The 72,089-nt window shown below is 35.9% G+C and overlaps 1 protein-coding gene and 1 long non-coding RNA gene across 3 annotated transcripts; one reads left to right on the top strand and one right to left on the bottom strand.

Annotated features, from left to right (window-relative positions):
* Nucleotides 1–13,762: 13,762 nt before the first annotated feature.
* LOC141693211 (uncharacterized) lies at nt 13,763–21,872 on the bottom strand. The gene is made up of 6 exons (XR_012563042.1): nt 21,626–21,872; nt 21,441–21,500; nt 21,240–21,308; nt 20,707–20,768; nt 17,127–17,201; nt 13,763–16,294 (listed from the first exon to the last, which is right to left on the bottom strand). It is a non-coding gene; the product is annotated as an uncharacterized LOC141693211 (long non-coding RNA).
* A 286-nt stretch (nt 21,873–22,158) lies between these two features.
* LOC141693387 (nucleolar GTP-binding protein 1) lies at nt 22,159–41,063 on the top strand. Of its 2 annotated transcripts, none has more exons than XM_074498483.1 (14): nt 22,159–22,335; nt 22,756–22,871; nt 23,491–23,611; nt 23,740–23,804; nt 24,054–24,167; nt 24,309–24,383; nt 35,745–35,783; nt 35,865–35,936; nt 37,320–37,433; nt 38,429–38,500; nt 38,574–38,610; nt 38,914–39,026; nt 39,776–39,982; nt 40,672–41,063. In XM_074498483.1, exons 1-14 carry the CDS (start codon nt 22,263–22,265, stop codon nt 40,771–40,773), a joined length of 1,320 nt encoding a protein of 439 aa, XP_074354584.1. In that variant the 5' UTR covers nt 22,159–22,262; the 3' UTR covers nt 40,774–41,063. The 2 variants fall into 2 exon arrangements, with proteins under 2 accessions (XP_074354584.1, XP_074354583.1); XM_074498482.1 differs by having other exon boundaries at nt 22,160–22,335; nt 22,756–22,877.
* Nucleotides 41,064–72,089: the final 31,026 nt, after the last annotated feature.

Below are 72,089 nucleotides of genomic sequence, written 5' to 3'. Positions count from 1 at the left end.
TTATGAATTTTTGAAGTTCTTGTAATTAAAATTCGTAATTAAATAAGTAAATATATGTATATATAGTATATATATATATATATATATATATATATATATGTTTGTATTGCTGTTGTACTGCACTGCTGTGGTCTGCTATTCTTTAGTTGATTGCACGGAGAAAGAAGCTGACAGGCACGCTGTTCGAGAAGCTGTACGGCGGCTGCAGAAAAAGAAAAAAAAATAGGGGTGTAACGCATTCCGGGAATGCGTTACACACCTGTGGCACATTCAAGGAATGCGTTACACCCTTTAATGGCTTAAAAGGGTGTAACGCATCACCGGAATGCGTTACAGGGATTGTAACGCGTTCCTGTAATGCGTTACAGCCCGTCTGTTGATTTTAAAATTGATTTTCTGGGAGTTTCGTAACTCCGTTTTAGGCGTACAATATACCGTTGGATTCGTTTTTTCGAGACGGATCTAATGGAGTGATCAATTTTAGTTTATATAAAAGTTTTGAACTGTTTATATTTCCATGAAGTGTTTTAAAGCTGTTTTTGATCGTTTGAATTGATTTTAAATGCTTCTTGTGATACATAGAGATGTATATTGCTTGTTCTAATGTGCTAGATGATGTAACATGCCTACCTTGATGTTTATTCATGTTGATATATGTGATATATGCTTAGTTTATCATGCGATGATAGATTTAGGTGAACTTAAATAAATATAAGGCGTTTGTTAGACAACCTAGTATAGTGAAATTGTTTCATAACCTTAATAATAATATTATGAATACAATCATGAGATTCTTGTGTTTATGAAACACGTAATTGAATATGAATTTTCGATATGAGAGAAAGGATGATTCTGTCAACAACAGATTTCTATCTGTAAGAAAGGGTTATTAAGTGACGCCTCTTGACAATGCTCCACCCGATCTGGGAATCATCTGATTATTGATTATTGATTTGAAATATTTAATTTAAAAGGAAGAATCTCTTTATAATATGATTATGATTGTAACGTAATATAATCCCTCTAAAATTAAATAATATCAAGTAGTAATTGGCCAATGACACAACGGGCTTGTGTCGGTCATAGCCTTCCAACATGGTAGAAAGTAGTTCTTATTTTTGAATCATTGTCGTTTTGTGCCACAGCCGAGGGCTTTGATTTCGAAATAAGAAATACTTGTCTATTACATAGAGATGTGTACATTGAATAAGAATCTAAAGGTCGTTACGTGCCACAGCCGTGGGCCTTTGGGGACTGATTCAATTGTACGGAATGTTGGGTTAGACTTGGCTTAGAATATTGAGTTTGTCGTGCCACAGCCGTGACTCAATTATTCAAGAGGCTAAAGTTTGATTAGGGAATAACATTAGATGTAATTGACAAGAGTTGTCTGCCTATTGAACATTACATGGCGTTTCGTGCCACAGCCGGGGTTGTGTAATGGAATGTAGGATCCCTATTTCCACTAGCATTATGAATGCTTAATTTTTCACGTAGGGGGTTGAATAAATTAGGAAAACTAGTGGGAGCCACTTATGAATAAAGACCCGATTCATATAGTGTTATGAAATGAAATCGAATATTTGCTAAGTGTTGTTATGTGTTTATCATTTACAGATTTACAATATACATTATGTCTTCTGCACTATCACTCAGGAGGATACTGGATGCTCACAAATTGACTGGTCCTAATTATGCTGACTGGCTTCGAAACTTGAGAATTGTTCTCAGGATTGAGAAGCTGGAATACGTGATTGACTCACCTAAGCCTACTGAACCTGCTAGTGATGCACATAATGATGAACATATTGTGTATCGTAAGTGGATAGATGATGCAAATGTTGCTCAATGCATCATGCTAGCTTCCATGAACATTGAGCTATAGAAGCAACATGAGCATATGGATGCTCACACTATCCTCATGCATCTACAAGAGTTGTATGATGTGGCGGGGAGGACAGCTCGATATGAGATATCGAAGGAGCTGTTTGGTTGTAGGATGTCTGAGGGATCATCTGTGAATGACCATGTACTTAAGATGATCAATTTGATTGAATGTCTTGGACAACTTGGTTTTGCCATGGATGGGGAGCTAAGCCAAGACTTGGTCTTGCAATCGCTTCCGAGTTCGTTCTCGCAGTTTGTTGTGAACTTTCACATGAATAAGTTGGATGTCAGCCTGCCTGAACTCCACAACATGTTAAAGACTGCGGAATCGAATTTTCCCTTAAGAAGAGTTCTGTTCTTCTAATTGGTGAAAGTTCCAATCCTAAGAAATGGAAGAGGAACTCTTCCAAGAAGAAGAAAGTAGGTGAGAAAACGCCGGTTCCACCAAAAGCTGAAGACCCCAAGAGTAAAGTTGTTTGCTTTCACTGTAACAAGGTGGGGCACTGGAAGAGGAACTGCAAGGTTTACCTTGCAGAATTGAAGAAGAAGAAGGGTAGTGAGACTACCGCTTCTGATTCAGGTATGTTCATGATAGAAATGAATATGTCATTAAATCAAATTTCTACTTGGGTATTAGATACCGCCTGTGGTTCTCAAATCTGCAATTTGTTGCAGGGACCAAGGAGAAGTAGGACTCTTGAGGAAGAGGAGGTGATTCTACTGATAGAAATGGAGCAAGAGTTGCTGCTGAAGATGTAGAATCATTTCATTTACATAAGCCTACGGGCAAGACTATTGTTTGAAATAATTGTTATTTTGTTCCCTCGATTGTGAGGAATATTATTCCCATGTTAGACTTGGCTGGATTTTCATTTATTATTGAGAATAATGAATGTTCTATTCTTAGAGATAATATTCTTTATGGACGTGGTGCTTTAAATAATGGTATGTATGTATGTGACATAATTTATTTCAGATTGAACAAACTAATAAAAGAAAAGGGATGATGAAAATCTCACTTTATAGTGGCATTGCAGTCTCCATTTAGTAGACATGGAGAGAGGGCTGCAAATTTGCTAGGAATGGTACACACAGATGTATGTGGACCAATGTCTACGCAAGCCATGGGTGGATTTTCATACTTCATTACTTTCATAGATGATAGATCTGGATTCGGATATGTGTTTGATGAAATACAAGTCTGAGGCCTTTGAAAAGTTCAAAGAATATAAGTATGAAGTGGAGAAATAACCAAATATAGTATTATAACTCTTCGATTAGATCGAGGTGGTGAATACTTGAACGGAGAGTTTCTGGATTATCTCAAAGTAAATGGTATAGTCTCCCAGTGGACTCCTCCAGATTAGTATCTGAAAGGAGAAATCGAACTTTGTTAGACATAGTTCGGTCCATGATGAGCTATGCAAATCTTCCAGTATTCCTATGGGGTTATGCATTGCAAACCTCAGCATATTTACTGAATAAGGTGCCTTCCAAAATCTGTTCCTCAAACTTCGTATGAGATATGGAAAGAAAGGAAATTGAGTCTTAAACACGTTAAGATTTGGGGATGTCCAGCTTATGTCAAGAAAGTTGACCCAGATAAGCTGGAATATCGATCCAGAAAATGTAGTTTTGCGGGATATCCTAAAGAGACTTTAGGGTATTACATTTGCACCGATCATCGGGTGTTTGTCTCCAGACATGCTACCTTCTTGGAAAAGGAGTTTATCCTTGAAGGAAACAGTGGGAGCAAAATTGAACTTGATGAAGTTCAAGAAGCACAAACTACTACAGATCGAGTGGAAACACCTGTTCTGACTGAACAACCTTTTGTGGAACAGCCCATTCATAGGTCAGGGAGAGTGTCTCGCCAACCTGAGAGGTAATATGGCCTTGTCATTGAGAATGACAATGAGTTGTCGATCATTAATGATGACGACCCTGTGACCTATAATGAGGCTATGAGTAGTGTTGACTCAGAGAAATGGCATAGTGCCATGAAATCCAGAATGGAATCTATGTATACGGTATACAAAAGATAGATTATAGCAGATGGCCAGGTGGAGACCTTTAAGGCCAGGCTTTTGGGAAAAGGATTCAAACAAAGGCAATCGATTGACTTTGATGAAACCTTTTACCTGTAGCCCTGTTAAAATCAGTTCGGATTTTGCTTGCGAATGCTGCTTACTACGACTATGTGATCTGGCAAATAGCCAGATGGTTTTCTTTCCAAGGGAAATGAAAACCTAGTGTGTAAGCTGCTGCGAACCATATGTGGTTTAAAGCAAGCTTCTCGAAAGATGGAACATTCGTTTTGATGAGACAATCAAAGAGTTTGATTTTATCAAAAAATGTAGATGAACCATGCGTCTACAAAAGGGTTAGTGGGAGCGCGGTAACATTTCTTGTATTGTATTACATTAGAGTTGACATACATAACAACATAGCAGACCCACTCACAAAGCTACTTTATGAAAGTCACTTTGATCGTCATAAAGACAAGATGGGTATTAGATACCAGAGTGATTGGCTTTAGTACAAGTGGGAGATTGAAAGGAATATGTCCTAAGTCCAATCATGTATAAGGATTTAGGAATAACTTTTATGTAATCTGTTTTGATTTCATTGATATTAATAAAAGACTTGTTTTGTTTTTATTACGGGCTTTATCTATTTAAGTGTTTAAATAAGATATACCATAGTTTAGAGTAAAGCTTTTTATGGATTATGATGAGATCATAATAGTGAGACCTAAAAAGATGATAACTCTAAACTTAAATAGTTCCTGGTCATAGGATTACTAACTGGTAATTAATAATCCGCAAAGATCAGTACATACTATGTTTGCTTCATTATGAAGGATGTCTGTTCTCATAGACATTTGTGTGGTGACACTATAGCTAGTATGTAGGTGCTTATTTTAGAATAAGTTCACTGAACATGACTCGCACAGCTGAACAACTGATGGAGTTCACTCACATGTCAGCAGTTGTTCACATAGTGATAGTTGTACAAGTATCCTTAGACTTGAGGTCATCATAGTCATCTTGTGTACACTGAACTATGCTTTGGTTTAGTTCTTAGTCTCCAGGGACAATTATTAGGGCTCTTCTGGGTATAGGAATTTGTACACGAAGATAGTGTATGATCAATAAAGGATCTACCCCTTCCAGTGAAGGAAGCGAATGTTCAAGGCTGATCCACTTATGCTAGTTCAGGAATCTCTGGCCAGAGTGAATGAAATTAGAAAGGAGTTTCTAATTTGCATAGAACTACACATAGTAAATGGTAAGCAAGTGATTGAATTAGATAGGCTTGACACGAGATCCATGCCTTGTATTTAATCGGGACATTGTAGGGTAGAAGGAGTTTATTGTACGGTAACTATTCACTGAATAGGTTCTTGGTATTCTAAGCAGTGAATTCATATTATCCGGATAGTCGCGATATGCTGAGAAGTATCCCTCACGATGTTGAATAAATGTGATTAATTTATTAATCATATTTAATAAATTAGAGAATTATATGAATAATGATAAAATAGTTTTATTATTATTTATTTCTACTACCGGCTTAATATTGAACCTACAGGGTCACACCATAAAAAGAGAATGATTTAATGGTGGAGGAATTAATTAATAATGGCTAATAATTATTTATTTATGAAATAAATAATTAATTGGCAAATTTAATAATTGATTAAATGAGATTTAATTGATTATAAATTAATTAAGAAAAGTTCTTAATATTATTAATTAAAGGATTTAATTTTTGGAAATTAAATCAAGAGAGAGAATTATTTCTAAAGTGTTTAGAAAAAGGATTAATGATTAAAAGGTGTTTTAATTATTAATGAGAATAATAAATGGGATAATAATAATATATTTATGGGAAAATTTCAGCTGAAAATTTTGCCTATAAATACACTATTATAGACCCTAATTTTATTCTAACCCACATCGAACCCGAAAACCCAAAAAGTTTGGAAAACCCAATTCTCTCCACCTCCTTCCTCCTCCTTAACATCGTTTTCTTGGTGGATACCGGTGGAGTGCTTCACACTTGAGGAGCAACTGCTAAGGATCTCTGATTGTTGTCTCCGAATTATTTTTAAAGGTTAGATTTGATCCCTCGAATTTTTATTCACGATTTATATGCTTTTATTTGGATTTTTTATGTGTAAAAGTGTTTTGCCATGACCCCGCTGCGTTTAAAATCCAACAGAAATGATATCTGATACTGATATGTTTGGTGATAGAGTGTTGCACTGGATTCCCTGTCATAGTAATAGCACTTTGATTATCACAGAAAATAGGAATTTTAGAAAATGATAATCCATAGTCCATGAGCTGGTTTCTCATCCATAATAGCTGAGCACAGCAGCTTCCAGCTGCAATATATTCAGCTTCAACAGTTGAAGTAGAAATGGAGTTCTGCTTCTTACTGAACCAGGAGACTAGTCTTCCTCCCAAAAACTGACAACTATCAGAGGTGCTCTTCCTGTCTATTTTACATCCAGCAAAGTCAGCATCAGAATATCCACACAGTTCAAAATCAGCTTCCCTTGCATACCATAGACCAAGTGATGTTGTGCCCTTGAGATATCGAAAGATTCTCTTAACTGCAATAAGATGTGGCTCCCTAGGATTTACCTGGAATCTTGCACACAAACAAGTGGCAAACATAATGTCTGGCCTACTAGTAGTTAGGTATAAAAGAGAACCAATCATATCTCTGTAGCTTGTGACATCAACTGTTGTACCTTCACGAGGATCAAGTTTTGTAGCAGTTGTCATAGGAGTACTTGCAGTTGCACTTTCTTGCATATTAAACCTCTTCAGCAGATTCTTTGTATACTTGGAATGATTAATGTAGATGCCATTATCAGTCTGTTTAATTTGCAAGCCTAAGAAGTAGCTCATCTCTCCCATCATACTCATTTGAAATCTTGATTGCATCAACTTTGAAAACTTATCACACAATGTTTGATTAGTTGATCCAAAAATGATATCATCCACATAAATTTGAACTAAAAGCAAATTTTTACCTTTATTCAGATAAAATAAGGTTTTATCTATTGTACCTCTTTTGAATCCACTTTCAAGTAGAAATTGAGCAAGGGTCTCATACCATGCTTTAGGTGCTTGCTTCAGTCCATAGAGTGCTTTGTCAAGTCTATAAACATAGTCAGGATGTTTAGGATCCAAAAATCCTGGTGGCTGTTCAACATAGACTTCTTCTTCAAGTTCTCCATTGAGAAATGCGCTCTTGAAATCCATCTGGAAGACTTTGAATTTCTTGTGTGCAGCATATGCCATTAATATTCTGATTGCTTCCAGCCTAGCAATATGAGCAAATGTCTCATCATAGTCAATGCCTTCCTATTGAGAATAACCTTTAGCCACTAACCGAGCCTTATTTCTGACAATGGTTCCATCAGAATCAGTCTTATTTCTAAAGACCCGCGTTATGCCTACAATTGACCTATTTTTAGGTCTAGGCACCAGCTTCCAAACTTCATTTCTTTCAAACTCATTGAACTCTTCTTGCATAGCTATGACCCAGTCTACATCCTTGAGTGTATCTTCTACTTTCTTTGGTTCTTCTTTTGAAAGTAGATTATGATATAGACATTCATTTTGAGTTGCACTCCTTGTCTGTACACCTTCATCAGGATTTCTAATAATCAGATCAGGGGTGTGATCTTTGGTCCATTTTCTGGCATGAGGAAATATTCTTCTGGAGCTAGATGCTCCCCCTGAATCATGTGCCTCATCAAATGCATTTGAGGCTCCCCCTGAGTCTGTGTTGTTATCTCCTGATGAAGTATTAACACTTGACTCATGCTCTCCTGATATCGTGTCAGCATTGGATTCTATTATATCAGATTGAGAAGAACCTTGAGTTGATTATTCTGTGTTGGTACCATCAGTTGAACCTTGTTGTTGCTCCCCCTCAACATGTGTAGGTTCATCAGTACATTGATCATCTTTAGGATCTGAAGGAGTATCAGGATTTAGATCATCAATAATTGATGATTTATTGGAGTCTGATGTAGAGTCCAGCAGTGTATTTTCATTCTCAAAAATCAATCTTTCATGAGAGTCTTCTTCAAATCCAGGAATCTTTCTATCATCAAAAGACACATTGATGGATACAACTGTAGTATTTGTTCTCAGATTGAAAACTTTATATGCTTTTGATGGTGCATAACCAACAAAGATTCCTTCATCAGCTTTTGATTCAAATTTTCCTAGCTGATCAGTGTGAGTCCTTAGAACAAAGCACTTACATCCAGATATATGGAGATTTTTCAGACTTGGGTTCTTTTCTTTTAGCATCTGATAAGGAGTTACACCATGTCTATTTATCAGAGTGATGTTCTGAGTGTAACAGGTTGTGTTTACTGCTTCAGCCCAGAAGTAAGTGGGCAATTTTGGCTTCTTCTAGCAGAGTTCTGCCACCTTCAATCAAAGTTCTGTTTTTCCTCTCAACAACACCATTTTGTTGAGGTGTACCAGGAGCTGAGAATTGCTATTGTATACCTTTGTACTTGCAAACTTCCTCCATCTTTGAATTCTTGAATTCAGTGCCATTATCACTTCTCAGAATTTTCACTTTGAAATTTGTTCCATTTTCAATTTGCTTTACATGATCCAGAAGAATTTCTGGAGTTTCATCCTTCCTGTGTAGAAAATAAACCCAGGCATATCTAGTGAAATCATCAACAATTACAAGTGTGTACCTTTTCTTGTTGATTGGCATTATATTCACTGGTCCAAAGAGATCCAAGTGTAGCATGTGATATGGTTCAGTGATGGAGAATTCTATTTTGCTTTTAAAGGATACTCTTCTTTGTTTGAACTTTTGGCAGGCGTCACAAAGACCATCAGATGAATATAGCATATTTGGTAGTCCTCTCACTAGCTCCTTCTTGGCAAGTTCATTTATAGAATTGAAGTTGAGATGTGAGAGCTTCTTGTGCCAATTCAAACTTTCATCTACTGATGCCTTAGAGATAAGGCAAGTAGCTTCCTTCTCAAGACTTTCATGCAGCCTTGCTTCATATATGTTACTATGTTTATATCCTTTCAAGAAAACTTTTTTTGTTTTGATGTGAATAACTTCACAGTGAGAGTCATAGAACACCACATGGTAGCCTTTGTCAGTGATCTGACTGATGCTCAGTAGATTATATTTCAATCCTTCCACCAAAGCCACATTTTCTATTACCACCTTTCCATTTATCAAGTTGTCATATCCCAGAGTGTGTCCAATGTTTCCATCCCCATAAGATACATCCGGGCCAGCCTTCCTCTCAAATTCTGACAACAGGGTTTTATTTCCAGTCATGTGTCTAGAACATCCACTGTCCAAGACAAGAATATTTTTCCTGTTACCCTGCAATCAGAGAGATGATTAATTAGAAGGATTTTTAAGGACCCACACTTGTTGGGCCCTTATTTTGAACAACTTAAGTTTCTGTGATTCAGAATCAATTCTGACAGGTTTTTCTTTGATAGAATTTGTCTTATCAGAAGCAGATTTAGTAGAACTTGCATAATTGAATACATAAGTAGTTTTATTAAATTTAGGTAAAGGTTCATTGAAATTGTGATACAGCTTATGATAAGAACTACAACTGTAAATTGAATGACAACTACTACCACAATGAAAATAAGGATTTTGTGGTTTGTAAAATGATAATCTACCCCTAACATCAGACTCAGGAATAACAGATTTCTTTTTCTTACTCCTCTTGTAATCAATAGCAAGATGATTAGTATTTCCACATTTAAAACAAGTTTTTCTAGGAGCATTGGGAGCAACCTTATAGTTGGAATCTTTAGACACACCTTACTTACCATTCCTGTTTCTTTTTGGACTTTTTATCTGAGGTTTATCAGTAACTTCAGACAATTTCTTTTTCAGTTATCCTTTAGACAAAAGTCCTATGTTCTTTTCTTTCTTGACAGTCTTAATGGTTTCTTTGTTTTCCTCACTTTGATTTTTATCATTTACTTTCTTTTCCTGATATATAGATGTTGAACCCTTTTCAAAGGTTGATTTGGGTTCATTATTTTCTGAAGAGATAAATTTAACAGGAGTCTAAAGGGTAATTTTATTTTCAGTGTCAACATCTTTAATTCCATCTTTATAGCCAAGGCATTCTTTCCAGTTTTTCTCTGAGATCATGTCATGAACCTTTTTGCCTGAATCAGTCCCGGCTTTAAGGGTTTTTCTCTCATTTTATAAATCTTTTTCTAACATAATGTATCTAGCCTCAAGGATCTTTACTGTATGTTTAGCTCTCTCACATTCTTTCTTCAAATCAATCTGATTTATTAAGTCAGACTCTAATTGTACATTCCTAGATTTTAAGATCTCAATCTCAGTTATATGTCTATCATTTTCTAGAGTCTTATTCTTAAAATTACCATGCAGAGATTTAAGAATATATTTCAATTCAGATATATCCTCAGTATCAAGAGATAAGAAGGATGTTGATACCTTAGAATCAGGAGAAGCAGGACTATCAAAACTAGCCATCAGTGCATAGTTTGTTCCTTCAGCCTCAGAGTCAGTAGAATCCATCCAGTCCTTGCTTGATATGATCAAGGCTTTATTCTTCCCTTTGTCATTTCTTGACTTCCTGCATTCGGTAGCAAAGTGGTCGGGTTCATCACAGTTGTAGCACTTGATCTTTGGCATGTCTACTTTTCCAGCTTTCACATATTTTCCTATGCTTCTTCCAGAAGGCTTCCTTTCCCCTCCAGTAAACTTCTTCCTGAAGCTTCTAGTCTTTTGAGATTTCCTGAATTACATTCTCTTGAATTCCTTGACCATCATAGCTGTCATTTGCATGACATCAGAATCTGTCATGTTCCCATTAGTTTCAGAATCAGTATCATCATCAGGATTTGATGATGAATCATCAGTATCTGATTTTGGCAGATAGTTCTTCTTCCTTGTAGCTTCCATAATCTTGTCTTTTGAAGCTTTAGCATTCACCTTTAAGGCAGCTGATTTTGCCTTGATGCTTTTCCTCTATTTCCTCTGTTGGACTTCCAAGTCATGAGTCTTCGGCATGCCATAGATTTCATCCAGAGTGACTTTTTCCAGATCATATTGGTGTCGTATGATTGAGGTCTTTGTCTTCCATTCCTCACTCAGAGCTCTCAGAAACTTTGTGTTTGAATCTTCAAGATCATACACCCTTTCCACCAGAGATAGGTCATTGAACAGAGTAAGAAACCTATCATAGATGTCTGTGAGACTTTCATCAGTCTTTGCCTCGAAATGTTCATATTCTTGAACTAAGACAGCCCTTCTGTTCTTCTTGATGGCTGTGGTTCCTTGGCATTGAGTCTCAAGGGCATCCCAGATTTCTTTGGTAGTCTTGTAGGCTATAACCCTGTTTGACATCACAGAATCAAGACTGTTATATAAAATATTTCTTACCTTTGCATCTTTCAGTACATCAACTTTCTCCTCTAGTGTCCATTCACTTTTCTCCTTCAGCTGGAGATGTTCATCAACAGTAGGAGTTGCAGGTACCAATTTTGTTGGCTTGTAAGGTCCATCATTGATTACATCGAGATAGTCTGGATCTGTAGCTTCCAAGTTTATGAGCATCTTCACTTTCCATGTAGGATATTCATCCTTATTCAGAATGGGGATTTTGATACTTTCATACTTGTTCAGAGACATGTTTAGATCGATTCTGATAGTGAATTATCAGTCCGCTCTACTACCAATTGTTGCCCAGTAAGGATACAATTATTTAAGGGGGTTGGATAAAATTATATAAATATTTCGAACAAGTAATAATATCTAACAACTTTTTATATTTCTGATAAAAACTGTTACAAAACTCTCTCAAGAAATACTGATGTTCTTGAGAGCTGCTAGGTCGTATGATGCTCAAGTTCAATTCACTATGTGATGACCTAAACTGTGTTTATATAATACATAGCTACAACTAAACAATCTAGGATATGCATTATCAAAATCTAACCGAAACTGATACATATCTTCAACTGAATAGATGAAGTCCTATTACTTAGTCGTAAGAGATATCTATTCCACAATACAAGGAACAGAACAAATCCTTTAAGTTGACTGTCTCCAGATACTGATGACATCCAAATGCTGATGATATTTCAAATCCTGACGACACATCAAATACTGATGACACCCGAATAGCCAGATCCTGAGCTTCTTCTGATCATTGAGAATCAGTATGTAACAGTTGGAGATCTTATCAATTATCTGTGTATTCTTGTGAAAGAAAAGGAGGAGACTAGGCGTCTCGAATTATCCCAGATATTTCGTAGCTTGAATGATCAAAACTCTATCTATGATCGGAAACTTGTGTTAGAATTATTACAATACTATCTAGTTCATTACATCATGTAAAAATCTATTCTTTTTAAATATTAAGATGTGAGAATTGTAATAAAATTGCAGTAAGATAAACAATATTTGTGTAGCATTTGGATTCCATATGACAAGAGACTTTAAAAAAGCTCCAAAGCATTGATGAAATATAACAATAAATTGATGACATTAGCATTTCCATTAATATGGTTATAATTACATTATTACCATATGCTCACCCCAAAAAATATTTTTAAAAAATATAACATATTAATTCATAAGCTATATTTAAAATATGGCTTGTAACCAAAATATCACATTTTCAATTTTCATAACCCTGCTGTTTAATTTTAAAATTTTGGCTCAAATTTTCCACCAAACACGCTATTTACTGATAGCATGACGAACATACTCATCACCCTTTTAAAAAAATCAAATATGCTGCACAATTTATGGGCAGATTGGGACAAACAGCTTGAAAACGGGATATTTTGATATTTATCTTTTTAAAAGGGCTTCAATAAAATGAAATGCGGTTACTCTATAATCAAATTTGTTCAAATAAAATATGTTAATATTTTTTCGTAGGGAACCCGCAATCGCCACCCTTCGGGTGCGCACTGGGTAGACCCCATGGATTCACGCAATAGCTTGCAAATCACGGGAACCAAGATAAACCACACTTAAGCGTGACATGCTCTAGTTCAGGAGGCATAATCATAAAGTCTCCTCCCGTGAGATTCGAATCTAAAAGAGGATAATATCCCCTTTTTAATCAAAAATATGTTAATATTTAGAATGGCTTAAGAAAAAGAATACTCTGATTTAATGAGCACGTATTTTAAATAAAATAATCCATTAAATTAATTATTTTTTATTAAAATATTTTAACAGATTACATACAACCATAATCGCATTTTTTTCCCATATACTCCTTTATAGTACTAGGGATATGCATGTGCTACGCATCGGGTTAACTATTTTTGTTTAATTTTTCTAAATATGTTTGAAATAAGTTTTTTTGTTCGAAGACTTGAAAAGTAAATATCATATTTTATCATAAATTATTATTAAAGAGATATGTATGTGCTACGCAAACTTTAATTTTTTTAAAAAATTTTAATCATAAAAGGTATTTAAACATATAGATAACGTTATTTATATTAGTTTTTTAGCTAATAAATACATAGAAAGATACATTATAATCAATATTATTAAACTCTCGAATATCGATCTAATCAGTTATGTTGTTAAATATTGATTAATTCAATTTCGAGCACGTGATCAAATTCTCGCTTAATCAGAATAAGTTAATTTTCGATTTCTGAGTACTCATTCGTCTAAAAGCGGGTTTGGTGTATAAAATATTAATTATAATTATAATTAGTGTGCCTCTATTTATTAGTAAATAAATATTTGGAGAATATATTTTGGTGTAAATTAGAATAAACTTTGTCATTTGCTTGAATAAGTTTCGAAGATATAATCTGGTGCCCCCTTGTCCCAGTGGTATGTGTAGCTGCACGCAAGTGTTGTGTGGCGCGTGTTAGTATGTACATATACCGTGTGTGTGTGCGCGTCGTGTGTGTGTGTGTGTTCGCGTGGGTGTTTGTGTTGTGTGGATTCCGGCGAGTCGGGTTTTCCGGCTACACTTTCCGGATATTGGCCTGATTGTTCATGTTATGGTGTTGCTGTTCATTTTGCCGTTTATTTTGCCTGTTGTAATTGGGATTGTACTTTTTATTTTACAGGGAGCGATTTGATTAAGTTTCATGAAATAAAAGAAATTTTGTGCGAAAAAATATATTAGTTTAATCGGTGGGATTCGCATAGGATGTCCAATAATCGGAAACCCGCGAATTTTACCGTCGTCGGCGATGCGCCTAGGCGAGCCGACGGTGGACCGTGATGAATTATTCCGAGTCCTAAATTATAAAACAAATAATTATCGGGACGTCGAGCGAGTATAAATAAATACATGCATATATTTTATACGAAACTTGATTGTATGTTGTGGTGAAATGTGTTGCCAAAACCAATAACCCTAATTTCATAAAATGACGAGTTTACGTATTTTCTGAAAACGAACACCGAACCGATTTTCGAGAACGTGAACCTTAATTGTTGCGTGTGTTATTATAATATGTATAATTACGAGTCGGGATTTGATATCGAATGGGTAGGTCTGTTAGCGAAGATATATTAAGCATAATCGAATGTATAACATAGAGTAGTTCGACTCTGTAGGTGCTAGTCGAAGGACTCGAGAATTGACGTTGGACTAAAGATAATCTGGTGATCAGTCGACAAGCTCAGCAAGGTTCCAAGCGAAGGACCTGAGTGTCAAAGTCAGATCCATGATAGTCTTATAGTAAGGCGATAAAGTCGAGCGTCCGAGTCGATCCAAAATCAGTCAGTGATGGTTGTAAGCTCTGCAAGGCAAGTACCCCTGACCATACTCTTATGGTTCAGTATATATGAATGAAATGTTGTTTTATTTTCGAACAAGAACATAAATGTTTTAAGTTACGTATCCCCTGAATTCGAAAATGTTGTTTAAAAATCTGTTTTGGGGAGAAGTAACTTCTAAAAGTACCTATCTCTAAATTGTGATTAAAATGAAAGGAATTTTTGAATAGTGTGCTGTGATAGAATGGTTTTTAACAAGAGATAGGTAAAAGAAATTTTAAAAACTGGATAAAACGAATCATATATTGGATAACGTTGCATAAGTGGCTAATTCGGTTGCGCACCCTATCTTCACCGAATAGTCCAGCATAGTTAATCAGAGACCTAGCTAGTCTCTGCAGATCCGGTTAATTTGTGTGGAAGCCCGATCAGCTTTCCTAGACAATTTGTGCGATAGCCCGACCAACTATCCTAGATAACTTGTGTGGAGGCTTGATCAGCCGTCCCTAGATAACATCCAATATATATCTGATTATGGTTTTGTGGTTCCAGTAATGGAACAAATGGTTTTGTGGTCCCCGTAACGGGACAGATGGTATTGTGGTTCCAGTAATGGAATGGTGGATTTTGGAAATGAAAATAGCATGCTAAAATTTGACTCTGGTTTTGCACACAGCCCACGACTGATTATTATTTTGCAGAGCATGCTAGTTTTGGATATCCGGTTTATACATGTTTTTACTTGTTTTGTAACAAGTTATAATTTCTGTTCCGATAATTGTTTTATCATAAACTGTTTTACTTGTTATTCATATAGTGGTACTGCTGAGCAATTAATTGCTCACCCTTGCAGAATATTTTGTATATATGTATTGCAGATGCCTAGGAGATTCTTCCGTGGTAGTCAGAGCAGAGCCACAGTTCCCTCCGTGTCAGGCTCCTCCGAGGTAGTTTTGTTAGACCAAAGATGGTCTTTTGAGTTACTGTATTAAGTTAGGTTTGTCAGGATGGTTTGTTATAAGTTAGTCTTGTAATAGTTGTTACTTAAGTCATACTTAAACCTGGAAAGGGTCTTGGTAAAGGGGTCGTGGTTATGTATTATTAATTATTTGGATTATATTATGTTTGTTATTATTGTTGTTGGTGACGTCAACTCCTGACCCCGGTGTTGAGGCCGTCACAATGGCTCTGATTCAAAAATTATCTTCTTTTAGTTATGATGATTTACAACTTTTTTAAGTTCACACTTAAGGTACCACATGTTAACTAATTAAAGCACGTCTGAATTATCCTATTTTTACCAGAAATTTGTCCTTTTTCCTTGAGATAATTACGATCATTACTATAACCTGATAGCCAATATCTTAGGGAGCAATATAAAACTAATAGATAAATGTATACACATCTTTTATCCTTATAACAATAATGCGCATCCATTAACAAAGAAAATTAAAAGCTAAACATAAATGCTCTAACTCACAAATTTAAATTTGAAAAAATAATTCAAATGAACTTACACGCCAAACATGAATGTAACATTACTGCACGTAACCCATAATAATAGGTGGGTTACCATATCTTCTGGTGTCTGGATATGCCTTGTCTAAGACTTGTTCTGCAGAGATAATAGTAAAATTTATGAGAAGAGATCAAGTCACAATTAATCATAAAATCATCATTTTCTATTAAGCATTTGCAATCATATAGACCAAATCTATCATCTTCAATAGAATATTATTTATTTAATCATTATCTTACAAATAAAATTGACACCATCATTCCTGGAAATTTCAATACAATTTGTATACACAAAGCACACTTCAGTCATATAATAAAAATCTGATAATAGGTGTTTGCATCTTCAGTATCATGTCATTCCTTCAAATGTTATGTGAACTTCTGTATAAATTTTCACTTGGTAAAGATATGAGAATACAAATCTAAATTAGGCTCAATATTTTTTATTTGACACTCTTCTGGATCTAAATTTACAGGACAACTAAGCTAAAGTAAAAAACGGGCTCTAAGATTTGATTGTCAATGTAAAATGCTAGCAGTGGCTTAAAATTAATAAATATCGTCACTATGAATTTTCTTTTTCCACCAAAAGATTTTCCATTATACGTGGAATAACTACGGTCATTTCTAGATTTCAAACATCTCTTATTAGTCACCATTTAAGAGTGTTAAAGAGGAAATATATTGCCTTATCTATATTCAAACTTATGATGTTAGCAGTCAATTTCATTGTGTCTAATAATACTCCAATACATTCTCGGGATCTAACCAAGTTCAAGTACCCTGTTTACATAAAACTTATCTATAAATTTCAAACTTCTAAGCTTCAATAGTAACTCCATGAATATCGATACTGGCAGTAAAAACTCTGTGAAAAAACAATTCAATTAAAATCTGTAAATCAACAAAAACTGAAAAATATTACACACCCCATTCAATAAGCCAACTTTGCAACGTCACCGGAAAATGTCAAATAAAAAAATTGCAATGTCCATACATTGTTCCTGAACCAAAAATATTAAAAAAATATTACATAAAGATAATCACGGCAAGCAATGCCAACATCATATCATGTATATTGGTCAAAATTAAGTGCAAAGTACTTAGCTATTTGTTATTGGTAAGAACTTATATTCTCGCTTATTTGCTCCTTTAAACACTGACACAACTTACCCAATGGATGTGCTTCATCGCAACCTTAATTTGGATATATTGCCATAAGAAAATGCGCTATAAAATATAAAATTTTATAAATTTGTTAAACATTAAGATTATAATCTTTACCGGAGATAAATACATCAAGATTTGACATTAATTTTGTTGACTTTAAGATTATTAGGACTATGAGAATATCACCATATCAGTCCCAAAAATGCTCAATAAAATAATAAATTGTAAATTATGATTTCTACAAAATGTATCACTCGTCTCATCTTAATATAAAAACTAGCATAATAACTCGTGTGAGGCACGAGTTATTTTCTAGAGTTTTGTTATGCATGCAATTATAATGTTTTTAATTATATTCTTATTTGTAAATGTTGTATAATGTCTAACATATTTATCTGTCTATCATTTTCATACAAGACATTACTAAATTACACAACGTTTCCAATATAGCTCATTAAGAAAAATATATAAATTCTTGTTTGTGTTGTATAATTGTATTTAATGAATGAATATAAACAGGGTAGTCAATGTACGTTTAAAATGAAACAAATAAACTTAATATGTAGAATGTCGTAGGTATGTTTACAAAGAAAAAGTTAAAAATTAACATATATGTTGAATATAGAGTTGACCAAAAATTTTGAATTTTATTTAAATAAACTATATAACTAGTCTATATTATTGAGTTCTCTACTAACTTACAATTAACTTGATCAATTTAAAAAGATAAAAAATGAATAACTGAATTCAGAATTACTTGCAATCATAATATAAAATAATATAAAATTTACACTACTGTTAATATAAAAGTAGATTTTAATGAAAAATGTTAGTTTTTGAAATTTAACGTATGTATGTTTGGAAAAATGTTAGTTTTTTTACACTACTCTTAACAAAATAAGATTAAGTTATATGTGTCCATGTTAGCATGTGAATTATCGTATGTTATATTTCTTAGGAAATTATGATGGTTTCAATTATTTATATGCTAAATATCTGATTTATGTACATGTATAGTCATTATTAACATCTAATGAGATAATTGATTACTTAAATAACATTTATTTATAATTATTCAAAAATTAAAATTATGTAATAAATAAATTGCAATAATTTATATATGGTATTCACATTATCACCGACAAACAATCCATATCTGTTTTTTACGCGACCGAGTATCAATCATGTAACATAAAAATAAATAATATATTGTAAGACTTATTATTGATGTTCATGATTTTTTTAAGAATTTGAAGGAAAAATTGTAATTATATTGTTATTTAAACTATTTTTAAGTTTCTTTAATTGCAACTCTAATATTTCTTCATATAATAATTTGATAATATTATATACTATTCTCGTAAAATTAAATATTTTTCAATTCGACAAAGTTTTATAAATATTAGTTGAACTTGTTAATTCCTTCAAATTATTGAACAATATATGTTTTTTTAAACAGTATAAAATGTATTGAATCAAATGCTACAATATAGTATAGATATAACTTTTATTTGAATAATTCAAAATATTAAAATAATTCAAAATATTTGTACAATATTATCTTGATCAATAAATATTGTTTATCTAAAATAATTATTTTTAAAATGCTAGTTTTTTTAAATTAAAAAATAAAAAAATAAATCGATTTAATATATCATCGTAGTTTTAACAAATCTCGTGATATCTCATATCAAATTTCAAATATTTTTAAAATTGGAACAAATCCCAAAACACTAATGCGCTAACAGTGAAGTTAGTAATTTTAATACAAATAATCAATTGACTTTATCCTATAAATACCTCAAACACATTAATTTATATTAATATAGATATCAAAAAATTTTACATTATTGGTAAGATATTCTCGTCGAACTTGTAATTTAAATTTATTAAACGTAGAATGTGACAATGTTTTTCGGCTAGTCATGTAGTCAAATTTCGAGTATTTTTGAACAATATGCCAAATTCTGATTTCAAATTCAAAATAAACTAAAATTCACTGACTCATTATAATTCGAACTTATCTAAATATTAAATACCAATCTAGATTATTTATATATAGGCGATTCTATTTTCAATATTTTCTTTAAAAATTATATATGTACATTTGAATTACTTTTTATAATAAAAAATATGTTAAAAATATATGAGATATATTTTCAAACTAAACAATAATAATAAATAAGATAATAATCCATTTATGTACTATGCCTAACTTTATATCTGAAATTCAGTTCTTTAAAATTAATTGTACAAATATTCAAGTAACTATCATTTTTTTGCGGAATTCAATCAGCTATCTTTAAAGTAAAATAAAATATTCATTCAGCACACTTACATATTATGTGTATGATAAAAAGCACACATGACAATCATATGGTGTAGTAATAGGAGGTTGTATAGAAGAATGAAGCAACTTAAGTTCGATTCACACAAAACACAACTTTTATATAAATATTTATAAACAGGGGTAGTTTAGTCTTTTCAATGAGACTTTTTAATCTCAAAATATTATCCCCTTGTTGTGCTATTATATATAGAAGAGATATATTTTACTGTAATTTTTATTTAGTATGTTCAAGTAATTAACCCACAATACATGCAAACTGGCTATGACAAATAGTGATTTTAAACTGCAACCACAACTTGAAATTTATAGATATGGAGATACAACAAAAGTGCTTATAAATAACCAATTATAAACAACTTAACATTGTACATGGATCTAATAATGATGGCTTTTAAAAATAAATATGTACTCTTTAAATCTAAAAACTATAAAATTAGACTTAACTACACCGAATTACTAAGTTTTATCCACTATGGTTTCTTCCCCATTGCTATGATCGAAAAAATTATCTTCTTTTAGTTATGATAATTTACACCTTTTTAAGTTCACAATTAAGGTTCTATAGATTAACAAATAGAATTATGTGCGAATGCCCTAATTTTACCAGAAGCTTATCATTTTACCTTGGGATAAGTGGATAACTACGGTAATTACTATATTTCAAGCCTCTTCTATTGTAAAACTCATCAGTTTACTTGCCATTGCATAAAAATTTTAAAATTAAGAAGTCAACCTAAGACGAAAGAAGGAGATGAACATAACCCGATAGTTAATATCTTACGAAGCATTGAAAATTAATAAATGATTTTATGCACATCTTTTATCCTTATAACAATAGTGTGCATCCAATAATAAAGAAAATCAAAAGCTATACATACATGCTCTAAAGTCCAAATTAAAAATTTAAGAAATTAATTCAAAAAAACTTACATGCCAAACATGAATGTAACATTACTGCACGTAACTCATAATAATAAGTGTGTCATTACCTTGTCTTCTGGTGTCTGGCTATCCCATGTCTAAGACCTTATCCTATGTCTAAGACCTTATCCTGAAGAGATAAAAACAAAAGTTATGAGCAGAGATCAAGTTGCAATTAGTCATAAAATCATCATTTTCTATATTAAGCATTGACAATCGCATGGACCAAATCTATTATTTTCAGTATAATATTATTTATTTAATCATTTAATTGTCTAACTATGTATGTGAAAAGACTACATTATATGAATATTAATACAGATGCACCAGAACAACTAAAAGAGAGTAGAAAGATGGAGTAACTTCACTATCTTTCAGCTGAATTGCTTCCTTGAAAACTCGCACTTAAATAATTAGACATTGGTGTATAAACACAGAAGTTTCATAACAATTCAAGTTCAATAATGGTAAAAAAAAAGATGTGACAATTTCTGATAAAATATCGTAGATTTTTAAAAAGGATATCAGATTTCTGAATCTGAAAAATATGTGAATAATTAATAAAAGGTTCATCCAACCGTGTAATATTGTGAGGGCAAACCTTAAATTGAAGAAGAGCAATTGTTGCAACTGTACTGAATCTTTGAATTTTCACATACTATAATAAAACCTGCAAAATAAAAGATGATTTCATAATAAAGTAATTAAAATGAAGAAGTAAAATAATAATTTCATCTTTGTTGTAATACATCAAACACCTGATGGGTGTACACTAAAATCGTAAAAAATATATACATAATACCTTTACATCTATCCTGATTATCAAAGTGTGAATACCATGTAACCTTTACATAGTTTTCATCTGAGCAATCGAATGTCAATATCCATGTAAAACAAACAAAGATACATATAAATATGTGTGTATATATAACATCACGTTTAACATATTTAGTTCATATCGCAGAATACGAAATCATAAGAACTTACACGATTGTTGAATGGACGATGCAGGAATATTCGATTTTTGATCCAAAACCTCAATGTTTACCTGATTTGTGAAAGGAGTGCATAATAATACTTGATATAGATCAATGAGAGAAGAAACCCTGTATAAGAATAACATATCATCATTAACGTCATTATCAGGCTGTCACGGAGAAGAATTCAAATTCAAATTTAAATGGGTTAATAGCTAAGAATGCGGCATAACAGATACGAATATATCACAACCTGTAAATTTTTGAAAGTGATATAACGTTTGGGCCGGATATGGAGTCCAATAACCCGGATTATTTATGCCGCAATTCCATGAATGACCTTAAAAAAAAATTATGAAGGAGCAAAAGAGTAGAAAAGTAAAAATTGAATTTTCTTCACCGCCACGTATTAAGAATAATAGATAGAATTAAAAGCCTGAACCTGACGAAGCCCAAACCAAAAGTTATTTTTAAAAATACGGACAAAAAGCCTAAACTAGATGAAGCCCAGTCCATTTTAAACACATGTGAGTCAACTCGGTGACTCGATAAGAGTTGCGTCACTCACAAAACTAAGCTATACACACTACTGCTACGGCCCGTTAAACCCCTCCAAGGAAAAAAGGGTGGAGAGAATTGAGCTGGCTATGGCTGCAAGTTCTAGTCTTTGGCAACTTCCTTCCACTAAATTCCTCTGTAATGTCTCCAAACTTGCTAAAGGTTCTCTCTCTCTCCCCCCCCCCTATCTCTCTATCTCCTTGATATATATGATTCCATGATTTCATTTAATTAACATGTATGCTGTTGGAAAATGAAATATAGTGAAGATAATCTCTACATCAGAACTAAAATATCCACACATTGTTTATGATATTAACATTGTTCTTATGTTGTTATTATAATGCACTTGTTGGTTAGAAATTTTAGGAATTAATTAAAATTTATAAAAGATTTTTAACTTGTTAAATTTGAAGTCAAGATTATATGACTTGCTTGAATTAGCAAGTGTAGCTGTAGGTTTAATTCAGAAGAATGTGTTTGTGTATATATATGTCTCTATTTTTTGTCATGCTAGATTTTATCTGTAATATCGTAACTCTGTAATGGTTTTTGCTAACAGGATTGTATGTTTATATGCAGTGCGTGGTGTGGTATACAACCCGAAGATGGATGTGTTTCGGGGTGTCCAGACTATTGCATATACGATTGTGAATGGAAGCTATGTGCAAAAGGCACCCACTGAGCTACAGGACAAAGTAAAGGTGTTTTAGTTGTATTAACATTTTATGTGTAAGCATATATAGCAGAGTATATATTAAAACGAGAAGCTAATAGATTTTGTCAGAATTATAGATTAAGTGTGATCTAGAAATAAGTATGAAGGAAATCCCTTTTCGCAATAAGCAAAGATGTTTTTCGTAGTGAGGGTGCTTTTAGTAGTGGTTCATAAAAGAGTGTGTCGACGTTCCGTATGTTTATTAAAGTTGTGGTTTGGGTGTAGTTTATGATAAATAAATCACATAATGAAGGAGCTAATTATTGTTTTCATTTTTTCAATCATGAAAAATAGTCAAATTGTGGTTCTTGTTAATGTAGTTAGATAATATGAATACCGACTCCATGAATATAGATTCACAGTTTCCCTTTGATGTACTTACATGTAATCAGTTTTTAATTGGAGATTTAAAGCTGCACACAATTTTAGATACAATTGAACCACCCTTGAGAAAGATATAGGATTCTAGTTAGCATTTTAATGTAGGACAACAATAAAAACACAAGGTAAAGATACAATTATGTGGATTAACCGCAAAATATCCTCTTTAAGAAATGCTTATACAGAGAATAATGTCAGTTTTTCTCTCTCAATTGCAGGACAAAAATTTATCAACAATTGATTCTGTCGGGGCCTTTCAGAAGCTACCTATGGTAATGCCATCCGTTGATGTTTATAACTCTGCGTTGAAAAAGGCAAAGAGGGTCCCACCGACAAAGGGTAAAGAATCACTTTAGCATCTTGCATTTTCATGTATAAAGTTTTAAAATACATAGTTCCGCTTGAATTAAGGCATTCGATTATTGACTGAACTGCTAACTATGATATTTAGTTTGCATGTTACATAGGCATTCTTAATATTGCAAAACGTGAGAGAAACAAAGGAGCAAAACAACTTGATGCATTGATGAAGGTAACATCCCAGCCTTATTATGAGGCCTGTTATAGATGATAGAGACATGTTGAAACATTTTGAATCTGATTCTAATTTTAAGTTTGTTATTTTCTCTTTCTTTTGTTTTGTTTACATTAATTACATTAAGCATAGAATTAAATGTTCATATGCTAATTGGTAGTGCTATTATATACTTATTATTAGATGTACAGTTTCCAAATGTTTCTCCTATGAGGCTAATATCTTGGCCTTTGTAATAATCTAAAGGAGCTGGCTGTCTCTTTAAGAACATACAAGGAAAATTTTCCGAGAAAACAAAGTTTACACCCTTATGAAAGATCACTTATTGATTTGACTCTTGGAGATGGCAACTATGAAGAGGTAAATGACACTTTTAAAGGAGATACAGTATTTTAACATATTTTCTGCTTCTAAAAGGGGTCATCTTTGTTTATACAATTATACTAAAATACTTTTAAGATGGATTTTTGTGGATCATATATCAGTCCTAATAATTTGCAGGTATTGAAAAAAGTTGAGGCTCTGAGAAAGAAAGTTGTATCTGTTGGAAAAGAGCATGCCTCCCTGTGCGCCCAGGTTGGCATTTACCTTCTTAATAAGAATTTGATAGCTGTTTTTTCTTTTTGCTTTCAGTATTTGGTGATTGATCAACAACGTAATTGGCTACTTTACTATGCTCGTAAACTGGTAGTAGCAGTTAACAGTAGTGCTTTTAATAAAGTATAGATATTTAGATAGTGTACTGCTACTTTATTTGCAATTGTATTGGTATAGTCGAAAAATTGGGAGCTCATATGAAACAAGAATATAAGTGCTGCATTGATCCTTTTTTTGGCAATAACGAAGAGCAGAAATCTGCTGGTAATTGGTAAATGGAATGTTGACCATCAGAGACTCCGTGGAAGTCATTATGACCTTGTTGGAGTTGTCCCCGGTCTCTGTGGTGTTAAAATTAAAAGACTATAATGAAAGTAATTTGCTTGCATTATAGAGACATATTGACTATTCGTGTCTAATATAAAGTGCGACTGCTTGCCGAGTTCGTATAATATTCAGTGAGGATAAATGTCTTGGTTAAATTCGTCCTCTCCTACCTCTGTCTGCAGGGTTCTCTTGCAGACGCCACACTGTTCTAGACTGTTCTGACCACGTACTTGACCGCCTCTGCAAATGGTTTTGACACATGCCATTTGGAGTGTAAATAGCTCCAAAAGATTTGGCTTACAGAAAAATAATTAAACAGCTTTCAGCAAGATCCAATTTCCCACTCTATTACCTAATAATATATGCAAACTTAAATTGAATTCAAATAATATCTGCAAGGCTTATGCTATCGAATGTCCCTCCCTCCCCTCTAAGCAATAAGAGGCCGAAGGTTCAAGTCTCATTTTAGGTATGTGTGCGTGAGTACCAAAGTTCTTGTAATTTACCTTAACCAAAAAAAACCCTGACCCCTGAACAAAATCTAAACTAAACTATACTAGTATAATAAGCCAACTAGTTTACACTGCCGACACTCTATATCTCAGTGGCGGACACATTCAAAGGCCAGAGCAAGCCATGACCCAGGCTGAAAATTTTTGGCCTCTTATTTATTTATTTATTATTATTTTTTTATGTATGAATGGCCCAACCCAATCCACAATTTTAATTAATTGGCCCAGTCAGTTTAACAGGTTAAAGTGTATATGTGATGTATAAAAAACAAAACTAAAACAAGTCAGTGAGACAAAGACTAAAGAACAAGAAAGAAAACAAACCAAAGAAAAGAAACCCGAGGCTGGGAGACACAGATAGGCAAAAAAGAGAGCATGAGGTGAGCAGTTTAAAGCTTCAAGAAATTTAAAGTAAATAATCACTCAAGTTTGTCATCTTCTGAACAGGTTTGTCCTCTAAGGCTCTAACACGTACCTATTTAATTAGTTTATTTTTCTTGTTCTCTAAACTCTAATTAGGATATATGTATTACCAATTTGGGGGGTTTTTTGTGTGCTATTTGTTAGTGCTTTTAACTTTTAAGTATTGTTTTGAAGTACCAAATTATTGAACGTTAATTATTAAACAGTGATGGAGAGATATTTTCCTAAAAGAAAGATGGATGATGTAGTTAATCAAGAACCCCAATGACTTGAACTACAAGTGTGCGCCCACGTGTTGAGATAAATTTAGATGACTTACCAATTGATCCGGGTAAACGAGAAAGTATTTATAGTTTGGATGCTAATGATAGAGAAAGAATAAGAAGATTTTACTTGCAAAAGGGTCCGGTTCAACCAAAAATGATTTTTCCAGAGAGACAATTTGGAAAAAGAACACGTAAATTCGTTTCTACTTGGTTCGGCGACCATTCGAGTTGGCTTGAATATAGTGTGTCGGAGGATTCATGCTATTGTTTGTATTGTTATCTCTTTAAACCGAAGTATGGTAGTCAAAGTGGCGGGGATGTTTTTGTTACTAAGGGATTTACTAATTGGAAAGAAGCGGTGAAAAAATTTAAGGAACATATTGAAGATGTCAATAGTGTTCACTATAAATGTATGAAAGCTTGTAAAGATCTATGTAATGAACGGTCTGAAACCACACAACCTGATCACATACACTAGGAGGGGTAAAAAGGGAAGCACAAGACAAAAAGGCAAGGAAGGAAATGCAAGTAAAGTAGAAGGGCAAAAGGGGCAAAACTGAAGAGAGGATAAAAGGGAGAGAGGAAAGGAATTAGGGCATCGATTATCTTGTCAATTGCTTACTGTTATTTCTTTTGGGAGAGAACGGACCTCTCGAATTGTCCGTAGCTGTAATCTCAAACCAGTAAATCAGAGAATATATTGAGCTAGTTCGCAATTACGTTATAATTATAATTAAGTAGTTAAGAATTGTAGCTGATTTGTTACAAGTGGTATCAGAGCACTTACGATCGATTAATGGGGTCGCCGACAGTAGCACAACGGGTGGAGATGTTGGAGGAGAAATTGACAGGTCTGGAGGGTACGATATCGGACATGGTGTCGAAGGCAGTGGAACGGGCTGTGGAAGCTATGCATCATTCTTTGTCTGAGATGTTGTTGGAAGGGCAGTCCAAAATAACGAAGCAGATAGGCGTATATCTGGATGCGATGGCAGGGCGTTTGGAAGCTCGAGTACAACGCACTCGTGATTTTCACGAATCACTGATAAATTCAATGAAAAATGAGCAATTAAAGTTCCAATCGGAGATGCGAACATCGTTGACTGAGATTCAGACGGGTCAAATACCAGTAGTAAACCGCCCGGAGGGTAGTGTGAACAAGATGATGGCATCACCGAGATCTATTGGGATTTTTGGGGGAAATGAGTGTTATGGGCAAGAGAATGGGGGGAGGCCAATAGACGGTGGGAGTGGACAACTTTTCGATGGAGGAGGTTATGGTGGAGTTGGGGTATTTGGTGGAGCAGGAGGTATGCATACAGGAGGAGGTACTGGAGGGCCGGTTATTAATGGGAATACAAGCGGAGCAAGTGGAATGGGAGGAAGTAATGGGAATGGAGCAGGGGGATGGAGGTATCGAAAATTAGATATGCCGATCTTCGAAGGAGTGGATCCAGATGGGTGGATATTGAGGATTGAGAGGTATTTCAGTTTTTACCGGTTGTCGGAGGCGGAGAAACTCGAAGCGGTGGTAGTGGCTTTGGAAGGAGACGCACTCCGTTGGTTCCAGTGGGAAAATAAGCGAAGACCTATTAGAAGGTGGGACGAGTTGCGAGAATTTATGTTACGACAATTCCGACCTTCAAGTGGAGGCTCTCTGTGTGAACAATGGCTAGCTACAACACAAACTACTTCAGTTATGGAATATCGCCGTAAATTCATTGAAACTGCAGCTCCTTTGGAACGACTACCGGAGGAGATTATGATGGGGCAATTTCTGAATGGATTAAAAGAAGATATTAGAGCGGAGGTGCGACTGCTTAATCCTATAACTCTCGAACAGGCAATGGAATTAGCTTTAAGGGTGGAGGAGCGGAATAAAGTGAGTGGATACCGGAAACAAGGGTTAGGTGGATTAAAGGTTGCCAATACTCTACTGTATCATTTTGAAGCCCCAATGTTGGGGGATCTACGACCTATAGTCTTCAGTCCAGCCCCACGTCAGTTCGTAGCTGGGTTTCGCAAACAGGGGAGTCTCAAAGCTCGATCAGCTCACCAAAGCCATCGAACCAGTCAAATCCAAGCAAACCAGGTGGTGAGATGAGGCGATTAACTGATAAAGAATTGCAGGAAAAAAGGGCACGAGGGTTGTGTTTCAGATGCGATGAAAAATGGTCTATGGGGCACAGGTGCAAACGGAGAGAGTTAAGTGTGCTGCTGATTGAAGAAGACGATGAAGAAGGAACAGATTTCACAGGCAGTGATCCTCCCATGTCACCGAAGGATGAGAACTTAACAGAGGTAACTGTTCATCCTGAAGTGTCATTAAATTCTGTAATCGGGTTATCAAACCCAAAAACGATGAAGTTGAGAGGCGTTATAAGGGGAAAAGAAGTCGTGGTCATGATAGACCCAGGTGCTACGCACAATTTTGTGTCGATAGCCGTAGTACAGGAGTTAGAAATTCCAGTGGATGAAATTGGGGGTTTTGGTGTGTCTTTGGGAAATGGAGCTACTATCCGGGGTCGTGGATTGTGTAAAAAGGTGGAATTAATTCTGGATGGCAGTGTGGAAATTACAGTAGATATGTTGCCATTAGAACTAGGGAATTCAGATGTTATATTGGGTATACAATGGCTGGAGACGCTGGGCACGGTGGTGAACAATTGGCGAACTCAAGTAATGCAATTTGAAGCGGAAGGACGGATGATTACATTAGTGGGAGATGCTTCACTGGTGCATTCCCAGATTTCTTTAAAAGCCATGATAAAGACATTACGAAAGGAGAAACAGGGATATTACATAGAGTTAAATGTAGTGGAAAGAATAAAGCCAGAAAACAACACTGCTGAAGAAGAACGAGATGGGATTCCTGAGTGTTTGAGTCACGTAATTGAGAAAAATTCTATTGTATTTGAGACTCCAAGGGGATTGCCACCAAAACGAGGACATGAACATGCCATCATACTTAAAGAGGGATCAAACCCAGTAGGAGTACGACCCTACCGATACCCTCAATGTCAGAAGGACGAAATCGAAAAGCTTATTAAAGAAATGTTGGAAGCAGGACTCATAAAGCCATCAAGTAGCCCTTACTCTAGTCCAGTGTTATTAGTTAAGAAACGGGACGGGTCGTGGAGGTTCTGCGTGGATTACAGAGCATTAAACAAAGAAACCATCCCTGATAAATATCCAATCCCGGTAATAGATGAATTGCTTGATGAGCTTCATGGCGCTGCAGTGTTTTCCAAGCTGGATTTGAAAGCCGGTTACCACCAAATACGAGTTCAACCGCAAGATACGCACAAGACAACATTTAGGACCCACGACGGTCATTACGAATTTCTGGTGCTTCCTTTTGGCTTAATGAATGGTCTGGCAACTTTTCAGTCACTTATGAATGACGTTCTTCGACCCTTCTTACGTAAGTTCGTCTTAGTGTTCTTTGACGATATTCTTGTATACAGTAAGACACTTGAAGAGCACTGCCACCATGTACAGGTTGTTTTGGAGACGCTGGTGCAAAATAATTTGGTGGTAAACAGAAAAAAATGTGATTTCGGAAAAAATAGAGTGGCATACTTGGGTCATGTGGTTTCTGCTCAGGGTGTCTCGGTGGATGAAGACAAAGTGCAGTCCATTTTAGATTGGAAACAACCTACAAACTTAAAAGAACTTCGCGGTTTTTTGGGCTTAACGGGTTACTACCGGAAGTTCGTAAAGCTATACGCCCACATTGCACAACCATTGACTGACCAGCTGAAGAAGGATGCATTTGGGTGGACAAATGCGGCTACCTTGGCATTTGAGGCCTTAAAGCATGCTATGATAAACCCACCAGTTTTGGTCTTACCAGATTTTCGGAAAATGTTCATAGTCGAGACAGATGCGTCGGGGTTTGGTTTGGGAGCCGTATTAATGCAAGAAAACAGGCCGGTGGCATTTTTTAGTAAACTGTTGGGACCACGGGCAAGACTCAAGTCAATATACGAGAAAGAGCTTATGGCTATCTGCTTGGCTGTTCAAAAGTGGCGCCATTACTTGTTGGGTCGCCATTTTATTGTCAAAACGGACCAACAAAGTCTGCGGTTTATTATGCAACAACGAGAGGTTGGAGCAGATTATCAAAAATGGATTACGAAATTGCTGGGTTTCTCGTTCGAGGTTCAGTTCAAACCTGGAAGTTCAAACCGTGTGGCAGATGCACTCTCCAGAAAAAATGAAGGAGACATTGAACTTGGCTCGCTGTTGACGACTGCAGATGTGGATTGGTCAAAATTAGATAAAGAGGTCACTGCTGATCCATTGCTACACCAGATTCGGGATGATTTGTTGACAGGGGCCAAAGAACACACCCATTTTACACTGAAAGAAGGCCGGTTGTTGTATAAGGGTCGATTTGTTATTCCTCAGAAATCATCTTTTATTCCTATTGTTTTGCAAATGTATCACAATTCCCCGATAGGAGGCCATTCCGGGGATGTTAAAACATACTTAAGGATTGCAGCAGAATGGTTCTGGGTCGGAATGAGAAAAGATGTGGCAGCGCACGTGCAACAGTGTGAGGTTTGTCAAAGGCATAAAGTTTCACAGCAGGCCCCTGCTGGACTTCTACAACCCTTGCCGATTCCTATGCGGGTTTGGGAAGATATCACACTAGATTTTGTTGAAGGGCTGCCCGTGTCAAACGGGATGAATACGATACTGGTAGTAGTCGACAGGTTGTCAAAATATGCACATTTTGTGGCCTTAAAACACCCGTTTACTGCGTTCACAGTAGCAGCTCTGTTTGTGAGGGAAATTGTTAAACTTCATGGATTTCCTGCATCTATAATTTCAGATAGAGACAGAATATTTTTAAGCACGTTCTGGATGGAGCTATTTCGAATTCAGGGTACCACTTTAAAGAGAAGCACGTCCTATCATCCGCAGACGGACGGTCAAACGGAGGTCGTAAACAAAACCTTAGAGACGTATTTGCGGTGTTTTGCAGGGGAACAACCTAAATCGTGGTCTAAGTGGCTACACTGGGCGGAGTTTTCCTATAATACATCTCCACATATGTCAACCAAGCTCACTCCGTTTAAAGTGTTGTATGGTAGAGATCCTCCAGTGGTCAACCGTTTAGGTAGGGGACACTATCCCGTTGACACGGTGGAAGCTACTCTCCAGGAACGAGACGCAATTTTGGACGAATTACACTTAAATCTCATTAAAGCCCAACAGAAAATGAAAATCAATGCTGATAAGAAACGTCGTGATGATCATTTTACTGTTGGAGACAAAGTCTATGTCAAGATACAGCCATATCGACAACAAACATTGGCTCGTCGTCCTTACGAGAAAATGGCAGCTAAGTTTTATGGTCCCTTTGAGGTGCTGCAACGTATTGGTCAGGTGGCGTATAAGTTACAATTGCCAGACAATAGTAAAATTCACCCTGTTTTCCACATTTCTCAGCTTAAACGTGCCATAGGGTCACTGCCATCAAGTCCCACCATTCCCGACAAGCTGATTACAGAATTAGAATTGGTGGCCGAACCAGAGGATGCTGACACATTGGCTGCAAGGTTTGCAGACTTTCACCTTGAGGACAAGGTGAGACTTTGGCCCCCGGGAAATGTAATGAACGGTCTGAAACCACACAACCTGATCACATACACTAGGAGGGGTAAAAAGGGAAGCACAAGACAAAAGGGCAAGGAAGGAAATGCAAGTAAAGTAGAAGGGCAAAAGGGGCAAAACTGAAGAGAGGATAAAAGGGAGAGAGGAAAGGAATTAGGGCATCGATTATCTTGTCAATTGCTTACTGTTATTTCTTTTGGGAGAGAACGGACCTCTCGAATTGTCCGTAGCTGTAATCTCAAACCAGTAAATCAGAGAATATATTGAGCTAGTTCGCAATTACGTTATAATTATAATTAAGTAGTTAAGAATTGTAGCTGATTTGTTACGATCTAATGCATGAAAAATAACACATAGAAATTGTTATATCAAATTAGTCGGAACAAAGTCGAATTGATTATTGCACTCGTTTAGTTGCAAGTGTTGATGTTGTTAGATTGTGTTTAAGTCAAGCATTAGCCTTTCGTGGACATGATGAGTCGGAAGATTTTACAAAGAAAGGTAATTTTATCACATTCTTACAATTTCTTGCGGATCATAATGAAGAAATTAAGTAGGTTGTGTTGGATAAAGCTCCCGAAAATAATTAAGTAACATCGCCAAGTATTCAAGAAGATATTGTGAGGGCAATGGCTCTTGAGACAACAAAGATTATTCTTAATGAACTTGGAGATGATTTATTCTCTATTCTAGTAGATGAATCTCGTGACATATCGATTAAAGAACAAATAGTTGTTCTTTTGCGTTATGTAGACAAGCGTGGGTGTATTGTTGAACGATTTCTGGGGGTTGTACATGTTAGTGACAAAACTTCCCTTTCACTCAAAGCCGATATAGAAGAACTTCTTGAAAAGCATAATTTGAGCATTACCAATGTATAAGGTCAAGGATATGATGGAGCAAGTAATATGCAAGGAAAATTTAATGGTTTAAAAAGTTTGATCTTAAAAGAAATCCTTGTGTTTTTTATGTTCACCGTTTTGCTCATCAATTACAACTAGCACTTATTGGTGGTGTAAGGAAAGATAGAAAAATATCAATGTTCTTTACACAAATAGCTAGCATTACAAATATTGTTTCCGGATCTTGTAAACGTCAAGACTTGCTTCGTGACAAACAAAGTGAAGAAGTAATTGAAGGGCTTTGTAATGGTGAGATTGTTACCGGAAAGGGCTTAAATCAAGAATCAACTTTAAAAAGACTGGGTGATACACGTTGGTGTTCTCATTATTCAAGTTTGTTGAGCTTAATTAGATTGTTTAATCCGGTTAATAGTGTACTTGAACATATTGTGGAGCACACGGATGATCAAGGTCTTCCAGGTAATGCCGAATTAATGTTGTTAACAATAAACAACATTGATTTTGTATTTTTCTTACACTTGATGAAAAATATTTTGGGGATTAATGATGGGCTATCACGTCGTGCCTTGAAAAGAAAAGATCAAGATATTGTAAATGCAATGCATCTTGTTAATGTCACTAAATCTTTGCTTAAAATAATGAAGAGAGATGGATGGTAGGACTTTATGCAAGAAGTTACATCATTTTGTGAAAAACATGAGATTGTAGTTCTTGACATGAATGCAAGTTTTGTGGATCTAAGAAGAGCCTTAAGAAAGTCCGAGGTGTTGACAAATTATCATGTTTATCATAATGACAAGTTTTGGGATATTTTAGAAAAATAAGTTATAGAATTGAATGACCGATCTAGTGAAGTTGTTACTGACTTACTCTTAGGCATGTCATGTCTTGATCCACAAAATTCTTTTTGTGCTTTTGATAAGAAGTTGATCAAGTTTGCGAAATTCTATCCTTCTGAATTTTCTCCTATAAAAATTATGGAGTTTGAAAGGGCACTTGCGTTTTACTTTAAATAAGTAAGTCATGATGATAGGTTCTCTACATTAAATGGAATTGCGGGACTTGGTAAAAAATGGTTGAAAGCGGAAAGCATTTGATTCATCGATTGGTCTATCTACTTATAAAGTTAGCTATGCTTTTACCCGTGGCAACTGCCGGAGTTGAGAGATCTTTCTTCGCTATGAATATTGTAAAGGCTAGGCTTCGTAATAGAATCGGAGATGAGTGGCTAAATGATTTATTATTCACTTATGTTGAACGAGATATTTACTTGACCTTTAAGACCGATGATGTACTTCAAAGATTTTAAAATATGAAAATCCGTAGAATAGCGTTGTGATTGTAAGTTTAAGTATGTAAAATCTTATTGTTATTATAAGAATTTTGATGGTAGATTATGTATAAAGAAATTATGATACATTTTGGCCCTCCCTATGCAAATATCCTGTGTCCGCCACTGTATATACTATATAAGAAAACTAAATACTATAATAAGAAAACTAGGGATTTGTATTTTGGCTGACCCCTCATTTTTTGTTAACATTTTCAATCAAGTTAGTGAGAATTATTAGATTTATTACTGAATTTATTCTATATGTAGGTCTCTGATTCGAATCACACCAATAACATATCAAAATTAAATATTAAATGTTATTTTATAGAAAGGTATAAGGTTCGAATCTCGCCAACAACTTATTTAAATTATACGTTTATAATATTACGCCCTCAACAATTGCAGTTTTTTTTGCTGAAAAACAGTTTAAAAAACAGCTTTTCTGAAAATTGTATGTAGCCCAAAAGCCGCTTTTAGAAAAAGATGGACCTCCCCATGTTTTTGAAATAAGCCTGTGGGAAGCGATTGCTGATTTCAGTATCAAAATTCATCAAAAACTTAATTTTTTAAATTAAAACCAAAATTATGCGCGAATCAAAAGATATTACCAAACTTTATCTGATTTTTTTAACAACATTTTTTTGCCAGCAATTTGTTTTTTTTTAATATAACATCATTTTTTATCAACAATTCCAAATGAAGCCTTATGTTTTAAAATGTAAGATCTGTATATTGTCAAAATTCTATCAACTACATTATTATATTATATATTTTATTTAGTTAGATATCATATACTCTTAAAATAGATTATAATTATAATATATCATTTAAACTTTAACTTGAATTATAATTTATTATTTTCAATTAAATATTATTTAAGGTATATATTGTGCATCGCGTCGTAAGCTAGTATTAATAAATAAAAATCTGAAGCAATTAACGACACTAGCATCCTACTTTAATTTATGAGTGTCACAGAAGCACTTATTTGTCGACAAAGGCAACCATGTATAAAGCATGTATTCCATGCGTCCCCCTAGCAGTGGTTGTGGACAGTTGGGATTACCAACAATGGAGAGCTTTTTGAGTTGGTGTAGATTAGACACTTGCTAGTTTAGTAGCACCAATGACGGAGCACAATAATTTTGTTGGTGTATCGACAATGGCATGTTTACTTAATATGTGTTTGCGTATTAAGGTATATATTGTGCATCGCGTCGTAAGCTAGTATTAATAAATAAAAAACTGAAGCAATTAACGACACTAGCATCCTGCTTTAATTTATGAGGGTCACAGAAGCACTTATTTGTCGACAAAGGCAACCATGTATAAAGCATGTATTCCATGCATACCCCTAGCAGTGGTTGTGGACAGTTGGGATTACCCACAATGGAGAGTTTTTTGAGTTGGTGTAGATTAGACACTTACTAGTTTAGTAGCACCAATGACAGAGCACAATAATTTTGTTGGTGTACCGACAATGGCATGTTTACTGTATATGTGTTTGCGTATTAATTATTGAAAGACTAAAGAGAATTTAAGGTGAAAGACTAGAGAGAATTGGAGAATATTTCCTTGGTAATATGTAGAATATATTACTCTATAGTTCTATTACATGAGAGAAGGTCTTTTGTAAACTTGGATGTAGCATATTACCATCTCTCAGGCTCCACAAGATTCTAACTAATTTCTGATTGATTAATATCGTGTGTGTTGCATCTAAAGATAATAGATAACGTGATCCAGTTAAGCCCTCAACTTGACACGATTTTTAGAGTTGTAAGTTGGTGGTTCGAACCATGGTAACCCCCTTATGTATTGTTAAATATTTGATTTAGATAAAAGGTTATTTGTTGCCCCTAAAGATTGGCTCCTAGTGTTCCACTCTTCAATCCCAGATACTGGGTTTGCTGAGGGAAAAGGAAGGATAAAGACATTATGATCTATACCGCCACTAAAATTTTAAATGGTTATCTTTTACTTTTTTGCAGTCTTCGACCAAGAAAGAGGCACAAGAACGATTAGACGAGGTATGCTCTTTAATCCAATGCCGACTTGTTTTGATCTTTATATATGTTCTAGTTAACATACTTATTAACATTAATCTGCAGGGGATGAAAAGCCTGGAAGAGGTTTTTAAAAGTCAAGGAAAAGCAGTTGATGAATTATTAATTATAGCAAAGGTAATTCATCGACTTCTACAGACTGGATATTTAACAGTTGTAATGAAACAAGAAACATGTGGACATATTAATGTTTAAATCCCGTGGGAACTCTGAAGTTCTCAATTTAAACGTTCAAGTTTAACATATCTAAATGTTCCGATGCTTATGTAGTTCAACTCTATTGTATAACAAAAGTATTCTCATGGTTATAGAGATCTTTGGTCAAAAGATGTATTGTCAAGAAACCCCAACCGGTACCACATCAGCTCATCTCAGGTCCTACACGTGACTTGTAAATTGGACTTACTGAGGGGCAGGACTGCACTAGTGGCCCTTCCACCTGGACAGCGGGGAAATTTCCCACGCCCCCAGGATTCGGACCTTTATTGCTTTGGTTAATAACTAGCGCTCTCACCAACTCGGTTAGACATCCGGAGGTTGCTTTTAGAGATCTTACAACTTGGAATTTAAACAAACATCCTGATTGGTTATTAATGCATTCAATTGAATGCAAACAAATTATTTTATATTATTTAATGATCAAATATTCAGAAAGTACTGAACTACTGATGTTTAACTAAATTACCTAATATATTTACCCTAGATATTGGTGCACATGAAATATATTTCTAAATAAAAGTATAAATAATGTTCTTACAAATATGTAAACTCCTCTATTATAAATTAAAGATCTTGTAAAATAATAGAGAAGGCGAAATTGTCTATGAAGCAAGGTACACAAAAGGGCGTTGAAAAAGCTTAGTAAGATAATAGATAGCTTGGAAAAGGTATTTTTTTCATTATTGTTATAAATGAGGAGAAAGATCCCCAAACATATTATTCTTGAGTTGACACGTGACAATATATCATTAATAATTTTGGAGTAATTGTGCTTTATTTGAGTTATAGTTATATTTTACATATATTTGGATATAAAAAATACTAATTAAAATATTTTGGATATAGCCTATTTGGATATATTTTAGATATATTTGAATTCCAAAGAACATATGGTCAGATCTCCAAAAAATGTTTAGAAGCTAATTAAGAAAAACATTTTGAAATAGACGGAGTAAGAGAATTGGTGGACTGTAATAATTACCGAGGGAGGGGAGGGGAAACTTGTTATTAGAAAGTGAACTGTGTCTGTGACAACGTATTGAGATAGTGAGTCTTTACTTTAGTTATTGTTTCTTTTCTTTGGAGTTAATATTGTGGATTCCTAATTCAGCTCACTCACACCTAGCTCTTGTGTTTGTTAAACAAAAATAAGTCTCTTATCTTTCATTTTCTCGGATTGAATATTACATGTCTGACTTTCTTGTTACATTCATAATTTACTTTTTGCTCTTCGTTATCTAATGATTATTGACAATGCATATTTTTACTTCATGTTTGCAGGCTTTGCGTGCAATGCCAGTAGTTGATCTGGAGACACCAACACTTTGTCTTGTTGGAGCTCCTAATGTCGGAAAATCGTCTTTGGTTCGGCTACTCTCAACAGGGAAGCCGGAGGTAGGTATACAGACTTTAAATGGATTGTATAATTAGGTTATATAATTAGATTCATATACACTTTGAACATGTGAGTTCATTGTGTACTTTTCGTGCCCTTTTTGATATTTTTTATTATGTGCAATGCTTATAAGCTTTAATGATGTTCAATGCCTAAAAATTCTGTAAACTTCCCTGCTGTATATAAAAGCAGTTGTGTTATTTGTCCCTAATTATACATGCTCGTACAAAATAGAGTTACCAAGATTGAAATAACTTATGTGGCACCCGAGTACACCGATAACAATTCAGAGTAGTCCCTTGGGATATAATTCCGATAGGGCATGGGGAAATCAGCCGGTCTTTCTTAGAAAATAATTATGTTTCTATTGTGTAGGATCTCATAGTGGAAAGATTTGTAAATAAACTCAAATGGAAGTCTGCTTCATTGGAAGTAGCTTGCATTGCTAGAGTAGTACTTCCTAGTTTCTAGTTTGCGCATGCTTGCACATTTTCTGCATACTTGTAAATGTGGCAAGCAGAACTAGAGAGTTTTTGGTAAGGTAGCTTTGGTTTACTATGGCTGAAGTCTGGAGCAATTTAATGAAATCTCTGATGTTATCCCAGTAAAACTCTCCTGGAATATTATATGTTATGTGACATGTATTTATTGACCTTAGAAATACAGTAGCACCTTTGGTGGGTAAGCATAGATACCAAAATTTTGGTGTTGTCTCAGTGTTAAAATATTGAAATGAGAATAGAGAGATTTTCATTTGACTTTGAATACATGTAGCGTCCCCACAATATTTCCACAATAAAAAATTAAATTCTGGAGGAATGATATGTTTGCTTTGTTAGAGATTTGTCAAATTTAGGTGTAACATCTGTATTTCAAGTGAAAGAAGTTTTTAAATTTGTCTTTATCTTCCTTAAACTACTCATGTTATATATCCTCCAACATTCTATGGTTGTAATATAACAGTCAACTGAGTCTTCTTCCCCATGGCGCACAGATCTGCAACTACCCTTTCACTACTAGAGGAATTCTAATGGGTCATATTCATTTAACATACCAGAATTTTCAGGTACCTTATATATTATGCATAACTTATTTAATCAATATTATCCTTTTGCTATCTAAATTTAATATGACTGCAGGTGACAGATACACCTGGTATCTTGAGGAGGCGAGATGGTAGACTTTTCCTCTATTAGCATGTTCTTTGTCTTCACTTTTTTTTATAATAAAATTTTCATTTCCTCGTGAGTAATCACTTGGTAGTTTTGCTCTTCACTTGTGAAAGAATTATACTTAAACTATTTTATTAAAGTTCAGATTTTAAGTCAATATAGTTATTTTGAGAGCATTATTATTTATTCAAATTATTAAAATTTTCCATGTCTTTGTGTGCAATTCAAGTTTTGGCCTAGGATCAGGAATATTGTTATTGTGCTAGAATTTTCACAAATTAGTCATTTTTCTTGTTTGCACCTGTAGAGGACAGAAATAATTTAGAAAAGCTGACTCTTGCCGTCCTCTCTCATTTGCCAACTGCCGTACTGTATGTTCATGATCTGTCGGGGGAATGCGGGACCTCACCTTCTGATCAGGTATCTTTTTTACATGTGCTTTGCAAGTGATTTCCTTATGAATCTAAAATCTGCTGCAAGTTTCAGTTAAATATATTCATCATGTGTATGATGGATGAGTCTAGTCTAAAGTGTACAAATCTGAACTGTTATAAGTATATAATCCGAAGGTGCCTAAATCAAGTGGAGATTAAATCAGCCAGGCCTAGCATCATGTGTATGATGGATAATTCCGGTCTAAAGTGAAATAATCCTAACTGTTATAGTAAGGTGCCTAAATCAAGTGGAGATTAAATCAGCCAGGCCTAGCATCAGACTAATTTATGCGGGCGTGGATTTTTTAATCAAATTACCAAAATGTATGCTTGTATAACCACAAAAGACATGCATGGAATCATGGCATTATTTTAAGCATATTGTCAAAGGAAGCACTCTGATGTTTTTTAAAAGCGTTTACTGCTGTAGTATATGAGAATATCCCCCTTAGGTAATACTGTCAGATGCTGTGGTAAATTCCTTGGTCGGCATATCGAAGGTATGTCAGATAGTTCTTGTAAACAATTGTAAGATGTTGTCACATGTTTGCCTTTTAGGCATACAAAAAAGAACCACATAACTTGTGCTCCCGTTTCTATTGCCTCCATCTGTCTCCTTTAGCTCTGTATAACTAGCTGGTTAAAGAAAAAGATTTATACTACAGGGATTCTATTGTGGTTTGCTATCTTTTTTTCTCGTTAACCATCTAATATGCAGTATTATTTGTAATGCAGTATATCATTTACAAAGAAATTAAAGAAAGGTTCAGTGATCATCTCTGGATTGATGTTGTCTCCAAATGTGATCTACTGCAAGAGTCTCCAGTTGTTTACATTACAGAAGATAGTAATGCTGACAATACTGAGCTGGCCAGATACCGGAAAATGGGACCTGATGGATCCTTGCGTGTTTCAGTAATGAGTAAAGTGGGGATTGACGAGGTTAGTATACTTTAAATCATACAGCATTTATATAGTTCGTATTCATGATGTCACGAAGTCCTGGAGATATTTTTGTATCCCATTATTGTTCTAGACTTCTAGGTTGGAAATTAAAGTTCTCGTAGGGTGCCGACAATAATACACATCTTTGATATAAGTAAAATGTCCTGGATGAAAACATGTTATGAGCCGTGATTTTAGTTTGTAAGCTATTTATGTGATATGTCAGAAGTGTATATGGGAGGAGAGGAGCAATTTTATACTCTAAAAAGCACCAACTTGATAAGTAAATCTAACTACAAAATAGCAAAAGATATCTTCCCTGAAAGATACCTAGATATCCAATCTGAAACAAAAAACTTATTCAACTAAAACATTGCAACTTTAGTGTTCAACTAAAACACAGCAGCATTGAGTCATATAATTCAAAATAGTTACTCTGTTGGGGAGTCGAGGGAATGTTCTTTTCGAACAGATCTAACAGTAGGTCTATATTTTGGTATATAAGGGTGTGGATTTCAAAATGCATTACCTTTTAGAGTTGGCAATGCATTTTAAAATTGTTTTTTGTATTGATAATTATCTTGTAGGCACATGAAATGCCTAATCCAAAGCTAGTTTTCTAAGAGTACTTTTTGAAAATTTATATATTGTTGTACTGCTCTTAAAAAGTTGCCAATTGTACGCAGTTGAAGAGTAGGGTACACGAGATGCTGGTTTCTCAATTAGCGAGAATCAAAATCCCTGATAGCGAACAGGAAAACGTTGAAGTTCCAAAGCGTTTTTTGTGACGGTTATATTCTCTACATTAGAAGTGCAGCAAACTATTGTTTTAGCCTGGTTCATTTCCGATACATATCAAGGTAGTATCGCCATGATGCTGACTGCAGCTGACTTGTATATCAAGAGTTCTCTTATGAGTCTGTTGACTATTTACTCTGTAACAGAATACCTGGTCGACAAACAGATAGAAAAATTCTGCTTGGGGAGCTGAATTGGATATTTACATTAGCAGTAATGGACAGAATTTTGTAGAATGTTCAATTTTTCGCAGCTTTTTTATTATAAATTTGTGGGTTTCTGGTTTTGCTTCGATATCTAATTAGAAAAACCTCACATTGTGCATTCCAGTTTGGTAATCTTATCATGCAGCAGATTTTGTAAGATTCACACATGTCCGAAACACCCTGAAACCAGTTCCAGTACCCTGTAATAACCTCAGCAAACAAAGTGGTCATAACGAGGATAGGGGCTTGCTGATTTCATGAGCTTAACAGAATTTACTACATTTTTCAGTACTACTCCTGTCAGTCCTCCCAAAGCAAGTTACCGATGCCACCCACTACTGGGGCATGTGAAGATCAATCTTTTTATAAAAAATCAAACTGAAAAATTTGTAAAATTGCAATAACGTAAGCAACGCAGTGGAATGTGACAAGAAAATGTAGTTGTTGTCCCATTCCCATCTTTTAGCGTGGTGTCTAGTGTGGTAGCATTTGGATTTCATTGGGCACGAGACTTCAAAAAGAGCAAAACATAAAGGAGTATCCGGAGGTTAAATGTGTAATCTGCTACTATAGAATAATAATATTAACCCACATATTTTTTTAAAATGGCCCTAACTCTCACAAATTTAGAGTAAAACGTTCATAAAACATGCGTTTTTAATTATACATGATAGGGAAGAAAATAAGACTCGGGTATGTAATTAATGTTGCATTAATCATATCAGAATTTGGCCGACAGCTAGGCCCATTTCAGAAGGCCCGAAACCCTGAATATTAATTAATTTTGTAATTAATTAATAAGGGATAAGTCAGCTGATAAGATGAGTCCTAATGGAGAAATAAATCCTTGTAGATTGGTCTTCAAGGAACCTGGTGGGATAAGTAATCAGCTTCCTACCTTTTAGGACTCCAAAGTCCATTCTAATTCTGAGACTTGCCCACCAAGTCTCCTAACCCAAGTCCAATTCAAGGACTCCTAACATCTATATAAGGGGTTTCACCCCCATCAATCAGAACTACGTTTTTTGACTTGATCATTGGCAATCAGCAAGGTACGTATGCATCTTGTTAAGGCAGATTGAGTCACGAAACACAAGAGCAATCAAATCGAGCCTCGAAACTCACATTCTTTAGTAATAAATGCAGCAATTATTATACCTTAATTTTTGATCCATAACATTTGGCGCCGACTGTGGGGACGCACAACAACAACCATGGCGAGAACACGGAGAACAAGCAGCGCCCTTGAAGGAGGAACTCCCGCGGGAACAACCTAAGCGATTTCGTCAACCGTGGAGGTACCTCCGCACTCAACCTATGCCACCACCCAAGGAGAAGCCCAGGTAGGGGCAACTGAACCTCAGCCACAAGGGACGATTCCATCGGCTACTCAAGGGACAAATTCCCAACTTTAGCAGCTACATACACCTGTGAATTCTCGACCCGTTGGGTATGAGTATTCAAATATTGTGACTACTAACCCCCCTTATGGGATGCCCCTTTACCCCGAGGTTGGAGGAAGTGGACATGCTGGTCGGGGTGAAGCACGAGGGCGAACAACCCCCTACATACAAGGTTTGGCTCCTATCCCGGAGGATCAGGAATTTTTTGGTCCTTATACTGAGAGAGACTCCGAATCTTCGGATGATGAAGTGGCCCCAAGAAGGAGACGTGCTGGCAAAGAGCCGATGGCTGATGGTAACCAACGTCCTAGAAGCACCCGAGGGGTGAATCCCCAAGAAGTGCAGGAGAGAATCAAGGCCCATGAAGCTGAGATTCAAAGGCTGAAGCGCGACTTGGAGGCGCACCAGGTTCCGTTACCACCTAGGGGGAGAAATCCTCCTCCAATCATAGACCTGGATGGTCCGTCACAAAGAAGGGTTGTAGTCCCAAGAGATGATCCAAACAATCTTCTTCCCCTTGGAGATCCTGATGATCCTACTCCACCATTCATTGAAGAGATAATGAATGCCCATATCTCAAGGAAGTTCAAGATGCCCACTATCAAAGCTTATGATGGCACGGGAGATCCCGCTACTCATGTCAGGACCTTCTCCAATGCACTGTTGTTGCAGCCCGTGAATGACGCTATTAAGTGTCGGGCCTTTCCTCAAACCCTGTCGGGTATGGCTCAAAGATGGTATAGTCGTTTGCCCCCGAACTCTATTGGGTCCTTCGGATAATTAAGTCAGGCTTTTATTAAGCAGTTCATCACTGGGAGAGTGCATGAGAAAATTTTAGCATCTCTCATGAGCATTGTGCAGGGAGCGAAGGAATCCTTGAGAGACTACCTGAATCGTTTCACGAAGGAAGCTTTAAATGTCCCAAACCTTGATGACAAGGTAGCCATGATAACACTGCAACAGGGAACTAAGTGCATGAGATGCAAGCATAAAGTTCGATAAATAGAAATGGTTCAAATAAATAATACAAAGTCTGATAAATTAAGTCTCAAAGACAAGATAAAATAAATAAGCCACGCAGGGCTAGAAAAGATCTAAGGAGCAGAGGTGCCCTCGGCATCCATATCATCATCTCCTCCGCCCTCGCTGGAAGTCTCATTCGTCCCGGAGGAGGAAGAGCTATCATCCGCAGCAGGCCTCGAAGACGACTCGGGAGGAGGAAAAAGTGGGTTCTGAGGGACACGATCTGAGACAACCACTCGGGTACGAAACCTCTGCAACAAAGCCTCGTCATCAGGGCAGACATAGTCCGCCGGGTTAATATCAGGACAGGCCTCGTTCACGGTCCCAAGGGTCGTGTCCCAGCCAGTCCTAAAAAACCCAGGGAAGACTGAGTCGTCCCTCACCCTCATGGACTGGGTAAACTCCTCCGAGTCCAAGTAGTTGTCAATCGCCTTATCTTTCTCGGCCCGTAGCACCACCAGCTCAGCGTTGGACTCTCCGAGCTCCTCCTCCTTACGCTTCAGCTTCCGCTCCAAAGCGGCTTACTTCTTCTGCTGCTTCCTGATGGCATTATCAACTTTGTCAGAAGCCCTCTTCCATGATTCAGCTTGCCTCACAGCGCCTTGAAAGTAGGCGTTAGACTGAAACGAAACAATAAACGAGGATATAATAAGGCAAGAAAATGCTACAAGTAAAAAGAAAGAAAAATTTCAAGGAAGGGTCATACCGAGGCCAGGGACTGAGCTCCCATGAGCTTTATCCTCTCCAGATCAGGGGTAGCAACCACGTCAGTAAAGTCCTTGGGGGTTACGCCATGGTAGGACCAATCCCAAGCGTGCTTTGTGGATCCAACCATGGTATCCCCTCGGCGGAATCCCCAAAGTGGCTGATAGGCACCCGTAGCAACAGAGACAGGAGCAGCAGCAGTGATAGGGGCACTGTGGGCCTCAGCTCCCTCAGCTGGAACCTCCACCATGGGCTCCTTGTGCTTCCGTAGGAAGCTAGGCTCCGTAGCCTTCCCTCGAGTATCCAAACCCGTAAGGCGAGCCTTCTTCATCCTCGCGGTCTCCTCAACGAGAGGCACATTATCCTCTTTGATTTCCTTAACAGCTACAAAACAAGAGAAAAAACAAAATAAGTGGTGTCAATAATGCATGAAAGAAAGTAAAAATGAGAAGGGAAGAAAAATACCCTGTTGAGAAATAGAGGATAGCCCCACGTGGATGAGGGAGAACTCCTCTAAAAGAGTCCAGCTGATAGTGGCACCGTCATCCCGAGTAAGCTCATCATAAATGATAGTTTCCTCGGGGGTTAAGTGAATGGATTTGAGGCTACCATCACTAACCTTCCCAAAGGAAGATCTGAAGAGGGTGCCCCAGTCACCATTCTCCAACCTTAACCCGACAAAACTATTCCTCCAATTTTGGTTATTGTCGGGAATGGAGGCGCTGTTAAAAATGCGCTTACACTTGGGCCTTTGTTTAATGTAGACCCAACCACAAATACTAGAAGAACTGTTATAACACTGGAAAATCTTCCTAAAAATAGCTACAGATAAGGGAAAACCTCCCCTAAGACAACAAACCATGAAACATAAAATGTTTCTCTAGGCGTTTGGAGGAAGCTGACAGGGGTTAATTTGTAAATCAGCTAGGAGGTAAGGAATGAAGGGATGAAAATGAAACCTAAGCCCAACATCAAGGGCATCTGTGTAAACAAAAAGAGTATTAGGTTTCCAGTGGCAAGTACGGTCGCCACCAGAAACTAGAACTAGCCCAAGAGGAGGACGAACATTATAACCAGCATTTAACTTATCGTAATCTATATTGTGCCATGTGTTGCAATGATTAAAAGAGTCGAGATGTGCAGTGGAGGGATATTCGTCCCCCTAGTATTAATCATATCTATCAAAGACATGTAAGAAGAGCGGATTTCGACATCCTTACCTCGTTTTGAAGCCGAGACTATCTTGGCCGCTCTCTCGGAATTCTTATCAGCCATTGATGGAGGCTGAAGGAACCTTGAAACCTTGGAAGGGAGGAAATGCCGGAAAAGGCTAGGGACTTGGCCGGAAAAACTCTAAGTTGAGAAGAGAGGAGAGTATTTGGGAAGAGAAATGAGAAATGAAATGAGAGGTGTGACGATTTCACTCTCCCATCCCACTCTTATATAGGCACAAATAAGCCCATTTGGGCCTAGAAAAGCCCATTTGGGCCCAAGAAAAGAATGATCTGGAAGAATCCAATATTAAAACTTAAATTAAATAAATATTTTCAAAAATTCTGGAAGAATCCAGAAAGAACCCTAGGAATTCTAGAAAAATCTGGAATTTGGACTTAGAAATGGAGGCCCAGCCCAAATCTTATTGGGCCTGGAAATAAATCAAGCCCAGATAAGGGCCCATGACATAAAATATAAATTTTTTACAACAAGCCCAAGTACTGGGCCCAAGTTCAATGCTCAACTCAAGCCCAGTGAATGGCCCACAGGGAAGGAAAGCCCAATTAAGAAAAACCCAGCAAAGGGTTTGGCCCCAAGAAATTATTCAAAATAATAATAAGCAATAAAGGGCAAAGAACCTTGATCTAATTCGATCAGGATTTGTTCTTTATTCTTGATCGAATTTTTCTAGTCGAAAATACTATCGACCAGGATTATGTAGGAGCTTAATTTGGTCAAAAAACACAAAGTCCTGACCGAGAAAGATAGGGTCTTGGTCGAAAGGGGTGAAACCCTGATCGAAAAATGACCAGAAAACTTCGTCGAACACTCCTCCTCGAAAACACTCTCAACCAGGAGACAATAAGTGGGCTAATTCGGTCAGAAAACAAATATCCTGACTGAAAAGGCCAGAATCCTGATCGACAAAAATAAATAAATAAATAAATATATATATAGGGTGAAAATCCTGGCCGAAATTCGACCAGGATTCCTGCTCGAAAGAGCTTCGATCAGGGCAATTATGAGCCTAATTCGACCAGGATCCTGGTCGAACCAGGTATAAAAAAAAAGAGAAAAGAAGGAAAAAATGAGGGAAGAAAAATCCTGAAAAAATGAGAATTAAAGGAAATTCCTTTTCTAGAAAATATGAATATTTTCAGAAAATAAGGAATAAATCCAGAAATTAAAGGAAATTCCTTAAAATATTTTCTGAAAATGTAAATATTTTCAGAAAATGAGGAATAAATCCAAAAATCAAGGAAAAATCCCAGAATTAAGGGAAAATTCCAGAAAATCAAGGAAAAATCCCAGAATTAAGGGAAAATTCCTGAAAATCAAGGAAAAATCCAAGTATTAAGGGAAAATTCTAGAAAATTAAGGAGAAATCCCAGAATTCAGGGAAAATTTCTGGAAATTAAGATACTTCCTGAATAATAGGGATTAAAGCAAATCGTTGTAAATGTGTAGGTCGTTCCACACTTTACACAAAAATGATACCCTGTAAGGGAACAAATGAACTTAACTTCTGCGAAACCTAGTCACTATTTCCCAAAAGTTGGGGGGCAAATGATAGGGAAGAAAATAAGGCATAGGTATGTAATTAATGTTGCATTAATCATATCAGAATTGGACCGACAGCTAGGCCCATTTCAGAAGACCCAAAACCCAGAATATTAATTAATTTCGTAATTAATTAATAAGGGATAAGTCAGCTGATAAGATGAGTCCTAATGGAGAAATAAATCGTTGTAGATTGGCCTCCAAGGAACCTGGTGGGATAAGGAATCAGCTTCCTACCTTTTAGGACTCCAAAGTCCATTCTAATTCTGAGACTTGCCCACTAAGTCTCCTAACCCAAGTCCAATTCAAGGTCTCCTAACATCTATATAAGGGGTCTCACCCCCATCAATCAGAACTACGTTTTTTGACTTGATCCTTGGCAATCAGCAAGGTACGTATAAGGGTTTTTAGCACATAAACGCAACGAAAACATAAATTTAATTCTTAAAAAATCGAAACCCTCCGCAGGATCCACGCGAAAAATAATATTTAATTCGTAGTTCAGTATGTTTATCTTAAGAAGCTTTACGTTAATGGAAAGATGGAGGTCTTGAATGATCACCATGTAGCCCATCGCTGGAACGATCTACACCTTGAAGGTATCCACACGAATGATTGCCCGGAGGATGGGTGTGTACTAGCACGTTCTTGAGGCCGCCTTCTTGCTCTCTCTATCTCTCTTCAAGTTATAGGGTTTATGTTTTATCAAATAAAATGTGTAACCCTAATTCTATTAGAAAAAGATATTATATAGGCAAGAGCTATCGAGCCTCCAACCCTAAACTTAATTTTAGAGTTATTATTATTATTAAATTCAAAATTCTAATTATTGTATTATTAAGTCTCACTTAATCATCCAATAACTTAATTTCGGATTTAATATTAAATTCAAATTTCCTATTTATTTAATTAATTAAGTCACACTTAATTAATAACAAATAATTCGAATTACTTACATTTAATTTAAATCCGAATTTAAATTAAATAATCCTCCAATTATTCTTTGTGCGATCCTTTAGGTTATTATTACGTTGGCAACAATTTTAAATTTAATTTAAAATCATAAACAATGAGCGGCATCTAGTAATACATCATTGTTACCCAAGTAATAATAATTAAATCGGTGATCGATTAAACCTTTTGTGTATAATGTACAATGTACTATAATCCTTTTAACCATATATTATAGATTAAACTTGAGGCATGTTATGTGTCATCCTCTTCATAATTTAATCCAGGTTTCCTTGATCGATGAGTAGACTATAACATCAAATCAACATTTGAGCATGGCCATGCATTTCATAGTCTAACTCAAACAAGAGGCCAATAATATCACTCCTAAAATAGGAGGGTTAAATCCATTCTAGATCATTCATATTTCTCATATGATTCATAATATACCCAATATACACTTTTATCATCACCCGGTCAAAGGTAACTTTTAATGCAACCAAAGTATATTAATTCTCATATAGAAATATAATGATTTCAAGTTTAAGGACCAATACATCATTATAACTGTGAGAATTACTTATGACACAACAGACATGTAGAACTCACATTGGGTCTTCGAGCACCATGTATATAATACATGTGCCTGTGTTTTGACTTTAGTATCACTATACCTATGATCAATGAGATGTGATCATCAGTCAACATTCACACTAGTCTTAATGCATTATTATTGTCCCTTAATAATAATACTCGACTAGGGATCTTCAGGAATATCGATACTATTCTCATAATCTCATTTCTAAGTCACGTACTTAGAGATATAAAATTACATATCATATTCCAAGGACATTTATTAATCTAACATCTTATCGCAGAAAATAAAGATATAATAAATTACTAAAGAATAATCCATATAATCAGAATTAATAATCCAAATGTTTCATAATATAAACATAATAGTGTTGTCTCTAGGGCACAAACACTAACAATCTCCCACTTACACTAGAGCCAATCACCCATGTATCTAATACCCATGGAACTAGTATGATGTTAGGTCACACACACTATAGAAGGGGGTTGAATACAGTGTTTAGCACAATCAAATCGAATTAAAGAACTCAAGTAATAGAAAACAGACTTTATTCAATATAATAAACTCTGTTACAATATGGAACTGTCCTCTCTCAGTGTTGAACAAATTATCACGAGAGCTGCTAGGGTTACAATGAATATTATTCTCGATAATGATAACACATATAGTGTAAACCCTACGTCTGTGTTTATATACTACACAGTTATAAGATAATCACTAATTGATATGGAATATAATTTTGCTTCTTAAAATATATCAATCAGTTATCTTTTCTTCCAAGTATTCTATTCTTCATAGAATTCCTTCTTCATGCATATCTCTTCTTGCGTTTGTATTGATCTTCTTTCCTTTCAATCAGCCGCCTTCCTTATCTGAAAGTATCCTTAAGTCCTGATATTATCTCCTGATAAATATCTCTTGATAACTTAAGTTTTGACAACTTAAGTTCTGACTTCGGTATAAGTGCTGATTTCCAAGTACTGATTTGTCCTGTTTAAGTAAGATCTGAAAACTAAATACAAATCATATTAGACATGACATTATCAAATATATCTAACAATCTCCCCCAACTTGTAAATTAGCATAATATACAAGTTTAACAGATATTTGATGATGTCAAAAACATTAAGTACAAATGCATGAGAATTTGACTAGATAACTACAACTTACAGTCCTTAAAGCTTTACCATCTTTAACTTCTGATAACAGCTTCAGTCTGTATACACATCAGAATTTGAGCAGTTGTAGATCTTGACTTGACTTCAATTACTGATCTCTTTGATGTCAGGAGTTGTTCTGAGATAATTATTTAACAAACATCTCTCAGCATATTTAAGTTCATCAATCATCCTCCTTTTAGCATTCTTCAATTCAACTGTATCTTCACCAATTTGAAAGATAGCAGCCCTGAGATCATTTATTTTAGCTTTTCTTATGTCCTGATCTAGTCTGATCAAATATGCCTTGTCAGACTCAAGATTGAATTCCACAGCCTTATAACCCAGAAAGGTAGTTATAATCTTAGCAGAGTTAGGCTTCATCTCGACAATATCACCCTTGTGATCTCTGTACTTGGGACAGTATGTGCTGTCAGACTTTACAGAATAAAGCTTCTTCTGTCTCTAAATTTGAGTCTTCAAATAAATTGCAGCACTTTCTGTTAATCTGTTCTTCACTTGAAGTAGGAATAGAACATGTTCTAGTTCCTCAAAATACTTCAGTGGTATAGCATTCTCCCTAATATGGTATACCCTTCCATCGGTCATGAAATATAACAAGATGTGTTCTTTCAATAAGGTATGGTAAACCATCTGTATAGATTCAAGTCGATTCAATATTTCAGGAGTTGCTCCAACACCTGGTTTACTCAAGGAAGTTGGATCATTGGTTGTGTTATGTACTCTTCTTTCATCAGCACTACCCAATCCATATTTATCTCTTGCTTCCTTTCCTGTAACGACTCTTGCTTCAAAACCACTTGCTGCAGCCTTCAAAGGTTGAGTTTGTTTAGCTTTGGTGAATCCTGGTAGGAGTAACTTTGAGGATTTAACATGAGCAATGTCAGAGGTTTCCTTTAACTTATCTTCTGATATCAAGTCAATTTGAGCTGTGTCAGAGGTTGCTTGCTTCAATGTCATATCAGAACTTACTATATCTTGACTCTGAACAATTTGAGCCATGTCAGAGGTTATTTGAGAAATCTTCTTTGAAATCAGAGTAAGATTAGCATCTTCATCAGATATTTCTTCATCCATAGTAGGCACATAAACCTTTACAGGTTCACCAACTTTTTCTTTGCCCTTGGACCTTGGATCTATCTGCATTTGTGATTTGGCATTGGTTGCCTCAAGATTTATCCTTTCTTTTATCACAATGCCTTTAGCCTTAGGAATTTTCTTTTCAACATCAAAAGCTTTAGATTTGAAGTTGACTTTTTCTAACTTAAGTCTAGCTTCTTCTTCCTTTAGACTCTCAAAGTCCATTCCTGGATTTTCTTTCAGAAATAACTGTCTTGAAATTTCCTCATCAAGTTCCAGAAGTTCATCTGAACTTATCCTTTTACCAGTATCAGAATTTATTCTTTTCCCAGTATCAGAACTTGTTCTTTGACTTGTAGTTCCAGTTCTACTTGATGAAAGACCTTTACCTTGACCATGACCTCCATCCATTCCAGAGTTTCCCTGGTCATCTTTCCCATCATCCTTTCCCTTCAGTGTCCTAATAGGTTTGCATTTGGACTTAATTACTTTCTCCCCCTTTTTGGCATCAGCGGGTAAAAGAAGAGAGATAAGCAATTCCACTGAGGATTGGATCTCATGGAGTTGATTTTGGTGAGAAGCTTGATTCTTCAGAATTTCTTCAATTTGAGCTTGTTGCTTCTCCTGAGTTTTCTCAATATAGGCAATTTTGTCAAAGGTAGGTTGGAAAAACCTTTTCTTTTCAAGTTTCAGATTCATATCTTGCTGGAGTAAAGTTTCTTGAATTTTATGCACCTCGACATGAGTTGTTGAGTGTTGACCTTGAAGGTGTCTAGTACTCAATGCAGTAACTCTTAGTTGTGTCTTGAAATCATCATTAACTAGCATCTCATCAGCTTTTGCCAAGTGCTCAGCAAGAATCTTTTCAGAAGGAACAAAACTAACTGTGTTCCACTTCTTAGTCCACTCCTGTCCTCTAGGAGTTTCACTCCAAGGTACTGGTGCTTCCCCTGTAACAAACTTCTTAACTAGTTCAGCTTTTGAAGGAGCTTGTAGAGGTGCATGTCCTGATGGACCAGCTGCATCAGCATCTACATTTGTAGCAGCAGCTTCACCAGTAACTTCATTATTAGCAACATCAAAACTAATAGAATCAGCATCATCAGCATCCTCTGATAAAAGAATAGTATGAGAGGCTATAGAGGCTTCAACATCATCCTCTAAAGGCTGATCTCCAACTAAGTTCTGATCAACAGCCATATTCTGATGCTCACCTAACCGTTCCAGTAACCAAGTAATCCCATTAATCAAGGACGTTCAGTTTTTGTTATTTTAAAAAAAACTGTTCCCACTAAATAAATGATTATTACTACTTTACCAATATTCTGGAAAAAAAAACATGACCAGTGACGTAATGACCAAAAATAAACCAAGTACATAAATACTGCCACGTCAGCATCAGAACTTGATTATTATCAGAATTTAAAAGGTCATCAGAATATGATTAGTATCAGCATTTAAAAAGTCATCAGAATATGAAACGACTCAGAGACAAAATCTTGCACAAAAGTAAAATTTCATTAATATATCAAATTAATACATTTCATGAAACTTAAATTACATGCATAAAATTACAAGATTACCCTAGTCTAAAATTCCTAACATCAACAGCTTTAGTCCTAAGCTAAGAAGCCTAACGACTAACTCCTTCTGCTGCTGACGAAGAGCACTGCAAGACGGATATGTCCGTTCTTGCTGACGGAGATAACGGAGATGAAGATTTCTTTGGACAGTCAACAAGTCATTTTTAATTATCTCTGGAAATGAATCCAGAGATTATGAGGAATGTTGTTGATAGGATATGCAGTCGGAATTCCATTTTGAAAAATATGCACAGTGTCGGTGCCATAGTTGTAAAACCAACCAAACTCAGCCATTTTTGTTGATATGAATAAAAAGAGAGTGAGTTTGTGGGAAAGTGAAGGATTTTTTGGCTGGAATTAATCGTTGGTTTAAATAGCCAATGGAATACCAAGGGACGCGAGGACTGGGCAACAATTACAAGTAAAAATAATGACCCCTCGATTCCCTAGACTGATGAGTAATAATAACAGCCATTAGAAGCTTAAAACATGAGTTAATGAGCACACGAAACAAGTAAAAATTACTTATGCAATTACGAGTACCACTAACCCAAATTATGTTGACTGTTTATATCTCACCCAAACATATTCTGATTTTAGATATGACTATTTCAGATTGAACCACAAATAAGTCAAGTAAAGAATCAGGATTTAGTATCAGAACTTAGACTTATATCAGAACTTAACAGTCATCAGAACATGACTCCTTAACTCGAAAAGTGAATGCCTATTTCTGTAATTCTTCACACAATTACTGATATGGTTTCATCAGAATTTAATCATCAGAACTTCCATCAGAACTTGTCCTCAGAATTTATGCATCTGACACTTAAACTGTTCATCTAAAATAACATTTATCACCACAGTAATTTTCATCATTCACATGGAGTTTATGTGTGTGCAATAAGCTAAATATCAGATAAAGATTAAAGTCTGATTCACTTCAGTACATCTTAAAAATAAGGCATAACTAAGAACTTTGCTCAAAATCTCTCATTATTCTGAAGTCTACTATAGAATGAGTTCATGCATGAGTCCACCTCAACTGTTTTGTGCTCATTTTATGCATATTTTGAAATTCCTTTTTACAGTGGCTTCTCAGTGTAAGTGAGTCACGACTGCTTATCAGAATTTATGCTATTATCAGAGTATTTCTCCAGTAATCATAGAGTGTGAAAAGTCACCAAGAAAATTTTATTTTACTTTTCTAATGCATATTACTTAATACCAGCAATGCACTTGAGTCTTCCCTTCCACATTTTTACTCTAGATCTCAAAGGAGTACCTGATTTTTCTTTTCTTTTCTTTTCTTTTTCTTTTGATAAGTGAGGCTTATCAGCACTTAGTACATTCACCAGATTTACTAACATCAGAACTTAACAGATAAGAAGCATTATTCTAGTTTTTGACTTAGTAATAAGATAAACAAAGTAAACTTAACTAAGCTCAATATCAGAATTTGCTTGTGTAAAAGATTTCCACATAAACAATTACTTCAAACATGGGACCTTTAGTATATGAGAGATTACTAGGTCAGCATCTAGCATAGTTATCCTCATTGGTGTGAATAGTCATAGAAACATGCATATCACTATCAGAGTTTAAAAATTCACATCAGACAACAATCGGCACTTAAGCAAATTTCATATTAAGCACAGAATACACAAAGATAGTAATATCTGTAAATACTGATCATAAAGTCTGATATAACAGAACATAAACTAAGCAGATTTAGAGAAAGAACCTGAAACCATTCCAAGTTCAATTACCAATCTTGTAAAAGTAGCTTCACACAGTGGTTTTGTGAAGATATCTGCTAGTTGCTGATCTGTTGGAACAAAGTGCAATTCCACTGTACCTTCATCCATATGTTCCCTTATGAAGTGGTACCTAATGCTAATGTGTTTTGTCATTGAGTGTTGAACTGGATTACCTGTCATAGCAATAGCACTTTGATTATCACAGTAAATAGGGATTTTAAAATATGTTAACCCATAATCCAGTAACTGATTCTTCATCCAAAGAATATGTGCACAATAGCTTCCTGCAGCAATGTACTCTGCTTCTGCAGTTGATGTGGAAATTGATTTTTGTTTCTTGCTAAACCAAGAAACTAATCTGCCTCCAAGAAATTGGCAGCTTCCACTTTTTTGGTTCAGTCTGAGAAAGAAAAGAATTATAGAGACATTCATTTGAAGTAGTTGTTCTAGTTCTGACACTTGCATCAGGATTTCCAATAATTAAGTCAGGTGTATGTGATTTAGTCCACTTCCTTGCAGATGGAAGGTTTTCTCTAGAACTGGATGCTCCCCCATGATCCATGTTGTCTTCATCAACATTTTCTGATGCTCCCCCTGAAATTATGCTCTCTGAGTTGGATCCTTCATTATTTAAGTTTCCAGAATTATCAGAACTTGGCTCATCAGAACTTGATGAATCAGAACTTGAAGAGCCAGTTGTAGGTTCTGATGCTTCTTGAGATGTGGTTGTATATTCAGTATGCCCCCCTACACAGATGCATCTTCCTTTGGCGTTGTCACCACGGTTTCAATAATATCAGAGTTTAATCCATCAAAGTTTGCAGTATCAGGATTTAGACTGTCAGGATTTACAGAATCAGAATTTAAAACTTCATTTTCAAATCTCAGCTGATCATGATCATTGAAATCTTCAAGTCCAGTAATCTTTTTATCATCAAAAGAGACATTGATAGATTCCATGACAACCCTTGTTCTTAAATTGTAGACTCTGAAGGCTTTTGTGGAAAGTGGATATCCAACAAAAATTCTTTCATCAACTTTTAGATCAAATTTGGATAGTTGTTCATGATGAGTCTTAAGAACAAAACACTTGCATCCAAATACATGAAAATACTTCATATTTGTCTTCTTTTTCTTCACCATCTCATATGGTGTCTTTCCATGCTTGTTAATGAGTGTTGCATTTTGAGTAAAACAAGCAGTCTGCACAGCTTCAGCCCAAAAATAGGTTGGTAACTTTGTTCATCAAGCATAGTTCGTGCAGCTTCAATAAGAGTTCTATTCTTTCTTTCAACAACTCCATTTTGATGTGGAGTTCCAGGATCAGAAAATTCCTGCTTGATTCCATGGTCTTTGCAGAACTCTTCCATGATCAAATTCTTGAACTCAGTGCCATTATCACTTCTTATGATCTTCACAGAATATTTGACCAATTTATCCAGTTGCTTGACATGATCAATCAAAATGGATGCAGTTTCACTTTTTGTATGCAAGAAATACACCCATGTGTATCTGGTGAACTCATCCACTATGACCATAACATATTTCTTCTTTGCAATAGACATGACATTCACTGGACCAAATAGATCAACATGTAGTAGGTGATAAGGCTCAAGAATTGATGATTCAGTCTTGCTCTTGAATGAAGATTTTCTTTGTTTTGCCTTCTGACATGAATCACAAAGGCCATCAGGAGCAAATACTGATTTTGGCAGTCCTCTCACAAGATTTTTCTTGACTAGTTCATTTATATTGTTGAAATTTAAATGAGAGAGTTTCTTGTGCCAATTCCAGCTTTCTTCAATTGATGCTCTACTCAACAGACAGATTGCAAAACCATTAGTACTTGTTGAAAGCTTGGCTTCATAAATGTTACCATGCCTGTATCCTTTCAGAACAACTTTGCCTTTAGATTTGCTTACAACTTTACAGTGTTCTTCAAAGAAATCCACATGATAACCTCTGTCACATATTTGACTAACACTGAGCAGATTATGTTTAAGTCCTGAGACCAGAGCTACTTTCTCAATGATGACATTTCCAAGATTAATATTGCCATATCCCAGAGTTTTTCCAATGTTGCCATCTCCATAAGAAACGCCTGGGCCAGCTTTCTCCATAAAGTCTGATAGCAGGGCTTTATTTTCAGTCATATGTCCTGAGCATCCACTGTCCAGAACTATGATGTTTTTCCTGTTGCCCTACAATCACAAAGACCACTAATTATTAGTTTTAAGGACCCAGACTTGCTTGGATCCTTTGGCCTTATTAAGTTTGTTAACATTTGCAGCGGATTTAACATCAGAGTTTATCTTAAAAGTTTTCTTATCAGCATTCACAGTATCAGACTTTGCATCAGAACTTATACTAGAAGGAACAATGCTAACTTTCTTTAAAGAATGTTTTATTTGATAATAATCATAGTACAAACTATGACATTCCTTACAAGTATAAATGGAATGCCATAAACTACCACAATGAAAACAAGGATTTTGTGGCCTATATCTAACAGACTGACCCTTAACTCCTGACTTTGAAGGTAAGGAGTTTATGTTCTTATTCTTCCTGCAAAAAGAAGCCAGATGGTTAGAATTTCCACAGTTATGACATGTTTTTCTAGGAGCATTAGGAATAGGCTTATAATCATTGCTTTTATTCACACCTTCCTTTCCATTCCTATTTTTCCTAGGTGACTTTACCTTGTTTACATTCTTAACATCTTTCAGCTTGTACTTAAGCTGCTTCTTAGTCATTAAGCCTATGTTAACTTCAGTTGGCTTTTCCTGTTTTAGTTTGTCAGAAGTTAATTCCTCTTTAACTTATGATTTCTCAGTATCAGACTTTACAGCTACAAACTTAACAGGTTTTACCTTTGGCTTTTGTTTAACAACTATAGGCTCAATTTTTATAGTTCCTTTATCATTATTATCATCTCCATAACCTAAGCCTTCTTTCCAGTTTCCACTACTTAACAAATTCTGAGTTGTTCTGCCAGAGTTAGTCCAAGTCCTGATAATCACTCTTTCCTTTTCTAACTCAGTTTTTAGAGATTCATTCATTTTAAGTACTTCATCCCTAACATAGAAAGCATCATCTCTATCTTTCTAAGTTTGATGGAACATGACTAACTCTTTTTCTAAATAATCATTTCTCTTTTTATAAGCAAGATTTTCAGAAGTTAATCTTTCACATGTTAAAGTTTGATCTCTATAACTAATAAACATGGTTTTAAGATATCTTCTCAACTCATTAATATCATCAGTATGAAAGGCATAAGTAGTTTGAGGTACCTATAACTCAGCAGCATCAGAACTGCTATCAGCATTTGCCATTAAGGCATAGTTCTCCTCACTTTCAGAATCTAAAGTGTCTTCCAGCTTTTCTTCTTTGTGACAAGAGCCTTGCCTTTGTCACTCTTCACTTTCTTGCAATCAGGAGATATGTGGCCTTTCTCACCACAGTTGTAGCATTTGACATTTGTGTAATCTCCTCTATCAGACTTTCCTCCTTTGCCTTCAGATTTTCTGAAACTCTTCTTATCAGAACTTGCACCTTTCCTGGAAAACTTCTTTCCCTTTCTAAATTTCCTGTATGCAATCCTTGTGATTCCTTTCACCATAAGAGCACACAGCTTCATCATCTCCTCATCAGCATCCATCTCAGGTAAGCTTTCAGTTTCTGAGTCATCATCACTATCAGAACTTGATGACTTAGTATTAGACTTTGTGATAAGAGCTATTCCCTTGCCTTTCCTTGAGGTAGCTGCTTTGGGGGATTCCTCCTCAGCCTTAAGAGCAACTATCCTTGACTTTCCTCCTTTCCTCTTGCTTCTTTGTTCCATCTCAAGTTCATGAGTCTTGAGCATCCCATAAATTTCATCAAGAGTTGTTTCTTCAAGATTATAGTTGTCTCTTATAGTTGTGGCCTTCAAATCCCAACTTTCAGGAAGAGCTAACAGGAATTTAAGATTTGAATCCTCAAGATCATATTCCTTGTCAACTAGTGACAAATCATTCAAGAGTTTGACAAATCTGTCATATAAACCAGTAAATGACTCATCAGGCTTTGAGTCAAAGTGTTCATACTCTTGAGTGAGTATAGTCTTCATGTTCTTCTTAATTGATTCGGTTCCCTGACATCTTGTCTCCAAAACATCCCATATCTCTTTTATAGTCTTGCAGTTGATTACCCTGTTTGACATTACATTATCAATGGCACTATGCAGCAAGTGTCGTACCTTAGCATCCTTAGCAATTGAAGAGATATCTTCAGCAGTGTAATCACTCTTCTCCTTTGGTACAGACTTTGCTGGTTCACCTGCAATTGCAACAGCGAGTTTGGTTGGCTTGTGTGGTCCTTCATTGATTCTGTCAAGATATTCTGGATCTGTAGCTTCCAGAAATATAGACATCCTCACCTTCCATATGAAATATTCAGATGGTTTCAGTATGGGAACTCTAATAGTCTCATATCGACTATGGATTTGAGTCTTTGGAGGTTCTTCAGTTTTGGTGGACTTGGTTGGAGTTTCTGCTTCAGACATGATTGATTTTGGATCTTAAACTATTTGTGTGTTAACAGAAGGCTCTGATACCACTTGTTAGGTCACACACACTGTAGAAGGGGGTTGAATACAGTATTTGGCACAATCAAATCGAATTAAAGAACTCAAGTAACAGAAAATAGACTTTATTCAATATAATAAACTCTGTTACAATATGGAACTGTCATCTCTCAGTGATGAACAAATTATCACGAGAGCTGCTAGGGTTACAATGAATATTATTCTCGATAATGATAACACATATAGTGGAAAGCCTACGTCTGTGTTTATATACTACACAGTTACAAGATAATCACTAATTGATATGGAATATAATTCTGCTTCCTGTTAGTCCCTTATCAATACAACAAGAATTACAGAAGGGGGGTTGAATGGAATTCGTGAACCTTTTTCTCGAAATTAAAAATGTTCAACTCGAATAAAGATATAAGTCTTTTGATTAGCACAATGCGGAATAGAAACTTAATTGAATCAAAACATAAGTAATTAAAAACAAGAGTCTTTAAAAACTTTCTGGTGGATTTAAACAATTCCACCAGAGATATATATTATATATTGAGAGGACTCTGTGTGCAAAAATGCTCACAGCTGCTTACAAATCGAACTACTGAGAGTACAGAGAAATGCTAAGGATTTTGCTTACAAAGATTTCTCTCTTTTTGTATCTCTCCTTGTTCTTTTTTTATTTGCTACGTTCTTGGTTTATATATTACCAAGATTACAAAGTCAAAATAACTAAATAAATATAAAAACTATCAGTCTTAAGCTTTGCTACTTTTCGTCCTCTATTACCCAGTTAAAGGGCTTCCACAGTAGATTTGTATACATCTCGACGGCTGTGCTCAGTTTACACTGTTCAACTGTTGTTTGAATTCTTTATATGATCATCCGTTGGACTTTATGAATATCCGTTGGATATATGATCATCCGTCGACTTTCTGAACATCCGTTGATGGCTTCATTGATCATCCGTCGACTGCTATATTAAACATCCGTTGATAGTCATTTGATCATCCGTCGATGGCTTTGTTAATCATCCGTCGGTAGCTATTTTGGCACTTGACTTCATTTCACTTATGCAGAATTACAAAACATCATTTATATACAATTAATCAACCTATTCTGCATATCTAGTTAATAGTCAACATGACTTATAGGCTACTACAGAATCTATACAAAGATGTATACAGGACTGTGTTACAGACTTATTATTACATAAGCTACTCACTCGATGGATAATAAGTTAACATCCGTTGGGACTATAATGAGTTATCCGTTGGGACTATAATTCTTATCCGTCGAGTGCTATATTATTTCACTAAGTAAAATCTACTTAGATGTTTTGTTTATGAAATCATCAAGTACACAACATATGCACAACAATCTCCCCCAATTTATGTCTACTGGAATTGTAGCCATAAATTAAGAGATACTTGATGATAACAAAACATCCTAAACATACAGCTTTAAAGATAAGCAGATAATACTGAAAAGTGCTTCAATTAAACAAAATGTACAAGGTTTGGCCCACAGTCATTTTCAAGATGCTCCTCTTAGCCTAAGCAGATTTTTCTAGTTTCTTGAAGGTCTGGATCTTCTTACAAGCTTTCTGTTGTTTTCAACAATCTGATTTTGGAGCTGCCTGTGGAATTTCAGTTCATCAAATTCTGAGAGATCTAGCTTTTCTTGCATTTCCAAGAGAGTCTCATTACTAGAGATACTCAATTGGTCTTCTAACCTGAAGAATCTTCTCACACCTTTGTCATCTATGAACTCCATCAGCCAGTAGGGCCTTAGATGCACTCTTCTCCCTGTGTATGGGATGATTAGAGTCTTTGGGAGTGCATCTTTAGCTCTAGTACTCCTTAGTTCTTCAATCTTCTTCAATACTAGTCTTCTTGCAGTTACATTGAACCCAAAGTTCTTCTTGAAGGATGAATAAACTTTAATCAGTACAGCTTGGCTTTCTTGAAGAATCCTGTGAAGAGGCCACACAATCTCCTTTCCTCCTTTGTACTTGAACACTAACCTTTCAGGTAGGTTCCTGTATGCATCAATTCCCCTCACTTCATCCAGTTCATCCAGATAGAGGTTTAGATCTGAAAATTCTTTGATGTCACACAAGTACAAGTAGTCTCCCTTGTTGACTTTGGGTTGAGCTTTAACTACTGACTTGGATTTGAGTGATGACAACTTCACTTTCTTGACTGCCCTTAACTTTGTTCTTTTTGGCTTGCTAAGGATTGGTAAGCTGAAGTCAGGAATTGGTATTTTATCCCACTCTATTGGCTCATCCTTGGGCACAATAGGTTCACCATGAATATTCCTGTAGGGATCCACCACCCTTATATCTTCAAATACCACAGAGGGCTTTGATGCTTGAGTTGTAATTGGTGTGGGTACCTTAGGAAATTGATCTTCCAATCCTTTGTCAACAATATCCAGTTTCTTTGTTCTTCTAGCCAATTCTTTCTTTCTTGGAGATTTCTTCTGTTCTTCAATTTTCTTCTTTGATTCAGCAGCTTCAGATGGTTGAGAGGGAATTTGTTGAGATGAATTCACAGCCTGTAGCTTGGCCAAGATAACAATATGCTCTTTCTTTTGTTTAGTCTTCTTTGCATCTAGAGCTGCTTGCTTCTTTTCCTGTTTTAATCTGGCTTTTTCTTCTCTCTTTGCTTGAGCAAATTGTGGATGTCCAGCTACCACACAAATTTCCTTTCCATTTCTAAATATCTTAGCAATTCTCCTTTTTGAGGCTGAATCAGCTGGATCTTTGTAGAAGACAATTGATCTTGACAGAAGCTTCTTCTCATCAGGCTTGGGTGTCTCATACACCGTGTCCAAGGGGTTCTTCAAAGATGATTTTGGATAGTTTGCCCTTGGTTTAAGAATTATTTCAGCCTTTGTAGACTTGATGCAGGAAGATTGTCCTCTTTCCAGATAATTCATGCTCATCTCATTCACACTGATTTGCTTGAGTTGAGAGTGATGGATGGCTGACTTAACTGGCTCCTTGACAAGTTCAAACTTTTTCTGTATCTCCACATCAATCTTATCCCAGTTGATCAAACTCAACTTTCCTTTCTCAGTAACTTTCAAATTTGCTGCTGCTGCTTTAATTAGATCTATACCATCTGCAACTGGTGGCTTAGAGACAGTAATTGAAGGTACAATTACTTTGCTGATTTGAACTTGAAGTTTCTCCCCCTCACTTGGTTCTCTCTCCCCCTTTTTGTTATCATCAAGTTGAGGAGTTAGGCCTTGTGCTTTAGCCAGTTGCATGAGAAGATTTGTCTGAGTCTGTTGATTTTGAAGAAGGATAGCCACTAAATTCTCAATAACTTGAACTCTATCTTCCAGCTTGGCCAGCTTCTTTTCAGAATCTGATTCTCTCCTCAGTCTCAGTAATAGATCTTGCATGGTACCATATGGCATGACTGAATCCAGCTTCTCAGAATTGTAGGTCTTCAAGTCAGCTATATCCTTTTTGAGTTCATCCACACTCAGATTCTGTCTTAATTGCTGGATCTTCATGAGATGTAGAGAGTCTAGGTGAGCTTGAATAATAGCCTTGGTACCAGCATCTGAAGTTTCCTGAAGGGCCTTTTGAATAGCCATGACCTGTTTAACCAAAGATACACCAAATTGTCCTGGTGTAGATTCCTTTGTCCATGCCCATTCAGGTAAATCTGGAACAGAATTTGGGCCTTCATCTCCCCTTAAGTTCATGCTTCCATCCAAAGAAATAGAGTCATCATTATTAGAATTTACTCCAAATTCTTAAGATGACTCATCAGCTACAGGAGGCATTAAATTGACAGCAGCTTTATCCCTTTTCAGAGATTCTGAAGTATGCACCAAATTTAATATCTTTTCTGCCTCCTCATTGCCCTGAGCAACCAACAATTGATAGGCTGACACAGGATGAGTAAAAGTGTCAGCATCCAAGGAAATGTTATCAATTACAGCCTTGTAATGTTGCTGAAATTGTCTTTCCTTTTCAGCATCATCCACAATCATTGACTCACTAGCAATGGCTGGATCCACCCTTATAGCTTCTGTACCTTCTTTTCTCTCATAATCTCTCTTTTATTGAATCAGGGTCACACCCTGGCTCCCCACCCTCACACCCTCACCTTCACCTACTAAGGTGGGACTCCTCTCACTCACTTTTGCCAATCCTGAATAAATGGATTGCTGATTTTCACTCTTTTCCTCTCCTTTTGCCTGTGAGCAACCCAGTCTCTCACTCAATACACTCTCCTCTCTCAGTCCTAAGAGTGATTATACAACCACTAAATCTTCTGCACTTGAAATAATTGAAGTTTGAAGTTGTGCAGAGATACTCGACATATAAGTGATATCCGTCGAGTGAGTGGTAATGCTATCCAACGGATAACTGCTGTTAGGCTTATCCGTCGGGATACAATCACTACTCGACGGATGAGCAATATCCATCGAGAGAGTAGAAATGAATGAGGTGGGAAGAGAAACTATTGTTGACTCTGTGTTGATTGAAGATATTTGGGGCACAGATGTCACAATAGAATCTGAAAGAATTGGCAAGTGAGCCAACAAATCATCTAAAAGATGATGCTCACTTGCACTAGATTTTGGCTTCCCCAACAGAGTTAAAGAAGGGGAATTAGGAATTGAAGTGTTTATCATATTCACTTCCAGAGAGTTTGTTGGTGAGTATGGTGTTTCAGATGCTTCTATAAATAGAGATTTTGGCTGTGACTCCATATTTATTGGAGCCACATCAAACTGAATTTGAGAGGGTGCAGGGACTGTGTCTTTAGCACCAGTTTGCACTGTGTGTGTGCCCTGTGCATCCCCAGAGGTTTTAGATTTCTTCTTTCTTGTGTAAGTTTGGGGTGAGCTTGTATCCCTAACCCTTTTGGCCTGTGCTCTTGGCTGAGAGCTTTGTTCAATAACTGCATCCTTTTGGGAGGATGTAGCTAGAAGTGAGCTTTTATCCTTTTCAAGCACTGCAGTTTGTTGGGAAACTGCAGTGTGGCTAGGCTGGGATTCACTCAACTCTCCATCCTTATTCTTGGGGTTTCTTTGATATTCACCCCTTCCCTCACCTGACTTTCCCTCCTTCACACTCCCCTCTTTTGCTTTTGTGGATTTTACAACTGGTATCTTTTGAGAGATACCAGAGGGGGTTTTCTTTGATTTAGATTTGGAAATTGTAGAGGGTTTGGAGGCTTTGGTAGGCAACTATTTGGTCATTGGCACAGTTGACATAGCTACTCCTGAAGTAAAAGAAATAGTGGAGGTTGGAATAGTTGTAGGGGTGGATGAACTTACCTCACTTACCTGAGGTGCCTGCATTACAGGAAAATAGAACATTGGCACATCCCTGTGATGGTTGGCTCTGTTCAAATCTGCAATGAGTCTTCTCTCTTGAACCCAACAAGCCAGTTTGTTGTTTGGGTTCTCAAGCACAATTTCTTGACATAGGTGGTTAGCCAATAACATGAAAAATCTAGCATAATACATATTCTTACCTCTTTTAGCTAACTCACCTAGTTTAAAACCTAACTCAAACAAGACAAGGTCACTAAAATTATAAAATTTATCTGTAACTAGCATGTATAGCATGTTAAGCATGGAAATATTCACTGAATCAAAATTACTGACTTTTCCAGAGAAAATTTTAGTAACCACATCACACAAGAAACTCCACTCCTTCCTAAGACCTAATCTCCTAATATCACTTAGTTTAGTAGTAGGAAGTGCATAATGCATGGAATTGAGCATATTTATGATATCAGTGTCATTGTGTGGTGAAGTCACATTATTATCAGGAATTTTGAAACATGATTTTATTACATCACTATTGATACAGAACTCATTGCCTTTGATGGTTAGAGTGATGGTCTTGTCAGCAGAGTTGTAGATAGTAGTGGTCCATATTTCTTCAACAACTTCACAGAAGATTGTGGGTGACTCCAGCATGGCGTAATTTAGCTTGTAATTCTTCACAAAGTCCATCACCTTGTGATAGTCCTCTGATTGCTGAATACCCTTATTGACCAAAGCAGTGAAGTTGTTCTTCTCATAAATGAACCCAGTTTGAGACATAATCTTTACTACAGGTGCCATTGTTAGAGAATGAAAGCTTGAAGAGAAAGAGAATATTTGCTTGAGAGAGAATGAAATAAAAGCAGTTGAATTTGAGAATGATAAACGAAAATAATTGGAATGAAATAAGCTTTTATACTATCTCAAAAATAACTGATAAAAATAATAAAGAAAAGTAAATTTACCAATAGAAATTGTCTAAAATAGCTGTTTAAAAGTAAACTATAAAAATTCCACCCATTATCCGTCGTGTAATGCTTACAAACTGTAAGTATACTCGATGGATAATGTTCAGGGAATTAACGGCTAAGATTTAGACAATTCGACGGATGAGGATAAACTGATACCCGTCGAGACATAAAGTATTCCAGAAAAATAATTGACTTTTATTAGCAAGTAGTATATCGACGGATGACTAAACTCGATGGATAAGGGTCATCCGTCGAGATGCAAATTTTGACTTAGCCAAAATTTCATCCAAGACTTAAAAATCAACTAAATTTCTGGCTACATTATAACTTGCAAAATAACTTAGATAAATTTAAGAGTAATTAAGCATACCTAGCTCACTTACCAACCTTGAAAAGGTGGATTCATCCAGTGGCTTGGTAAAGATATCTGCAAGTTGCTTCTCACTTGGAACAAAATGTAATTCCACAGTACCATTCATCACATGTTCCCTTATGAAATGGTACTTGATGTCTATGTGCCCTGTCCTTGAATGTTGCACTGGATTTTCAGTGATGGCAATTGCACTTGTGTTATCACAGAAAATAGGAATCCTTTCAACTTGCAAACCATAGTCCAGCAATTGATTTTTCATCCATAAAATCTGTGCACAGCAACTGGAAGCAGCAATATATTCAGCTTCAGCTATAGAAGTAGAAACTGAATTTTGCTTTTTACTGAACCAGGACACAAGCTTGTTTCCTAGAAATTGACAGGTTCCTGTTGTGCTCTTTCTATCAATTCTACAACCAGGCTCTAGGTGCTTGCTTCAGTCCATAAAGTGCTTTCAGAAGATAATAGACATATTCTGGAAAATTTGGATCTTCAAAACCAGGAGGTTGACTAACATACACTTCTTCCTCCAAATCTCCATTTAGAAAGGCACTTTTGACATCCATTTGATAGACCTTGAAATTGGCATGGGCTGCAGAGGCTAAGAAGATTCTGATGGCTTCAAGTCTTGCAACAGGAGCAAAAGTTTCATCAAAATCTATTCCTTTTTGCTGACAATAACCCTTAGCAACCAATCTAGCTTTAATCCTGATTACTATGCCATTTTCATCCATCTTATTTCTGAATACCCACTTGGTGTCTATTGGATTCTTTCCTTTAGGCTTGGGTACAAGCTTCCATACATTATTCCTTTCAAATTGGTTTAGTTCCTCCTGCATAGCTAAAATCCAATCAGGATCCAACAAAGCTTCTTCTACCTTCTTTGGTTCTTCCTTTGACAGAAAGCTGTTGTATAGACATTTTTCCTGAGTTGCTCTTCTTGTTTGAACTCTAGAAGAAACATCACTAATGATAAGCTCAAAGGGGTGATCTTTTGTCAATTTCCTTTGTTGAGGTAGATTAGCTCTAGATGAAGAGGCCTCATGATTGTCTTGATGTGTGATTGAGTTTTGATTGCTAGAAACTCCCCCTGAGTTTGTGGATCTTTGATTTGAGAAAGGAGAATTTTTTGTAGGTGATCTGTCTTCACCTCCTGCTCCTTTTGATAACCTGACAGATGGTGAATTTTGAGTACCGACGGATGAGGCAGGTTGTCTTCCGACGGATAACACAGATTGCCTTCCGACGGATGAAGCATTATGCAACTCGACGGATGTTGAGTTTTGTGCTTCATTGGCGGTAGATTTGTCTGCATTATCCTTAGACACTTTTTCTTGATCACTCTCATCATCACTGTCATCACTAACCATCTCAACATTGTCGAATTTGAGGCTCTCATGATAATCTCCATCTTCCAGTCCTTCAATCTTTTTATCATCAAACACAACATATATACATTCCATAACAATGTTGGTTCTTAGATTGTAGACTCTATATGCTTTACCAACAGCATATCCAACAAAAATTCCTTCATCTGCTTTAGCATCAAACTTCCCATTTTGATCAGTTTGATTTCTCAGGATATAGCATTTGCAGCCAAAGACATGAAGAAAGTTTAGAGTTGGCTTCTTGTTCTTGAACAATTGATAGGGAGTCATGCATCTTGCTTGATTAATCAGAGAAATGTTCTGAGTGTAGCATGCAGTATTTACAGCTTCAGCCCAGAAATATGTTGGTAGTTTAGATTCTTCAAGCATTGTCCTTGCAGCTTCAATAAGTGATCTGTTCCTCATTTCCACTACTCCATTCTATTGTGGAGTCCTTGTTGCTGAAAACTCATGCAGTATCCCATTTTCTTCACAAAATGCTCTCATGACAGAATTCTTAAACTCAGTTCCATTGTCACTCCTGATTCTTCTAACTTTGAAATCAGGATGATTGTTGACTTGCCTTATGTGATTGATGATGATTTCACTAGCCTCATCTTTAGATTTTAGAAAGTATGTCCAAGAGAACTTTGAGAAATCATCTACAATTACTAGGCAAAATCTTTTCCTTGAGATTGACAATACATTGACTGGTCCAAACAAGTCCATGTGAAGCAGTTGCAAAGGCTCTTCAATTGTTGAATCAAGTTTCTTCCTGAATGATGCTTTAATCTGCTTCCCTTTTTGGCAGGCATCGCACAGTCCATCCTTTTAAAACTCCACTAGAGGAATACCTCTTACCAATTCTTTCTTTACCAGCTCATTCATGGTCTTGAAGTTTAAATGAGATAGCTTCTTGTGTCATAGCCAACTTTCATCCTGACTTGCTTTACTGAGAAGACAAGTTACAGATTCTGCTTTAGTTGAGTTGAAATCAGCTAGGTACACATTTCCTCTTCTCACACCAGTGAGAACCACTTTGTTGCTTTGATTATTAGTCACAACACAGGCTTCTTTATTGAAGGGTTACTGAATTGCCTTTGTCACAAAGCTGGCTAATACTCAACAGATTGTGTTTGAGACCATCCACTAAGGCAACCTCCTCAATGATGACATTGTCCTTTGAAATCAAGCCATATCCCATAGTATAACCCTTGCTGTCATCTCCAACAGCTCTCTCCTTAAACTCTGTGAGCAGGGTAGAATCACCAGTCATGTGTCTTGAACAACCACTATACAAGTACCAAAGATTCCTTCTGTTTTCCTGCACACATCAAAATCAAATTAAGTTTATTTTGGTACCCAAGTTTCCTTGGGTCCTGCCTTGTTAGCTTTCTTCTTCTCTTTCTTAGGTCTTAACTCATTTGACTTAGGAGTTTCAGATTCTTCCTTAGTCATTTGGGTTGGGCCTTTGAAACCATTTAATGCAACAGAGTTATCATGCATATTATGGCTAACAGGAAATGGCTTGTTTGGTGTAAACATGTTATTCCAGTAAGGCATGCTAATTGGCATTTGAGGCATACTGTATGCATCATAATATGGATTAGGTGCAAATGGCATATTAGCAAACTGTGCATTCATGTTCTGTGTGGGCATAGCATTAACAGGCATGGGAGGCATTGCATTCATGTTAGGAAATTGAGACTGAATAGACATGGGAGTAGGCATGGCAGATTTACAATTAACAGACAAATGATTTACACTACCACACTTGACACAGGTTTTTCTAGGAGCATATTTATCAGGTGTGTAGTTATTATGTTTGTTAATCCCTACTTTACCATTCCTGTTGTTTTTCCTTTTAGTCTCTGTTTTTATCTCAATTTTCTCAAGTCTGTCACTTAGTTGTTTAACAGTCATGTGACCAACATTAGCCCTTTTTCCTTCCTTAACTTGACTTGACTCTCCTGAAACAAAGTTCTTGGAAACAGACCCATACTTCTCATTTAGCTTGATTAGTTTGGCTTTGCTAATGGGCTTGCTCACAGCCGACGGATGAGGATTTTCATCTTTCGACGGATAACAATTTTTGTTATCCGACAGATAGTCCTCATCATCCGTCGAGTCTACATATGTCAGCAAACCATCTACCAAATTAGGTTCTAGTTTCTCTTTGCTCTTTTTCCAGGCTTCATCACAAAAAGACTCAATTCCTTGAACTTTGGTGATTTGAGCATGGACATCTCTGGATGTTTTCCATGCTTTAATCACCTCTTGTTCACGCTCGAGCTGCTTCTTTAAAATCTCTTCCTTTTTCAAGGACTCAGTTAATTCCTCCTTGGCAATCTTACACTCAATTCTTAGTTTCTCAAAATCAACAAACTGAGACTCAAGCACATTATTCCTCTCACTTAAAAACAAGTTGTTTTCTTTGATTTTAGCATTTTCTTTAGTAAGAGACTTAAGTGTAACACGCAAATGATATAATTCTATAGACATATCATTTATGGCATCATTACACTCAGCTTTAGATAAATGTGCAAGGTTTGTAGTAATTACCTGATTGCTTGAGGAACTTGTCTCTGTTTTATCAGACTTGGCCATTAGGGCTAGATTGACATATCTGACATCTTCATCTTCATCCAAACCATCTACTGCCCAGTCATTCTCTTGTGTAATAAAAGCCCTTTCCTTTTGTTTGAGTAGATCAAAGTATTTTTGCTTATAATCCACAGACTCAAACCTTTTCTTACTGGAATCTGACTTTCTACACTCATTTGCAAAATGCCCTGCCAAGCCATATTTGAAATATTTGAATTTTGACTTATCCACCATGTTTCAATTTGGCTTGGCTGCTCCAAAGTTATTCTTAAACTTGAGCTTGGCAAATCTCCTGGAAAGAAATGCTAGGTGCTCATCAATGTCCTCCATGTCATCTTGACTCAATGAATTTTCATTTTCTACTGCAATCCCCTTGCCCTTGCTTTCACAGACCTTAGAAGTTGACTCAACAGCTTCCATCTTCACTTTCTTCTCCTTTTCCAAATAAGCAACTAGTGCAATGGATCCTCCTTTACTCTTTCTTCTCTCCATCCTTTCATCCTGCTCTATCTCAAGCTCATAGGTCTTCAGGATGCCATACAGTCTCTCCAAAGTAAACTCTTTATAATCTTGTGAGTTTCTTAATGAGACTGTCATTGGTTTCCATTCCTTTGGAAGAGATCTAAGGAATTTCAGATTAGAGTCTTTAGTCTGATAGACTCTTCCATGCAACTTAAGAGCATTTAGTAGTTTTTGAAATCTACTAAAAATGTCAGTGAGTGACTCACTTTCTTCATTGTAAAAATGCTCATATTGTTGAATCAAGAGCTGCATCTTGTTTTCTCTAACTTGCTCAGTGCCATCACAGATTATCTGTATAGTTTCCCAGACTTCCTTGGCAGTTTTGCAGTTGATAATGTTGTCAAACATGTCTGCATCAACTCCATTGAACAGAATGTTCATGGCCTTTTTATCCTTCCTGACTTGTTCAATGTCAGGATCAGACCATTCGTGTCTTGGCTTGGGAACTGATGGCTCGTTTCCTGTTGCAGCTCTCATTGGAACGTGAGGGACTTTTTCTATGCAGTCCACATAGGCCTCATCTTGAGAAAGCATATGAAGATGCATCTTTACCTTCCAATGATGGTAATTATCTTTATCTAGAAAAGGAATCTTGACTCCAACGTCTTTCTTGTTCATCTTGCTGAAATGTTTTGATCTTTAAAACTCTTTGTAGATTAAGAGCTTGCTCTGATACCAATTGTTAGTCCCTTATCAATACAGCAAGAATTACAGAAGGGGGGTTGAATGGAATTCTTGAACCTTTTTCTCGAAATTAAAAATGTTCAACTCGAATAAAGATATAAGTGTTTTGATTAGCACAATGCGGAATAGAAACTTAATTAAATCAAAACATAAGTAATTAAAAATAAGAGTCTTTAAAAACTTTATGGTGGATTTAAACAATTCCACCAGAGATATATATTATATATCGAGAGGACTCTGTGTGCAAAAATGCTCACAGCTACTTACAAATCGAACTACTGAGAGTACAGAGAAATGCTAAGGATTTTGCTTACAAAGATTTCTCTCTTTTTGTATCTCTCCTTGTTCTTTTTTTTATTTGCTACGTTCTTGGTTTATATATTACCAAGATTACAAAGTCAAAACAACTAAATAAATATAAAAACTACCAGTCTTAAGCTTTGCTACTTTTCGTCCTCTATTACCCAGTTAAAAGGCTTCCACAGTAGATTTGTATACATCTTGACGGTTGTGCTCAGTTTACACTGTTCAACTGTTGTTTGAATTCTTTATATGATCATCTGTTGGACTTTATGAATATCCGTTGGATATATGATCATCCGTCGACTTTCTGAACATCTGTTGATGGCTTCATTGATCATCCGTCGACTGCTATATTAAACATCCGTTGATAGTCATTTGATCATCCGTCGATGGCTTTGTTAATCATCCGTCGGTATTGGCACTTGACTTCATTTCACTTATGCAGAATTACAAGACATCATTTATATACAATTAATCAACCTATTCTGCATATCTAGTTAATAGTCAACATGACTTATAGGCTACTACAGAATCTATACAAAGATGTATACATGACTGTGCTACAGACTTATTATTACATAAGCTACTCACTCGATGGATAATAAGTTAACATCCGTCGGGACTATAATGAGTTATCCGTCGGGACTATAATTCTTATATGTCGAGTGCTACATTATTTCACTAAGTAAAATCTACTTAGATGTTTTGTTTATGAAATCATCAAGTACACAACATATGCACAACACTTCCTAAAATATATCAATCAGTTATCTTTTCTTCCAAGTATTATATTCTTCATAGAATTCCTTCTTCATGCATATCTCTTCTTGCATTTGTCTTGATCTTCTTTCCTTTCAATCAGCCGCCTTCCTTATCTGAAAGTATCCTTAAGTCCTGATATTATCTCCTGATAAATATCTCCTGATAACTTAAGTTCTGACAACTTAAGTTCTGACTTCAGTATAAGTGCTGATTTCCAGTTAAGTACTGATTTGTTCAGTTTATGTAAAATCTGAAAACTAAACACAAATCATATTAGACATGACATTATCAAATATATCTAACATATGACCTTCGTGCTTTTGCTGCGACAAAGCCTTAGTCAGTGGGTCTGTAACATTATCATCAGTATGCACTTTACATATATGTATATCTCCTCTTTCATTAATCTCTAGAAGGAGGTGATATTTCCTAAGTATATGCTTTGCCCGGAAATGGGACCTTGGTTCTTTTGCCCGCGATGGCTCCATTATTATCACAGTAAAGATCAACTGGATCTGTGATCGATGGAACCACACCAAGTCCCGTTATGAATTTCCGTATCCAAACAGCCTCTTTGGCTGCTTCAC

This window comes from Apium graveolens, chromosome 10 (genome assembly GCF_009905375.1).
Source record: "Apium graveolens cultivar Ventura chromosome 10, ASM990537v1, whole genome shotgun sequence".
Classification (NCBI taxonomy): Eukaryota; Viridiplantae; Streptophyta; class Magnoliopsida; order Apiales; family Apiaceae; genus Apium; species Apium graveolens.
This window is presented reverse-complemented; position numbering and strand designations above follow the sequence as displayed.

Excerpts from the sequence above, each read along its gene's own strand:
- LOC141693387 (XM_074498482.1), top strand. The coding sequence starts at position 22,263 with ATGGCTGCAAGTTCTAGTCTTTGGCAACTTCCTTCCACTAAATTCCTC. Across the intron at positions 24,168-24,308 it reads GAGATGGCAACTATGAAGAG|GTATTGAAAAAAGTTGAGGC; the intron begins GTAAATGACACT and ends AATAATTTGCAG. Across the intron at positions 35,937-37,319 it reads AATTATTAATTATAGCAAAG|GCTTTGCGTGCAATGCCAGT; the intron begins GTAATTCATCGA and ends TCATGTTTGCAG.